This window comes from Lepisma saccharinum, chromosome 1 (assembly GCF_977018435.1).
Source record: "Lepisma saccharinum chromosome 1, izLepSacc3.1, whole genome shotgun sequence".
Taxonomy (NCBI): domain Eukaryota; kingdom Metazoa; phylum Arthropoda; class Insecta; order Zygentoma; family Lepismatidae; genus Lepisma; species Lepisma saccharinum.
Window position 1 is genome coordinate 142,585,384 of NC_139229.1, and position 72,089 is coordinate 142,657,472.

General features: G+C 39.4%; 1 protein-coding gene across 1 annotated transcript; it reads left to right on the forward strand.

Moving 5' to 3' along the window:
• The first annotated feature begins 15,008 nt into the window (after window positions 1–15,008).
• LOC145986331 (uncharacterized) lies at window positions 15,009–15,879 on the forward strand. Its single transcript, XM_083120222.1, is given in 2 exon segments — window positions 15,009–15,349; window positions 15,351–15,879. Coding segments are annotated over 2 exon segments (870 nt in total).
• Window positions 15,880–72,089: the final 56,210 nt, after the last annotated feature.

The following is a 72,089-nucleotide window of genomic DNA, read 5'->3' on the forward strand; positions in this document are numbered from 1 at the left end:
TACGTTTTCGTACCGTTAGATCCACTGTGACAATTAAACATGAATGTACGCAGTATTCTTTTTCTGGAGGGAAGCAAACGAGTCATATTCCACGTAATAATGGGACAGTCCTTCAGTTTGAAATTGTCATGTTCCTTCTACACCATTCTAATAATGAACAAGTTACTGCGACTGAAATAAAATAATATATGTTGAATATATAATTGTATTCCGCAAATCATTTTTCAGGGTGCCGTCGCCCCTTGCCCCTCCACTTACGGATGTCCATGCAATTGAATAAACGGCCAAACAAACACCCATAAGAGAATGGAGGACAAAACGTTAATACTTGGATTGCAAATGATAGCACTTTAATTCACACGCTCTCCCCAGTCCTCCCGCCCCGACCTTCTGCTGATTGAAAGACATTTGAATAAAGAAGAGCACAGAACAGGAACCCTGTGTGTTTCATCGGAGCTTGTTTCCGAAGTTCCTTTTATAGTTATTCTCACGTTGCGAAAACATGTCACAGTAAGTGTTAAAAGTTAATAACCAGCCAATCCCTCCCCCCTCCCTTGTTGTTCCGCTATTGTATTGTTGTTATAAATAGAGTTGCGCGCATTTCTCTGTGGAAAACCGCCACAACAATACGGCAAGCAGAAACAAAACACGGTCGCTCTCTCTCGCAGGTACTTGGGAGTGAACGACTGCGAGCGGGAAGTGCTGGAGCGACTGGCAACACACGCAAAGCTCACGACTCCGAGGAACGAGGAACGATCACAGAGGAACTGCTTGTTCACCCCGAAGGAGCGGGCAGTTCACAGCTCCCAGGAGGGAGTCGTTCAAAAGGAACGACTCGTTCACGAACGACCCATCACTACATTATAACCGATTTCTTTTTTCCAGCAACTGCTGCCTTAGACGTGGGCAAGCTTTGGTTCCAGCAGGATAGCGCTACGTGCCACAGCCGTCCAACAATCGCTCTTTTGCGCACTCAATTCAATGAGCGGATAATCAGCCATTTTGGGGAGGTTGCCTGGCCTCCGCAAAGCTGCGATTTGACGCCCTCGGACTTCTTTTTGTGGGGTGCCGTTAAAGATCGATGTTAAGCTGACAATTCAGAAACGATTCAGGCACTTAAGCACAATATTGATCATACTATTCGTGGAATAGAGACACAAACCATCGATAATGTCCTGCAAAATTAAGTTGCCAGAATGAACTACTGCCAAGCTAGCCGCGGCAGCCATTTGAATGAAATTATATTCCATAACTAATCGGAAGATGTACTCTTGTCAATAAAGCTAGAAACGTTGAAAAATATTGCACGGTGTATATTTTATCGCACTTTTAAAAAGAAACTGGTCGGCCTGTGTTAGTTCTGAACTATACAAAAATACTTCCTCCGCAAGCAATTATATACATAGAAAGATAAGACATACTTGGCATTATGACTAACCTCAATCTGTGTTCGATTCTACCCATTTATACGGTGCTGGCTGCTCACTGCTACGGAAGGAAAAATAACGTTCTGATTACTAACTGTTTCCAGTATTCATACTGTCGCACACTTTCTCTAAGCAGTCGTGTTTCAGGGCAGTTTACTGCAGCACCACCTAGTGTGCAATTTGGCATTCGATGTACTGGCGACTGTTGTCGCTGAACAGAAGTTGATGTGGCCATACGGAACGAAAATGACAGTGCATTCAAAGCTTTGCAAGACGTCAATAATTGGACATAATGTATTTACTCTAAGCTGTGCTATTTATTATTAGTAGAAATTAATGAATCATGTACACAATATCACTCAGTCAATAAATAGAGCTCATATAAATAAATACATATTTGTTTTGTTACCTTACCTTAAGCCATTGTGAAAATTATTATTATGTCTTTGGACTTTCGAGAGATGTTACTCGTTTGAGAATTCATGTAAACATGTGCATGAATTGCAATTAAATCAATTTTCCTTTTTGGTAGAGATAAATTCATATTACTATTATTATGATTACTAAAAATTTCAATATAAAATCTACACTGTGTAGGTCATTTATTTATTTCGTCTTCTTTTAGATGGCGAAGCTAAGGCTGTGGAGCCTTTTCTTCGACTTGACCATGTTTACAAAAAAAATTGAATGTGGAATATTGAAACATTGAAAAAAGAGAGACAGAAAAAAATATATAAAGATTACAGAGAAATAAAAAATACACAGAAAAAAATACACATAACAATGGTAATTTAACCTATAGATACGGGCACACACACTCACACTCACACATTTTTGCCCTTACACACGTACAGTCACGGACACTTCTGGGCTGTAACGACCCTATTGAAGAAGCACTCAAGCAAGCCATCCATGTCTGCCCACCAAGCGCCTTGTGACTAGACAACCCAAACAACATTGTAATTCTGCGGCTTGTATACCAGTCACGGGTATACATTTCTGTAAATTGAGCAGTGATGCCAAAGAGAAATACGAGATGAAGATTGTCGGAAGTAATGTCTCGTGTTCTCGACGTGTTCTCGACATGGAATAATACTCGGTCCAAGTTACGTTCCTTTATTTAATGTTGTTTGGTAACGAACCTGACGGACTGGGTTTATATTTTTACTCCTTGCATTACACTAAGTTCTATATTTTACAGTTATATTAATGCTTTGAACGAAAATAATACCTAGAACAACGTCCAACACACGTTCACACCACTCTTGTCACACACATGCACGTGAAAACGCACACACAAAGCTAAGTTTTAACTTCCAAGTGAATGTCCAAATGACAGTAAACGGAGAAGCATGATGTGCGAAACATGTGATATTTCACAGAAAGAATGCGTCTATTTTTGACATACGTGGTTTTTATAAATAGAGAACGAGACAATTATCAGAAATTAAGATGCATTTGCTTTTTCATTTGCTGAGGAAGGAAACAGACTGACTGGAAAAAAGAAAATGTAGTGCTATTGATTGTGTGTTGGTTAGCGTGCAGAGATTTCGTCAGCGAGGCCTGGGTTCGATCCCCACCATGGGCAAACTTTTTTTATTATTTTCTTGCAGTGAACAAGTTTATTATATTGTTTTCTTGACTTTTTAACGAAAGGATACACATCAAATTTAATATTTTAATCTGTCCTTTCATTCTTCTAATAGGTTCTCTATCACAAGGTATATAGAGATTCTCTATCTTGGCTAAGGATATTTTCTCAATAGTTCCGTGGCTACGATTCTCCAGTCCCTTCCACCCACTTATGTATTTACTTTCTTCATATCTACTCACGAAATACCATGAATCTAACCAAAACACGCAGATCTAGTTAGAACAAGAAACACACCTCGCATCGAAGGTTCCAGGTTTGAGTTCTGGATTGCGAGGGTGGATTATTCCTGTGTGTCTATTTATCATCTTCGTCTAAAAAATATTCCTCACTATTCCCGTGATTAACTTAAGGAGAGACCAAAGCTACTCAAATAACAAAAGTACAGAAAAAGCAAGACACACCTGGCTACGCATGTTATACCTTGGGAATTAGCAACCTGAAAATAAACTTTCGTTTTGGTGGACTACTTGCAAAATCGTTTCGTGTTGTCTCGTTTGGAGTGTTGGTTAGCGTGTTGGACTAACATGCGGTCAAGCTGAGTTCGAACCCAGCGGAAGGTACTTTTTTTGCCTAATTTCATCCAACCTTATTTATAAAATTGAGGTTTTTTCAAAACCTTTTGAATTAAATGCCACTTCGTATGTTAGTAATCTGAAAGCAGCAAAGATGAACATTTCTTGTTCCGAAGCGACGATGTATTTGTGTATACGTTGAAAAAACACCGTTATTTATTAGCGAAAAGCATGCAGCCACGTTATAATTGAGATCTCTTCCTAGTTGTCAGTGCTAATATGGCAGTAGCTACATTCTGTCAACACGCCAACTTTAACGTTCCCCGTAAAATGATTACCTTTCCACGTTTCAAAATCGTGAGTGCTGTCTAAAGTAAATACTTTGATACTTGCGTTTGCATGTTCGAATCCAAAGTAATACGATTTTCTTTCCCAGCAAATGACATTGAAACCATTAATAACTATTTTTGCAATGTGATATTGATATCATATATTGAAAGATTAAAAATGGAGAATTTTTCTTAAACTAACTTATAAATACCACTGATGTGAAGCGTAAGATGCGCAATCAAAAAGCCTGAATGTTGCATTGAAAACTGCAGAAAACAATGACTGACTTATGAACAGCGAAAAGTTTTTTTTCTATGCTTCAATGGGATTTTAGATATTACTATAAATAAACAAGGGAGAAGAACACAGGTTGGTTTGATGAACTAATTTGTAAACTAAACGTTTTAATTAAAGAAACAAAAATACGTTCACGATTTAATATGTCATTCAATTTCAGGCACATTCCACCAACTGAAAGAGTATTTTCAAAATTAATAATATTTTGATAACAGACAAATCCAAACTTGACGTTGAGCCCGTAAAGCACTTGATAATTACAGAAATATACGTAATTTTACTTGAGCATGCCCTTAATTTTGTGTCTTGATTGTGGAAATAATGTGTTGCAACGAGCAGTAGTATGTTTTAGAGAGTGTTTATAATCTCTTGTGTAGTGCATGAGAATACTGAAGTCATTCTTAGTTTCCTAATCAAATAAAAATTATTTATTGTAATCTTTAAAAAGAAAAGCCTTTGTTTCTTTGCAGCTGTTAATGATAGAAATCCAATTGCAAACAAGTTACCAAATTAACAAATATTTCTCTTACATATTTGTGCTATGTGCTCGTATGCTTTATACAGGATGAGGAAGAAAACAGATTGTTCTTGGGTAACCTGTCCTGCTTTTGTCAGAAAACCTGATCACCATACTAAATCAAGCCATCACACGACATACGACTTCAATAATAAGATCCGTTTCTATGGCCAACTAACTCCAAGAAGGGTAATAAAATTGTCAGTGTGAGGAGACTGAGAAATAATTGCCTCCCATATTACATTATACTCTGTATGCCTAGTTTGGTTTGCCTGTCCCTAAAGAATAAGCTGAAGACAACCCTCTGTCGATTGTAACGCGTGTAAAGTCTGTTCCAGCTTACAAATCATATGAAATACCTTCGCTTGCTTCAGTGTGCTGCACAAGGTCATGTTCGACTGATAAGCGGATACCACGTGACTCCCCGGCCAACCGACAGCACCCCAGAGAACCTTCCATAACTTTGCGAGGTTCCTTCGCATCCCTGATAAAGCTCATGCGTGTAGTCCAGGCACATTTTGCATAACTGGGTAACTAGCATTGAGTTTGGATTCTGGATATTTTTTTAACTCGGAGAAAAGTAATGATGTGCAGAAAAAACGTTTTTTCTGTATGTTTCGATTGTGAGCTCAAATGTTGCAGTAAACATATCTCCGTGACACACAACAACAATTACATTAAACAGTCACTCCCGAGAAAAAAGCGCTTCAATGTTTAGAAACTTAGCAAGCGTTAGTCACGAGACGAATATATTGTCGGTCTGTCAGAAGGCCCGGTGGTGTGGTGGTAGCGTGTTAGTTTGACACGTAGAAGGTACTTGGTTCGATTCCATTTGATTGCCTCCTATTTTTTTCTTAACTCAAGCAACTAATTATTTCATTTTATTTATTGCACATTCTTATTTTATTTGCTGTGCGAATTGTTGAATTTCGAATTAAATTTTGTTTTCCAAACTTCTACGATAATTACTTGCGAATAGAATTATATTTATTCCTGGTTCATTTTCTCGAAAGAAATGTATACTTTTCACCAGGTATAACATTTTTTTAATAAAACACGTGGACAATTTAATATGTAAATGTTTGTAAAATGATGAGAAGAGTGGAAAACAATCTTCAAAAAATATTTCCATAAATGAAAATGAAAACGGTAAAATAGAGATTTCCACCCAAAAATAAAGTAAAAATATATTTCACCTTTATTTCAATAAATTATTAAATAAAATGCAAACATTTGTTGCTCGAGTTATTAAAATAAAATTGGGCAGTAGAACGGGAATCGAACCCATAACCTTCGGGACGTGATACTTATTCGCTACTATGGGGCTACCTGGCCACTTTAAAGTCATACAATAGCATCTCCTCATCAAGGCACTCGGAAAGCATCGAAACCTTCAAGCGCTTTTCCTCGGATTTTTCTTCTTTTAAGTCCACTTTATGCACAGTAAGAAAGCTTATACCGGACTGGACCTACAGTTTAAAGTGGGATCCCAATCACTCGCGTATAAACCGGGTATCAAACTTTTCCTCGGAAATTGCTGGCAAACGTGCGATATTATCAATAATCTTTTCGGGCATGGATGTTTGTGTTTGTCCCAATGAGAATAAAGAGAACATAGAGAAAATTGACGTGTATGACAACTGAGAAAAATGTGAACTGGGGATGCTGACAAGTAGGTGTATTCCTTTAATTCAATAATAAAAAAAACTTCAGGGAACCGTACCACTATAGAAAGTCCCGTCCCAAACCGTAGCCTCTCCTTCTTAGATGAAATCAACAGATATTCGTAGTGTGTGACTTGTGTGCTTCTTTCTGAGAAACTTAGATATTTTATTTTAGTTTACAATTTTAGTTCATCATTAGTTCTTCTCTCTTGTTTATTTATATCAATAACTACATTCCTATTATAGTACGAAAATAAATTTCACTATTCATAAGTCATGCATTGTAAGCTGTTAAAAAATAATGCATTGTTCTCTGCAGTTTTGTGTAGTAATTGCAGTTTATGTAATTACATTAAACGTGACAGGTCAACTACAGATCAAATTTTTCACATCAGATAGACACTTGAGAAAACGTGGGAATATAATCAAAATGTCCATCAGCTATTCACTGATTTCAAAAATGCATATGATTCGGTCAAAAGACATAAATTATATAATATATTAGTCGAGTTTGGAATACCTAAGAAATTTGTTAATATGATAAAAGTATGCAACAGTGAAACAGAAATTAAAATTCGTGTGGGTATTAATGTGTCTGACAAATTTACAATTCATGATGGATTAAAACAAGGAGATGCATTATCCCCACTGCTCTTTAATTTTGCCTTAGAATATGCTGTTAGGAAGGTAAAATAATCTAAAGAAGGACTAAAATTAAATGGTGTGACTCAGTTGTTAGCATATGCAGATGATGTAGACTTACTGGGGGATGATGTGAATACAATTAAGAATAATGCTAAAATATTTTTCAAAACTGCTAAAGAGATAGGTTTGGAAGTTATCAAAGAGAAAACAAAATATATGCTTACAGGCCGAAACCAAGTGTTAGGTAATAATCAAAATCTAATTATTGATAACAACTCGTTTGAACCAGTTATCAAATTCAAATACTTAGGAGTAATATTAACAAATGAAAATTATATTAAGGAGGAAATAAAAAGTAGGTTTAATTCAGGAAATGCATGTTAATTTTCTCTTCATATACTTTTGTCTTCTCGTTTAATATCTAAGAAACTAAAAGTAAAAATATACAAAACAGTAATTTTGCCTGTAGTGTTATATGGATGCGAAACTTGGTCCCTTACATTGAAAGAGGAACATAAATTGAGAGTATTTGAAAATAAGATCCTTAGGAAAATCTTTGGACCTAAAAGGGATGAGGAGACAGGTGAGTGGAGAATGTTACATAATTTGTATTCATGTCCAGATATTATTAGAATAATTAAATGAAGAAGACTTAGGTGGGCAGGCCATGTGGCACGAATGGGAGAGGAAAGAGGAGTTCACACGATTCTTGTTGGGAAACCTGATGGTAAGAGACCTATAGGAAGGCCAAGGCGAAGATGGAGGGACTACGTTGAGATGGACCTAAATGAAATCGGTAGGGATGGAAAAGAGTATATAGATCTTGCTCAGGATAGGGACAGATGGAAGGCCTGTGTTGGTGCAGCCATGAACCTTCGGGTTTAAGAAGGCTAAAGAGTTAGTTAGTTAGTTAGTTAGTGCTCTGCAGTGTTGAATGCAACATTCAGGCTTTCTGATCGTGCATCTTACATCAGGATATGATAATTTATAAGTTGGTTTAAGCGAAATTCTCCATTTTTAGTATTTCAATATATGATATCAATATCACATTGCAAAAACAGTTATTAATGGTCTCATTGTCATTTTCTGGGAATAATAAAAAATGGTATTACTTTTCATCTTTGCTGCTTTCAGATTGCCAACATACGAAGTGGCATGTAATTCAAAAGGTTTTGAAGGAACCTCAATTTTATAAATAAGGTTGGATGAGATTAGACAAAAAAAGTACCTTCCGCTGGGCTCGAACTCAGCTTGACCGCATGTTAGTCCAACACGCTAACCAACACTCCAAACGAGACAACACGAAACGATTTTGCAAGTAGTCCACCAAAACGAAAGTTTATTTTCAGGTTGCTAATTCCCAAGGTATAACATGCGTAGCCAGGTGTGTCTTGCTTTTTCTGTACTTTTGTTATTTGAGTAGCTTTGGTCTCTCCTTAAGTTAATCACGGGAATAGTGAGGAATATTTTTTAGACGAAGATGATAAATAGACACACAGGAATAATCCACCCTCGCAATCCAGAACTCAAACCTGGAACCTTCGATGCGAGGTGTGTTTCTTGTTCTAACTAGATCTGCGTGTTTTGGTTAGATTCATGGTATTTCGTGAGTAGATATGAAGAAAGTAAATACATAAGTGGGTGGAAGGGACTGGAGAATCGTAGCCACGGAACTATTGAGAAAATATCCTTAGCCAAGATAGAGAATCTCTATATACCTTGTGATAGAGAACCTATTAGAAGAATGAAAGGACAGATTAAAATATTAAATTTGATGTGTATCCTTTCGTTAAAAAGTCAAGAAAACAATATAATAAACTTGTTCACTGCAAGAAAATAATAAAAAAAGTTTGCCCATGGTGGGGATCGAACCCAGGCCTCGCTGACGAAATCTCTGCACGCTAACCAACACACAATCAATAGCACTACATTTTCTTTTTTCCAGTCAGTCTGTTTCCTTCCTCAGCAAATGAAAAAGCAAATGCATCTTAATTTCTGATAATTGTCTCGTTCTCTATTTATAAAAACCACGTATGTCAAAAATAGACGCATTCTTTCTGTGAAATATCACATGTTTCGCACATCATGCTTCTCCGTTTACTGTCATTTGGACATTCACTTGGAAGTTAAAACTTAGCTTTGTGTGTGCGTTTTCACGTGCATGTGTGTGACAAGAGTGGTGTGAACGTGTGTTGGACGTTGTTCTAGGTATTATTTTCGTTCAAAGCATTAATATAACTGTAAAATATAGAACTTAGTGTAATGCAAGGAGTAAAAATATAAACCCAGTCCGTCAGGTTCGTTACCAAACAACATTAAATAAAGGAACGTAACTTGGACCGAGTATTATTCCATGTCGAGAACACGTCGAGAACACGAGACATTACTTCCGACAATCTTCATCTCGTATTTCTCTTTGGCATCACTGCTCAATTTACAGAAATGTATACCCGTGACTGGTATACAAGCCGCAGAATTACAATGTTGTTTGGGTTGTCTAGTCACAAGGCGCTTGGTGGGCAGACATGGATGGCTTGCTTGAGTGCTTCTTCAATAGGGTCGTTACAGCCCAGAAGTGTCCGTTACTGTACAAGCAAATACATAACACTGCACTTACTTAAGCACAGTCCAAAACGGTATACTTTGAAGACAATTCACCTTAAATATTACGTTAAATCATTTTTGTGCCTTACGTCCTTCATCATTCTCTGCACCCGCCATATTATTAGGGAAACAAACATTTAATTTTCATTATATAGCCTAATATGTGTAACTTTAACAATTTTTTTAACGTCACAATTGAAGAAGAAAGATGAATTTAGGTGGCAATTTGTTCCAAAGGCCTGCTAAGGTAACAGTAAAATAATTTGCATAAAAGTTTGATTTGTGGAGTGGAATGGAGAGCAGACCTTTCGCGCGATCTGGTGTTGCGGCTGCGAAAGTCGGAAAGATGTTGAAATTGGTTATAGAGATATTGCGGGTCTTTTATTTGGAGGATTTTGTACAGTAAAATGAACTTATGAAAATTACGTTTATCGCTTAATTTAAGCCACTCGACCTTCGCAAAGTACGATGTCAAATGCTCTGAATATTTTAGATCGAAAACGAAACGAATGCAGGCATTTTGGATTTCATGCAGTCGTTTAGCTTGCTCGTGATTGACACCCAAGAAAGCAATGTCGCAATAGTCGACGATGGGAAAGACAAGAGACTGGACCAGTTTAATTTTTATGCGTTCAGGGAGGAAGTTTTTGAGCCGATAAAGTGAATGCAATGCACCGAAAGCTCTTCTAGATACCGAGCTAACGTGCTCTGCCCAGGTGAGATGGAGGTTGAGTATCACACCCAGATTCGTAACAGTAGTGGAGAAGGGCAGATGCGTATAATTTACGTTGAGTTTAGGGAAGCTAGATTTATCTATTTTGCTCAAAATTCTAGGGGAACCTACAAGAATACACTGGGTTTTAGTCGGGTTTAGATGCAAGCCATGGTGTGCAGACCAAGTACTTATTTGTTTAAGGTCACTGTTCACAATTTCTATTGCATGCAGTATTTCTTGCGGGGGGAAAGAGAAATATAACTGAAAATCGTCGGCCTAGATATGGTATTGGGAGGTCGTTTATATACCTAGGTACAGAGCAAATAAGAGGGGGCCGAGTACACTGCCTTGAGGAACACCAGAAAGAATGTTTCTCCACGAAGATTTTCCATACAGGTCAACGACACATTGTTGACGTTCTTGTAGATCGGAGCATAACCAATTAACCGCGGAGTCGGAAAAATTGAATAACGATGATAATTTAACGAGTAGAATTTCATGATCAATGGTTTGAAAAGCTTTTGTAAAATCTAGAAGTACCAGAATCGTAAGCTGTTTATTGTCCATGTCATTCCTTTCCTTATACAAATATAATCCCAAAGCTACATGTTCTATCGCTAAATTTTCATTTTACATATATATTTATGTATCTCTATATAAAGTTTAGTTGTTTTTCTAATGGAATCTTCTAAATGAACGTACGGATCTACCAAAAAAGTTAATCAACTCTCTATTCTTGTGCAAGTATTTAATATGAGAAACAATAAAGATTGGAACTGTGTAGAATTTAACATCCTATGAACATTTTGCATTAAATTTACCAATATATTACTCTTTCTACACATTAACAACCAAAAAGTACTATTAAGTAATTCTTGATAACAAAATACGGATATCTACAGTAATTTTTACTGTAATAATCAGACGGGGAATAATATCTGGTAGAGAGGAGACGTTACTATTGTTGCTGGGATATTCGGATAGCAGGCGCGGATCAACAAGGACGATGTAGATGTAGAATACCTAGACTAGGTTTCTCTTACATTACATTTAATGTATATTTTATATCAGCATCGGTGTAAAAGATAGGCTAATGGATGGATATTTTGTAACTATTGTAATATCGAGTGCCAATTAAAATAATTATTTTTTCCTAATTCTGTATTGAGATATTGTGGTGATAATCTACATTTCAAATCAAAATTACATAAATAAATAAATAACGACCTTAATACTTTATATAGCATATATTTTAAATAGAAGAAAAGGTTATGGTTTCTTCGTTTCCCCACTATTCGCCGTATCTTTACAACGTAAAATTTATCACTATAATGGAATGATATAATAAACACCTATTACTTTTCTGGAATTGGAACCCAGTATTCCTATTTTCACTCTGTATTCGCTAATTCCTACAGATCACGAAGTAGTGCTATATATTGTTTACATAAAAACTGTGTAAATATTGGTTAGAATAAAAGTATTAAATTGCTCACATGATAATCTGTTTCTATCTCATTTTGATATCACGGCACTGCACCACGTCAAGTCGACCATATGGTTAGAGGCCAGCATAGTCTGCATTTTACCTACCCACTGCCCGCTTGCCCGTGAGGACAGGTATACCTGCTAGCCTGCCCACGGCAACGAGTCGACTTGCGTCTTTACCCGGGTTCTTCGTCTTCCAGGCGCTCTGCGCTTACAAGGTAACTGGGCATTCAACAAGACCCGGGCGCCTGCAAAACCTGCTGGAAGGAAACAGCCCTCCGGCAGCGTGTCGCTCCAGGTGTTTCATCACCTCATGGACAGCTTCAGCCAGTGTTGCCTACTTACGTAGCTCGTAAATCCTACGAGGTCCTAGGAGGAGCTCTCTCCTCCAAGGAGAATTTATATACTTAGCGATTTCAGTTCAGCGTAAGCAGTTTTTATCTTATTGCCAGGAAATGCACGCAGTATTACAGCTTCATTTATTTAAATGAATGATCGAGCAAACAAAAATCTCCTCACTGAAAACTAATTGCTTTTCATTGCATGGTGCCTTAACCAGGCACGCAGTGGCGCAACCAGAGGGGGTAGGGTGCATTGCTCACAAGCTTGGACGGAAATTAAGTCTAGCGGAAGGGTCAGGGTGGGGGTCAAACATTAAAGTACAAGAAAAAGCAGACTAGCAGAATTTAAGAGTAGCAGGGCTAAAGGGTACTCAAGATGGAATTAATTTTCATATTTTTCTTGCATTTTCCTTCCAGACGGCCAAGGGCACCTGCAGAGGGGGAATGGGGGGGGGGGGTAATTGCAACCCCTTGATTTCAAATTTTATGAAAGTAGAAATATATTATAAAATATTATCCAGTCTCATCAAGTTCAATGCCGTAGCAAAGGGGTAGCAGGAGTCGGCCCTGAGCGCCGAACGATCTAAGTGAGAAAAGTTTTAAAACAGAGAATGCTATGGCGGCCCGTGATATTATTTGCTATTAATGTTGGTTTGTTACGAGTTGGATGAATTGATTATGTAATACGTCGCTCCATGTGAAAAGAAAATATTGTAGATGGAAATTTTACATGCCATATGTATGTACATTCGGAATGCATTTATCATGCACTTTCTTTCTTTCAAAAACAGTTTGTGTGCTTGTTTTCCATTATTAGCTAATGTGAAATTGACGTGTTGAAAAAAATATTTCTAATCCTCTGTTTCAACACAAATGCGCGTGAGAACCGACTTCTACCCCCTTTTTGCGTGATTTATGAGGATTATAATGCCTTTCATGCTACTTTATTACTATTATTGTGATTGTTCTTGTTGGCACGTTTATCCAAGTACTTGGCCCTACCCCCCAAACGAGGGTAACGGCAATGGCCCTGGCTGGCTACGGCCCTGGTGTTCGCAGTAGAACAGTGTGTTGGTCGACTCGCGACCTCAGCGTCGAACGTGACATGTTTCAGTCCTGTCCTATAGGGTAACTTCGGTGATTAACGCCACCAATTGGTCATTTCGTTCTAGAACTCATACATTTTTATTGTTAGGAACATGAAAGTTACATGTATAGGAGAATGAACTTTCCTCTATTGTGTAATAATAAAATATTGATTGCACTGTTATAATGAAAGCAATAAAATACTAAATTCTGTGTTAATGCAAAATGGCGTTATTTCCAGACCTGTCGGGTAATAACGCCATGTTCATAATTACAAGTAAAACATTCACATTATCCTAATTACAAGTAAAACATTCACATTTTCTTCACTAAACTGTACTAGGAAAAATAATTACTGTAGTAAGTTATTAGAAAAAAAAGTCTTTTTTTGTCTTTTCGGGATACCCAGTCCCTCAAAGTTCTGCGAGGAACGTGCAGCACATGCTATCTTCTATCCCTTGTTTGATGGCCGCCATAGCTTGCCTCAAGTCATCCACTGACCATTTGGCCCGTATATTTCTACATTTCCTCGCCATTTGAAAGAGGAAATTAGCCGAGAATAAATATCTGTACGCCTCGAAAGTAACTGAGCAAGGATAAACCTATTTTCGAAATCAACATTTCCTTAAATTTGAGTTTAAATTGAGTGGCGTTATACCCCGACACGATGATGGCGTTATTTCCCGAAACAACAGACTGTAGTTTAACCAACTGTTCTAAACTTACGACACCGACCATGAAAACCGTACACACATCATTCACTTACGTAATAAACGTATTGTGTACGTACAGCATTGTTAACATTTAAAATCTAATCCTACAATAGAAAAACACTCACCTTTGTCGGCGCGATGAAAATGTGGACTCTTTTTCCTCGAAACTCAACTCAAACGTCTACACTGTTCAAAGTGTTTCTCTTAAATAAAGGCTCGACAATGGCAACCGTTCTTATCAGCAATGCTGCCAGGCACCATTGTTTATGTCACAACGGTGAGTCACACCTTAACTTTACATGCGTCCATGTTTTCAGAGTTGAAACTTTGAAATGGCGTTATTTCCCGCCTAGCGTTATTCACCGAAGTTACCCTATCACTATATATACGTATATTGGTTGTTTACGACATATACTTATGGATCCTGTGCCACGGAAAACCTATTTCAATGTGTGTGTGTGTGTGTGGGGGGGGGGGGGTAGCAACATTCGTAAATCTCATTTCATTGGTGATGTGGCTTACGAAGCTTCGAGTTCCCTTTTTTAAGTAGTGAAAATCTATTGCAGTTGGCAACACTGCAGAACGGTGTGGGCCAGGTGCAGTTTCTACTCGAAGCAACTACGTCATGCAGAGGGAGGGGTCTGCAGTTGATGGAAAGAACGAACTGAGACCTACTAGGTATCGTAAGACTGCGGGTACCCGGCGGGTCTACAATGCCTGCCAGGAACGATCTGTGCAGGTGGGCATACAAGCTGCTCAAGCGAGGGTGTTGCGCAGGTTGCATGGCATTTCAGGAGCGATGTCTCGCGAACGGGTCTGCTCCAGGTCTTGTGCAGGCCTTTACATATGGTCGTACCATAAGTATGACGAAATGTGATCAGGAGCGTACCGAAAGGAGGGGCTGATAGCCAATTGCGGATCAAATAAAATTATACAGGGTGCACAGGCTATTTGAGGACACCACATTTTCAATGTATATACCTTATTAATGTGTCGTTTTTGTTGCGGGTATACGATGACTGAACCTATATTAACTCAGGAAATGAAAAAAAGCGCTGTGATTGTGGCCTTACATGCAAAACACAAGGATTTAGAAATTGTTAGGTTCCTGAATGTTGCCAGATCATTTGTCCATAAATTTCGGAAAGAGTTGGAAGCCTCTGGTTGGAATGTTTCAAGAGTTTCGAAGCGAAAAAGACATTCTCGACGTTCTGACATTATCAGGACACCAGAATTTGTCCGAAAGGTTCAGGAAATTATCAATCATACCCCCGGAAAGTCAATGAGGGCTATTGCAAAGGAACTCAAGGTGTCAGAGGGCACAATTCGAACATTGGTTCATGAAGACATTCGATACAAGTCGTATGCAAGTCATGTCTGCAAAAACAAAAGAGAATCGTCTGATCCGTGCACAACGGTTACTCACCAAAGTCAAAAACCCTGAGGAACATGGCATGCTGTGGATTTTCTCTGGTGAGAAAATCTTTGATCAAGACCAAAAGGTCAATCGCCGAAATGACAGATGGTTATGTAAGGATCCTTCTGAAGTTCTCAGAGTTATGTATACCAAGTTTCCAGCAACTGTGATGGTTTTAGGAGTTGTGAGTAACAAGGACACGTCATGCCACCTCACTTCTTTCCATAGGGTCTTCGAGTTAATGCTGCAGCCTACATTGAGGTTCTGCAGTTTTTTAAAGCCCTGGATAGCCAGTTTACGCAATGACAGGTCGTACGTATTTCAACAGGACTCTGCTCCTTCTCATAAGGCTCACATTACCCAAGAATGGATGTCAGACAATCTCCTTGACCATATCACACCCAACTTGTGGCCCCCTGACTCTCCAAATCTTAATCCCTTGGGACTGTTATGTGTGGAGCGTTGTTGAAAGACACAACACCAAAGAATCATTGAAGGCAGTCATTGTCAAGGTGATGTCGGAAAAAAAACAAATAGGCCTACCACCTGATTCAGGCCTGTCAACGCTTTCGGTCCCGTCTCGAGAAAGTTATTGAGGCTGAAGGCGATTTTATAGAATAAACCTATTCAGAAGGTTTAGTTTCTCATGTGTACCAATTTTCAGGAAAATATATTTGATTTTGGAAGAGATACGATTATTTTTCAAAATTTACATAAATGTCCTCAAATAGCCTATGCGCCCTGTAGGTAATAATTGCATATTGGAGTAGTATGCTTTATTCCATGCTTGCATTCCTATTGTCTTCCTGACAATTTCCCACAAACATTTCTGGCTGCGCACAGAATCTCTGTACCGTATTTCACGAAACTTGAAAACATCACTCAGCTGCTCTCCTTGAGGTCATTCCTAGCAAACCAATGCCTGTTCACTACCCGTAATGGGCCGACCTGCGTGTAAACTCCTTTGCATGTAACTAAATTTCAAACATTCACTTCTCGCACAGCACTATGTAAATCCGAGGGTGCTACGGTACGCAAAATGTGTTCCGAAACTTGGATGGCAATCCCCCCCCCCTTCCCCTCTATTCCACTATCAAATATCAATTCCCTTCCACGTTGCTTACTCTCCCCTCCAGTTTGCTTTTACCTCATTTGTCGTGCTTTCGTCTCCGCTTCTTTTTTTTCTGCGATCCTCGCCATGTTGCTGTTTTCCCATCGTTCCGGACAACCTCGGCGAAAAGATTTCCTGCAGATTTCTGGCTGTGGCGGAAGGTGTCCGTGGAAAAATCGCCTAACTCTCGACTGGGTGTTAAAATGGTCTTTTCTGTTTTCTTCAAGGCGAAGTCCTAGTCTTCGCATGCGTTCGTCGTCTTACAAATCAATGCTGAAAAATCCATTCAACTATTGGTTCTTACTTTACGTCGGTTTAATGCCAATTTAGGTTAAATCGCGGAGATGAGAATGGTCGATAGTGAGACCACTTAACGCACTCTGACACCAAGGAGGCTCAAATTGCATTCATATTTACTATCTTCTTCAAAAACATAGGAAAAATCTAAATGCCTACAAATGATGACGTCACACCGAGCGAGGGCTTCTTTCGAGAAGTTAATAGCAACTAAGCGAATTAAACTTTGGCGATGCTCAATTATTATCCAGTTCAGGCATAAAATCAACAAACTTTGATTTCAAAAGTTTTACAGTGAGTGCAAGACAAGTAAAATGTAGTTAGCCTACTGAGTTATAATGTTGTAAATGGATAAAAATACACTAGAGCTACATATCCGTTTCTTATCGCGCTGTTACATTCTGACATCTGTTTGTTTCACTGTGTGCAATACTATAATTTTACATTTATTTTTATGCTTTTTATATTTTGAAAGTCTTCCATATCTGCATGTCCCACACTCACGCAATGTGTATTTGTAATCTTTGCGCTTGCTTTAAAACGGACATATGTTAATGTTGAAGCTAGGCGCCGCTACAAGCGATACACATGGTAATAGTTTATTAAAAGTTCTAAGTTGAACTTGGATTTCAAGCTTTTATGTAAGTTTAAAAAAAGCAGCCGAAAAATACACCGCAAATAGTTAAATACAGAAAACATCTTTCGGTTTCATTTACGCCGTAAAAGAAGCAATCATTTTTTAATTAGATAAGGACAGATGGTGCTCCATGAATGTGAATAAATTTTCCGAGGAAAATGGAAAGTTCTTGTGTACTATGTCGTTGCAAGTCGGAATCTATTTAAAGAAACTGCTAACTTTATTATTCAAATTGTTCACTGCTTCTACAATTAATATTTTCAAACTTTTCCCCTATAACGATTTGTTCTTCAACTTGATTATTCTCTTTTTATTCGACTAAATGTGGGAGGAAAGTAAGCATATATATATATATATATATATTGTTTGATAATTTAGTAAGTTGGATAATTATGTTCCTTTAATACTTTTACCATTTTCTGAAGTCTTATGCACATATCCTCTGCTTGCCTTCATGCCACAACGAAATGCTCACTTTTTAATTTTTATTTCAGTACATGATGGACTTTTGTGCGTATTTTATAAATGTTTCATTTCCATTGAATGTTCCAGGCTCCCTTTTCGGAAAGTGTATAGCTTGGCGCTCACTGAGACGCGGCGAAACACGGAGATTTCCGGCAAATAGGACCTCTGTTGTCTGCTTCTATTGATATCAAATGGTGTAACGCCCACTACAGGGAATCGCGCGGAACCGAAGCACGAAATTTCCGGCTAGAAGTCTGCAGGTTATCTTATAAGGGTTATCGCCCACTGAGACGCCGGAAGCGAAACTGTTTGACACACTTCCGGCGTCTTAGTGGGTGTCAAGCTTTGATTCCGTGGACGAAGTGCACAAAGGGAGTTCGGTGGGTCAGGTCGTGGGTTATTCTTATGTACAAGCAACTTGTATATTACTAGAATGATGTACAGTAGTCGAGGCACCTTCACCAAGTTTGTTTGTCAACAAAATCTGGTGTAATGCTAATAATAATAATCACGGGCTCAGGTTCAGTCCGGGTTAGCCTCACTGTGCATGAAGTGAACTTAAGTCACCAAATCTATTAATCAGTCAATAACAATATTGTTTCTATACTATAATTATAATAATAATACTAATAGCCTAACCTAACCTAACCTAACCTAACCTAACCTACAACCCTCCACTCTACTATCTTAGTCATACGACCGGTTTCGCGAACCGGAAGTTAGGTGCAGTCAAGGCCACGAAGTCAGGTGCGCTTCAATCACTTTGCACTTCGCCCACGGCACCTAAGCTTTAATTATTTTCTTGAAATCAAAAGACAAATTTCGTAATGGGGGATATGGCACCAAATATAAATGCGTTTCTTTTAGTAGTCTGCTGAAGTTTCTAATTCTTCTTTCAGGAACCAGGGACTACGCGAGGGGGCTAGCATCAGCCTACTAAAGAGGACCAACTACGTACTTTTATATGGTATTAAGAGGCATATTAAATGTGAGTTCCCTCCGTCCCAAGAAAATATGCATGGCCCTCACTCATGTTTCCTGACGTCATTATTCTTCTAGAGAGGCAACGCTGGAAAAAAAATTAAACCGAGAATATTCCTTTTCATACAAACGAGTGTGTAACTACTTAAAGACCTCCCACCGCCTTGGAGAGGCAATTATTCACTAACACCGATTCATAACACCCCATAACACGGGCGGAAAATCAACATCCATGTCACGTGCTATTCAAGCCCCCTCCATCCCCGGCACGCGAAGAGGCTGCGGCGACACGTTATAAAGCTGTGATAACTCCTCCGGAAATAGCCGGAAATGGCCGACCGGAAGCGAAAGGGGAGCCAGAACAATCAATTCCCTCAAAAGATAGCGCGGGAGATAATCCGGCTTATGACAGGCGAGAAGAGTGCTAAGGGGTGAGCGCAAGTGTATTATCCAGTGCTTTTATGACTCGCCTTGCACGCAATTCTTGAGGTTGAGTTCAGCACCCTCTTGTGTCGAGAAATCGTACGAAGGTGTTCAGCGTTGGATTTCTGAGGTTTGGCTGAACTTGTATTTTCCTCAGCAACATTTTTTTATCCGAATATATCTTTCGTTAAAAAACAAAACATACGGTACAAAGCCACGGTGGCTCAGTCGGTAACGCGTCTGACTACCATGCTAAAGGTCCCGGGTTCGATCCCCGGGCGGTTCAAATCCGGGAACTTTTCTAACGATGGAAGCGGCCCCGGCGTCCACCCAGCGTCGAATAACATGGGTACCTGGGGGAAACCCTGGGGGGTTAAAGGCGGTCAGGGTCGTGATGCTGATCACATCACCCCCACCCACGACCGGATCAAGAAAGTGTGGGGCGTTATCCCCACACCCCCTATACGCCTTCATAGCGTGGTGCTATGCACAGGGGACCACTTTACCTTTTTTACAAAAAAAAAAAGTGATATTCGCCAGTACCGAAATGTCTGTGAAACAGTGGTTCTAAGGAAGAACATGTTGACATGCACCTCTGAAGATGTCATAGGCAGCTTTCAGATCGAAGTAACAAGCGACAAACGATAGACGACAAGCGAGATGGACCCCTTCCTTTTAAGGGTATGACGGAATGCTTTCGTTGTTACATTAAGTTTTTTAAATCCCTTAGCATTAATACACTACATTTAACCTAACATAACGAAAGCATTTAACCTGACGTCAGAAGACGAAATACGAAGCTTGACTGAGAAGCTTACGTGCGATAAGTGAGGACCCCCCTCAGTTGGTAGGCTGTACAAAACGTGAAATGATTATTTTTTTTTTAAAAAAAAAAAACTGATTTCAGCAGAAAATTTTGTCTCTCTGTAGGTCATTAGCATACGCAGGATTTTTCGTTGGCAGGAATTATAAAAGTGGATTTTACCTATAGCTACTTTCTTGGGGGGGGGGGGGGCAGGGTACTCAATATGATTACCATTTTCAGCCTTTATTCTAAAAGTTTTTCAAAGACAAAAATGGTTATCGGGGCTTATTTTAAGGGGGATATTTGCATTTAATACTTTGCTTTTTCCCGAGTTCTTTATTGCTTTCACTTGAGAATTTTGATTTTTTTTTCTTTTTTTAATTTCGGAGATGGCTGTAGCACCATCGGTCTCGCTGCGTACGCCGGTGGTATTCGACTTCTGTGGTATTTCAGTGCAAGTATGTTGTTATTTTATATTAAACCCTAAACCAGATTTCAAAATTCTTATTTGCGTTATCAGAAATGTATGATATATGTCTAATTGGAGCATACTATTTCACCGCTGTTAAAAATACACAACATATCTGTCAGTCGAATTTCAGTGCGGTACATAACTTTGAAAACTGAAAGCAAACTTTGCACTGAACACTTTCCAATGAAAGGGATCCTGCCGAGGAATACCTTGTATTGTTAGTGGGACGTTGTTTGCTTGGAAAGAGCAGTATTGGGGATATTCCTGTCATCGACACACTGGCGTATGCAGTATTATATTTTTGAGGGGGCTGGAATTGTAAAGGTGGATACTACCAGTAGCGACTGCTGCCTGTTCGCGCACTCGCAAGTGCACCCAAATAAATGTGCAATGGAATTGATTTTTATTATACAGGGTGTCCGGAATGGGACTGACGGATTTTAAAAGTGTGTGGTTTTAATATGGGCAGAGATAGGGAAGAAAGAAAACATACATTTTGAAGGAAAACTCAACAAGTTTTGTTCATTAAATTTTCATAGTTGTACGACTACCGGTGACGGCGCTAGTATCGCCGAAACGAAAAATGGCGTCGGTACTCGAAAAGGCGCAATGCGTGTGGTGGTTTGCAGAGACAAAAAGTTGTTCAAGTGCAACGAAACTTCCGACGTGTTTATCACAAGGATCCTCCATCATGCAACAGTATCCAGGCGTGGAAGGAACAATTTTTATCGACAGGGAGTATAGTGAAACCTCACAGTCGTGGTAAATCGCGTGTGTCAGACCGTAGTCCGAGGAAGTCAATTCGCGCAGCGAGCAGGCAGCTGGAAATTCCAAGGTCAACTGTGCACAATGTGGTACATGAACGATTACGTTTGCGCGCGTGTAAGTTGCAATTGTTGCAAGAAATTAAGCCTAACGACAAGCCAAAAAGGTTAGAATTTGCCAATGAAATTCTACACAAGATTGATAATGACCATAATTTTCTATTGAACATTGTTTTCTTAGATGAAGCAACTTTTCACTTGTCTGGCTGTATTAATAGACAGAATGTTAGGATATGGGGATCTGAGAATGAGTATGTCGAACATTCCCGAGACAGTCCAAAATTGAATGTTTGGTGCGCTTTAACACTTAATGAAGTTATAGGCCTCTTCTTTTTCATTGAGCAAACCATAACAGGAAATGTGTTCCTAGACATGCTTCAAAACTTTGCAGTTCCCCAATTACAACATTTGCAACCTCAAGTGATTTTCCAATTGGATGGTGTCCCGCCACATTGGAGCCTACAAGTGAGGGAGTATCTTGATACGGAATTTCCGGAACGTTGGATAGGCCGTGATGGGCCAATTATGTGGCCACCACACTCTCCTGATGTAACCCCTCTGGACTTTTTCCTGTGGGGGTAAGTGAAAGACATTGTGTATTCCGGTGAAAAGGTTCGTAACCTTAATGAACTGATGACCAGTATTCGGAATGCGATTGCTTCTGTCACGCCTCAGATGTTACAGAATATGTGGAGAGATTGAATTCAGGCTGGATATTCTCAGAGTCACAAATGGAGCTCACGTGGAGTTATACTGAGTTACAATGACTTGTAAGTAATACCAATAAAACTTTTTGAGTTTTCCTTCAAAACGCATGTTTTCTTTCTTCCATATCTCTAACCATATTAAAACCACACACTTTTAAAAACCGTCAGTCCCATTCCGGAGACCCTGTATTTATTCATTGAAAGCCATTTCTTCAAAACAGCAAATTTTCCCGGGCCACATTACCTTCCATTTACTTCCTTAAGGCAGCTTTTCTATCTGAGTAACTCGCGTCGGACGGGCGGCATGAACACAATTGGGAATTGCACACAGCTGCACATGGAAATGGCGCTGTGTTCGACGGTGGGTAGAGGAAGCAGAAAGACTCTTATGGCTTGGATCAAGGGCTTTCGGACTGGCTTCGCACAAAAAATTGTGACATAGTAGCTATGGACATGCGCTGTTCCCTCTTCGTCATGTAGTGTTGCAATCTTTCTACTCCTTGCCGTATGACGGAGTCGAGAACAACCCATGCATCATTGCGAATTGAGGGATTTTTTTTTTCTCAGCAAGGGAAATTTTGATCTCTCTCACCTCACGTAGTTCTGAGCAACGCATTGAAATCCGAATGAGGGGAGGGCGGGAAAGGAAGGGAAAAGGGTGTGGCGGGTAGTGACAAGCATACTATTTAACCATGCAAGGCCAGATGCGATCAGTGGAATACGTTAGTTTTATAAAATGTCAGCGGTTTGAATTAAAAACATTCACATTGTCGTAGGAACTGGTGCATTAGATAATCAGAGTTTTATCTTGTATTTTTGTCACAGAACAGTCAATCCAATTCTTTATTCAGTGCATACGAGAATATGTAAATTGTACTATTATGCCACTGATTTTAGATAATTTTTGTAGAGGTGCTGGCAAGAACTAGTTGCATTTGATTAAGGTTTCGAGGATCCTCATTACAATGACTAAAGTGAATATGTACATTAAAAATGGTAATTAACTTAAGTGTAAGATGAAATGTTTATGTGGCATTAAACTTGGGTTTCTGATGGGACATATTTACATTGAAGAAAGATAATATACATTATTAAAACACTGCAATTACACAAAATTCTGGCAATATTATTATTATGCTTTACAAACCATAGCAGTAGCGTTTCCAGTGATTTTGTCAGGTCGTCGAATGCTGAATTTTCTACAGGTCACGAAATAGACCAAACAACAAATCTTCTCTCGTGACCGATTAAAAAAAAATCACTAGTGTATTTAGATTTTGTAATAAACCTTGTTTTTTTTATTTTCATGAAATATAACTCTGCTATCGTCTCATCTTCAGGGAAAGTTGCGTCATAACTTGGATTGCAAATGCAATTAGCAGAAACGGGAAGGAATAATTGAGTGGGAATAACAACACTTCTTCTGGACGCGAGGCCAAGGTGCACACCCATAGACCCAGAGCACGAGCCGCCACTATACTACATAGCCTCGTTCTAATTACTATTTCTAACTTTTGTGCTAAAAGATTGTTCAAAGACAAGAAATTGTATTTGAGGGTCATTTTAAGGCTGAGTTTCAGTTCTTTCCTGATTTCATTTGAAAATTTTGATTTTCTCAAAATTTTGCGAGGGGCTGTAGCCCTATCAGCCCCCTCTGCGTACGGCAGTGCATCCACACGATTATTTCACACCTTGAAACTACACGTATGTAACTTGTCTCATCAAAAATATTTCTTTACGTTTTATAAACAGAATTACTTTTATACTTTCTATCTACGCAATGCCCTTGTATGTTGTTTTATACAGTGGGTAGGTAAATTACTCTCTTGTTTATCTCATAGAAAAACATACCAGCTTGCACATTAATAGCTACTTGAACGTTGCAGCGCCTTTACTGAATCCTTTTTATGATAGTTTCCTTTGATTATCCCAACACATTAACACGAATTCGAATTGCAAAGGAAACGTACGTCGCGCCACACTTCTTCACAAGCGATAGTTGCTTCTCTCCTCGCGCGAGTGGAAACATGTTTGTAACTTGCACAGAAACAAGGCGCGTGCATAAAGGTGAGGTCAAATGCCGTTAGAGGGCACTGGTTGACGAGATTTGACGTATATTTCAGGTAGGTGAGTTTATGAGAAACTTGATTATTCACAATTAGACAACGAATTTCGGTAGAAGGGCTCATACAAGTAAAACTAGGAGCCTATCATTTTCTCCTCGTGAAGTTAAAACTCAACTGTTTGTACGAAGTGTCTTGTGCACTTTACGAACATTTTAATGTTGATGTCACTTTGTTGTTTTCCGCTTGTCAAGTTGATGCAGCATGTGAGTTAAATATGTTTATGTATACTGTCTGAAGTTTATTCTGGGTTTTAAAAATGTACCAGTTGTTACATTCCGAACGAAAAAGAACAGTTGCCTTGTACGAAATCACTTTTGGTTTACAGGAGGAACGAAGCCAGTGGTAAATTCACAAGTAAGTACAAAAACTCTTCGTACATATTATTTTTTTTATGTTTGTTATTGCATTTTGAAACATGTACACTTGTAATTTTCCACAGAATCAATATTTAAAATATGTTTAGACTTCATAAAACAATTCTACGCCGTTCCTTTTTTGTGGAATGATTTAATGTGAAACGAAACGACGACCAAGATTGTAATGGTGTCAGTATCTCGTGATATAACTTCTTGCATTATATTGGCTTTGTTTATTTGTCTTGACGATTTTTTAGCCCCTATATAAAATTCTTGAAATTGTTAAGCATTAAATGATAGTAACCTCTGTACACAGTGTTAGTTTCAAAGTGACCACTTGTGTTGTAAATTCGCGTAATTACACTGATGGCGTTGTTTGAGATAGAACGAAAGTTGGTTTTAAGGTCACCTTATGCACAGATAGGCTAATCGAGACTGGACCTAAAGTGGGTTCCGAACTGTGTGCAATGTGCACCCACTGGGTATCGAAGCCGGGATCTCTTGATTTCGAACTGAGACGAAATTAACTTCATGAACATTGTGAATAAATTTACATTCTGAAACTGTAGTAGAGATTTTTGTGTTCTATTTTCTGGTCATGGAGAGGACCCTCTCCCAAATAATGCGGGAAAATTATCTGTATATATATGTAAGATATAGATGAATTATACGGCAGGTTCACCCGGTGGAGTCGCATTGCACAGTGGCTCGCATCTCACTTTAAACTGTGGATCCAATTCCGATTAGCCTATCTGTGCATAAAGTGGACTTAAATCAACAATTCAATCAGTACATGGCAGGTTCCGACAGAAGTACATAGGTAAAGATGCTTATGAAAAAAACAGTATGGTTAGCGATCTAATTGATAGAAATAGAGAAAGGTTTACGCCTGTCACTATAACACGTGGCTCTCACTCTCAAAACATCCCCCAATCTTCACCCTCTTGCTCGGGAGCGATAGAAGGCAACCCAGATTGAAAGTGGAGAAGCTCTTAGGCGTTTCTTCCACGCAGGACACCTCGACCTACGAGTACCCGGCTCGCCGGGCAGGTAATCCCTTGTCAGGAACTGCAGATAGATGACCTACAGCTGGACCACAATCGATTGTTCTCAGGGTGCAGACACCACCCTCTCCTCACCCTCCTCCCTTTGACTCCCTCGGCGCCGCGAAGAACACCCCCCTTCCCTCGAAGCGGCATCCCACCCTTGCTATCAGTTGACACTCCCCCACTCTCCTCCGGGATTGTTTGCTTGATCCCACGTTATGGGTATTGTATGGGCTTTAACAGTAAGAGATTGCCATGATGTATGGCTTCGTGGGAGGTGTTCACATGTGCGGTAGAGCCATTGCGAATTGCCCAAAGCCGAGAGCGAGTCATCTTGTCTGTTTGTATTTGCTTATTGTGCACCTAGAACAGCAGAACTTAACCTGTGGGCCGCGAATCATCAGGGGTTCACGAAGGCTTTGAGCAAAATTACGGGAAGGTTAGAAACAAATTGACAATTATATTCAAAAAAATCGAATAAAAAAATAAATATGTTCCACAGCTTGCTGAAAGTGAAAAGACGACAATATTTACTCTTTATTAATATTAGAGAATGTTTGTAATACAGAACTTCTTACTTATGAAATTGTGACGCCTACGCATAAGTGAGTAGTTGGACATTTAAAATGTATGGATTAAAACAAGAATGTGTGTGTGTGTTGTGACGGCAATTCTAGTGGATGACGCAATGTTGTAATTTCACGAAGTGAGTTTGGAAGTTTATTAAAGGTGTAGGAAACGTCGCAAAATTCACATTTCCAGTTCGTCAAGACAAAGGCCCTTTTGAATTTTAGAGCTATTTTGCGGAAAGACTTTTCATAGTGAAAAACTGTTTTCTGGTCATGTTTTTCTAAAAACGTAACGTTTTGAAACGTAGAGTCAGAGCTTATAAATCAAGTTTCAGCTGTTCAGTCAATAAGTAGAGACTTGTATGGAGCGCCAACGTCCTATTGAAAGTAATTTTAAGCCATCATTCACTATTCAGTATTGTTGTTGTTATTATTATTATATTAATAAAATATGACCATTTTATTGAATTGCACTGGGCAAAGAACTTGATGGACACATTGGGACTTCAAAATATCAACTGGACGGATCCAATAAAAAACGTAATGTAACGAGATGCGCACATAGCAAAAAGGACAATGTTCTGTTTAACCAATGTACAGCAAATCCATCATCGAAAGATGATGCAGGATGGTAAAGATAGTCATAGAAGGAAGAACAGAAGGAATGAAGAACCATATTGGCAGACTCAGGGTGGACTATATCAAACAAATCGCTCAAGATGGGAATTGTGAAAGATACAGTCACGGACCCTGTTGACTTTCAGGGAGATCATTAACTGTACAGATGTAATCATGTTAGCGGAAGACAGAAATTTATAAAGAAATGCAACAAAGCAAGGAGAACGTAATATAAGCAAGTTTCACACTTTGGTTAGGGTTACCAGACGTCCGGTTTTTCCCGGACATGTCCTACATTTTAGCCTTATGTCCGGCGTCCGGGAGGAATTTGAAACATATCATAAATGTCCTACATTTTGAGTGTCACATAATATTAATTATTAGGAAAATGCGTGTTTCAGTTAAACACAGAATAAACTGTGCTCCCAAACTCAATAGTGAAATTAATTTTGATTTGTCTTTGTTTCTGATAGAACAATAATGGAAGCTATTAATAGCCCCGTCTAGTTGGCTGCACTTTGTGACACTCTGTGCAGTGCAGGTGTATCCAGTGTCAGGGTGGTGCAAGGAAATGATGTTAAACCAACTAGACGGAATGATGTGTTCAAGTTCAGATGATTCAACAAATGCCAGTCTGCTGCTTTAAACGGTGATTTGATTAGTTAGCACGCACCACGTGGCCATACACCACCCACACACCGCTCCAGAACGTAGTGCAGACGGTGCAGACACCAAATCAATGAACTAGACGCTTCGGTGCAAAGAAAGTCAAAAAGTGCAGCCAACAAGACTGATCTAATAATTAAAGTTTCGGTGCCTCATTCTGATGATGTCACTGTTCAGTGCCTGAGTGGAATTTCTTGCTTCGGTGTTTATAGCTACTGATGAAACAAGGTGTTTCCCATGCTTATTCAATATTTTGATTGTAAAGCAAGGGATATAGAGAACAAAGTTATTGAACTAGAAACTACGCTAGATGAACCTTCTGAAACCTATTTAAAATTACCATAATTGCTGAATATTTCTTTACCATTCCAGGTCCTAATGAGAAACTAGGCTACTTTCATTACCATCAACACAACGAAGTCATCAGAGATTTTTTTTTTCAAATAGTCTGTAAAAAGTTTGTTACAGGGGTTCAGTATAATTTCAAAGAGTTTGATTGTTCAGTCTCTCACAAATTTATTCTGATTAAACCTAAAATTTTGATAAAAATTGACTCCTCTGAGAAAGTGTATTGTGTAGTATTGATTACAAGTTTGGAAATTTTGCATTTAAGAATTCATTAAGATTTTTTTTTTTTTAGAAGCTGAAAAGTGTCAATTTTATATTACTTTCTAACATGTTCTGGAAATGTGTAATATTTATTGTGAATGTCTTGTGTCCTACATTTTGACTAAAAGTCCTACATTTTGGGACATAATGTCCTACTTTTCCCTTGTAGCGATCTGGTAACCCTTCAGCACATATGAAAACGTACGGGAAACGTAACAGAAGAGAGATGAGAAGAAGAAAAGCAGAAGTGAGCAGGAAAATAACAGGGCGGGGAAAGTAAATTTTTAGGATGGTAGAAAAATAAATTTAGCACATTAATCCCAAGATTGAGCACTTCAGAAGATATAGGCTATAGCTTTCCTACTGGTTGGTTGTTTGATTTAGTGTTTTATGTCCACTTTATGCACAGTAAGGCTAATCGGAACTGGACCTACAGTTTAAAGTGGAATCCGAACCACTATGTGCCTCCACCAGGTATCGAACCCGAGACCCCCTTGATTACAAGTCGACGACGCTACCACTGCGCCTTCGGGGAGAAATACACACAAGAGTTCTGCATTGAGGCACCCAAAAACAAATAAGGAACAAAAATATATTTGTTCAAGGACAGTTTGGGGAGCCCAATTTCAACAACTCCCCTCACTCCCACTTAAATAAGCCACCAATGGGATTAAAAGCCAGAAGGAATACTCGTAATTGAGACGAGAAATTGCACGAAGCAGCAGTTGGACGAAACCTCTATCTCTCGCCTCTGCTAGTAGTTAAGGACTTTGCCGCTAGATGTCTGGACGTCACGCGTAGCATTCAAGCACGTTTCAACCAAGCACTTGCAAAGTCCCGGTTTACTTGGCAAGTTCAAAAACGAACAAGTTAACAATAAATCTCATGTAATGCACACAGGCCCGCAGCCAGGGGGGCTCAGCCCCCCCTGAAACTGCCGTCAGACCCTCCTGGCACTGCCATCAGCCCCCCCTTTACATTAGGTAAACTATTTTGCATAATTTGTTTGCAGTGAAGAGTGAAAATGTAGACAACTCACAACTTTAAGGATAAATCCACAGAATATGAACAGTATCTATTACATACGCTCATTTTGTTTATGAGCAGAAGTAGCTGCAAGTATTTAGAATATTCTCTAGACTTCAGAAAGCTCTTTCATAGGGGAGCTTCTTTATCTGTACCTTCACTGTCCCTGTTGCAACCTACCGTTTAGACAGAAATCTGTGACTTTGATGTCATCATGCAAGTTCCCTCCGCATCTGCGTCAAAGGTCAACAACAGCTCCCAAGTTTTGGGAAGGAAGGGGAGTTTAATTGTTTCGGCCGGGGGTGGAATATAATGTAGGCACTATTATTAAATATTGTACGTTTTTTGTGTGTGATATGCATATCTGTATCATAAAATAGTATGGGGTGTGTAAGGGATAATTTCAGTATCAGTCAATTAACACTTCAAGAGATGTTTTAAAAGATTAAGAAATATGTAGTATTTGTGTAGTATATGATATTTATAAATGAATGAGCCCCCCCCACACACACATTTAATTTACCTTCATTTAATATTTTTTAAAAATGGACTTGGTTTACAAAGCTCCCCTGATAACCCGTGAGCCCCCCCCCCTGGAGATCAGTTCTAGCTACGGGCCTGAATGCTCATGAACATATTTACTAATGCTTTTCATGTGCATTCCCTATTATTTACAACTTGTGCGTTTATTTTAGTGAACATTTCTATAAAATAAAACCGTAAACAACAGTTAACGTATCTCCTTTGCAGTTCGTTTGTATTCACTATCGTTATCTATTGAACCAATAAATTTTAAAAAATATACGGAACAAATTATACGAGTTAGACCGGAGGTGTAGATAAACCCCTCGTCCTCCATGAGAAATCATTCAGGCTTACCTCATTACAAACGTTACTAACAAGGGAGGTTATCTAAGTGTCCCCCTCCGATTTCCGTGAAACTTGGCAGGTGTATAGAGGGGCCCAAAGGAAGAAATACGTGTTTTTGTGTTTCGGCTAAAAAAAACTATTTTAGGGGGCAAAACCCCTTCAAATGTCAAGATGACAAAATTGAAGTGGGGATCTGACCCGAAACTACGTAAATATGGCATAGGAAGAACACACACAGCACAGAGCTGTTTTTGCCAGTGATATGCTCTTCTTATCTCAAGTGTCCCACTTGTGTATCTGCCAGTACTATTAGCACAGAACTTCAACCGCCATCGTTCTTCACGATAGCACTTGCGTTTGGTACCGACAATCCTACAGTTCTGTGCTGTGTGTGTTCGAATAATATGTGCGTGTTCTTCCTATGCCATGTTTACGTGGTTTCTGGCCCACTACAATTTGTCCTCCTCATATTGACATTTGACAGGGGAGGGGTTGCCCCCTAAAAACATTTTTTTATAGCTGAAACACAAAAACACGTATTACTTCCTTTGGGCCACTCTATACATCTTCCAAGTTTCATGGAAATCGGAGGGGGACACAGGGGCCAGATCCCCACTTCAATTTGTCCTCATGTTGACATTTGAGGGGGGTTTTGCCCCCTAAAACAGTTTTTTAGCTGAAACACAAAAACACATATTTCTTCCTTTGGCCCCTCTATAAACCTGCCAAGTTTCATGGAAATCGGATGGGGACACTTGGATAACCTCCCTTGTAAGTAAGGAACGTAGAAACTTAGATATCCGGTGGAGGCACACATATAGTGGTTCGTAGAGTCCTGTATGGAACCACTTTCGCTCGCTCGTACTCATTCGAGTCTCCCACCCTCGAGTGTGGTACGCTCGAGCATTTACAATGGAATATTATTTTAATGTGACAATAATCGAGGACTAAAAGTGGCAAACGTTGTAAGTGCCAAAAGCGAAAGTGTTGGGAAATCGCAGGAAAACGGTGTTTGAATTATTGTGGCACTTACAGCGTTTACCAATTTTAGTCTTCAATTGTAGAAGACAGATAAATGTAAAATATCCGTCCTGGTAGTCAGCCTACAATCATCAGTTTCATTTTCATGTATCATTGTATTGGTAAAATAGACTAAACTACATTTCAACATTTGTGTGTGTGTGTGCGCGCCCGGGGAGTAGGAGGATTCCCATGGGAATTGCGTGCTTTTTCATAGTAATAATAACGAATTTCATCGTGGTATTGACTGCGGGTGAACAGAAACCAACAGAATCTCGTTCAGAAATAATTATATCTCGCAGATTTTAACTTCTACTATGCACAGAATATAATCCAAGCTGTTCGCCGCTGTTGAGTTGACAGCGGGAGGGGGGGGGGGGGTTGGAGCACTCATTCTATTTATTTTCATATTCGACCAATGAAAATTCCCTCAGCTCCCATTTTGGAACTAATTGATGTTGAACTAACTCTCTGAACTCATTTTAATTGTTACTATATGGAAAACATTGTTCGTGTTGTTTTCACCGGGAAAGTTGATCGTTGGGAGGCAGACTAACATTATTTATTTCGGTTCAAATCCCAGCGTTAGCATGGATGTTCTTAGTGAGCGTGTCCTTCATCAATTTCACCTAATCATCATTCATCTTCATCGTTGCTATTAGCCAAAAGTGGAAGAAAGCGACGTTAAATAATAATTGGCATGATATAAATGTTGGATCAGCACTGCTAAACTTTACACATGGCCCAATATTAAATTATACCCATAATACTTTCATTAATTGAATCAGTGTAACCAGTGGCGGAGAGAGGGGCGAGGTGAAACAATTGGGGGTGGGGGCAAGGGCAGTTTACCTCACTTTGTAGATAAGGTTTAGCATAGAGCGGGGACAAAAGTGGCACTGAGAGTAAGTGCTTTTTCCTGAACACCCTAGATTTATTTCTACACTTTGGACCAAAGAAAGCTTCTGGACCATCTCTGCAGACATTGCACTCATTATACCAGTTATAGTGTTGGCAAGATAATACAAGTTGTTTGCCACCTGGAAAGTTGATCATTAGGGGCGATATTGAAATTAATAGCATATTGGACAAATAAAATGCCCATATCCTCATCTAAGGACTAATTAACATTGCCCTCACTGCATTGATTTTAAGCCTTGCTATCCAAAAATAGTCTCTACCACCTGGAAAGTTACACATTAACTTTGAAGTTCAAAATACTTGATGACGATATCACCACCACTCCTCCATGCCCCTGCGCTAAATTCGCCCGAACCCAATGGAAGTTAGGGCAAAGCAACTTCATCCCATCACGAGCCACAAGGCCAAGGAATACAGCAAGCACTGGGAAACACTGTTCCGGCTTCTGGTATCAGGAAAAAAATCGAAGCAAAAATTTGTTTATATTTCTGTCCAAGTACAATATTTTACTGAAACTGAATTGTTAATACAGGACACAGGTATGGCAATTTTTTAAATAATTTTCTCTCTAGAACTGGGGGAATCAGCCGGATTTCTTGGGGGCGTAGCCCCACGCCCCTCTTAGCTTCGCCAATGGTTACCGCATCAATCTACAATGGCAAAAACCTACAGTCCAGGAGAATTAACTTGAGAGTAATGGGCGCTCTGTGAGTGTTGCGCCTGCGCTTGAATTGGCTAGAGCGGGGGACTTCCCGCTCTAGCCAATTCAAGCGCAGTTGCATCACTCACAGAGCGGCCATTTCTCTCAAGTTAATTCTGCTGGACTGTAGATTCGAATTCGTGATTCTAACAGATCATCCTCATTTAGTTAGACGAAGATAGGGGGAAAAGAACTGAATTGGAGATTTCTGATAACCTGTCATCTAGTTGCTTTTCTAAGCATACCTCAATGTAACCCACTAGCCTAACATATTAATCACTTCCACAAAATATGTTTTTTCGCTTGTACAGTCAAGTTTAAAGATAGCAGCACCCTAATTGCCCACCACAATATTCATTCACGAGCAGGAGGCGCCCTCTATAAAACCCCTAGCGCAAAACCACCCCGTATAAGTACATATAATATAAATCTCTTCTGTGTCACCCCAGTACGCCTTCCCCTACCACATCTTTCATGCGTCTCACCCCCCACACGCACAATACGCACACTCTCTTTAACCTCCTCCCCCACTCTGAACACATACACCAACGTGACGAAGTTGTTGAACAAAGCTCTCCTTGTTTGGAGGTTTCTGAGCTGTCTCATTAAGGGTGAATGGTGTTGTGGCAATTTGTCCCGTTTCAGGAGACACACGTGCGTGGGAATGTGGCAAGTGTAAGGCAAATTATGCTTTGCCTCGAATCACAAATCAAGTCAATCGCTGCTAACGATGAAATCCAACGCTCCACGCTGGAAGCAGAAATTATGAATAACACAATCCTAAATACGCAGTAGCACATGTCTTTATCTTTGGCAAGATCTGTCCACTCTTGACCTTCCTTTTTAATTTCTTTTAGGTTCATATCAACACTGTTTTTCCATTTTCGTCCTGACCTCCCTGCAAGTCTCTAAACCACCAGCTTTCCCAAAAGGAATCCAGTATACACTTCTCTCCTCTCCCATGCGTTCCACATTGTTCACCGACGTTCTCTTCATTTAATTTTCCTAATAATTTTAGTAGGAGATGAATATAGGTTATGTCGTTCAGTATTAAACCCCGTATGTAACCTTCCCCACTCACCTGTTTCTACATCTCTTGTAACTCCGAATGTTTTCTCAAAGGGTTGTATTTTCCTATTTTAATTAAAGGATCAGCTTTCTATGCATAAATAGAATAGTATAACCAGTGATGTGCGTCTACGCGTAAACAACGATAGTCTATATTCTACACGTAGACAATTTTATACACGTAGATTAGGTAATCTATGTAAACAACATGGTGAAAGGTGATAACTTAACAAAGGGCGCCGTGGAATTAGAAGAAAATTATACTGCCTATCAGTTGCTGATGTGTGAAGAGAACTTTTCATAATCTTTCTTCCAAATTCGAACAATTTCTAAGCTAGGAAGTAACCTAATATAGGAAATATTCTAGTATTTTATGGGAAAATTACCACTCTTGCCTCACGACTGCCATCTGTTGTTGTTTTTTGCATACTATTTATCTTCTTCCATAGTCGATGATAGAAGAGAAGAGAAATTTTGTTGTAAATAGGATTCTTTTAATTTCGTTAGGAACCAATATAGTTGAAAATGTCAGTTTCCTTTCATGAAACCCTTGAAAATTAATTTTAATGCACTTTAGATTGTCTACGTAGTCTACGTAAACTACAACCCAATGTAATCTACGCGTAGATTACGTGTAGACAATACATGTAGACGTAAACTTATAGTCTACAGCAAATCACTGAGTATAGCCTAAATGAAGACCAATTTCTATTTCGATTGGTTTTCTTTTACATCGCTTTTCTGCCACTATTGGCCAATCGCCAAGATGAGGATGAGGATGATTTGAAATTGATGAGAGGGCACTCACAAAGAACATCCATGCCCAGGCCGGGATTCGAACCCAGGACCTCTGGAGTTGTAGCGCGGTGTGCTGACCACTCCGCCTTAATTTTTATTTATAATTTATTTTATTTCTTTAAAAAAAAGTATGTAATATTATTCATAATCGTGTTTACTCCTTAGAAAAATATTTGGGCCTAAAAGGGATGAGGAGGCAGGTGAGTGGAGAAGGTACACATAATTTAGAACTACATGATTTGTATTCATGTCCAGATAATTTTAGAATAATTAAATCAAGAAGACTTAGGTGGACAGGCCATGTGGCACGAATGGGAGAGGACGGAAGAATTTACAGTTGTATCCATGTTGGGAAACCTGATGGTAAGAGACCTGTAGGAAGAGCAAGATTAAGATGGAGGGATAACGTTACGATGTGCATAAAGGAAATCGGCAAGGATGGAAAAGATTGGATTGATCTTGCCCAGGATAGGGACAGATGCGTTGCTGAAGCCATAACCTGCGGGTTTAAGAAGGCTAGAGGGTTAGTTACTTAGTTGTAATCATATTTTCAGACAAAGATACAACTCACTAGAGACCGGATTTTAAAGGGAATTCCTTTTTTTATTTTTCAACAGGATCATGGAATAAATAACAACAATGTTGATAATTATCAAGAGTGCATAGTCTTGACTTCCCTTTTTTTCCCTTTTCAGGCCACATTCTCTTTTTTCCCTTTTTGAAAACATTTTCCTTTCTGGTCCCTTTATTGACTTGTTTTTAAGCTTACATTCCTTTTTTTGCCCTTTTTTTAAAAGAAAAATTTCCTTGGTCCCTTTATTGACAAGATATCAAAATATTTTGTACGACTGTATTTTCCCTAAACTAAACATTCAACAATTACCTATTTGGTGTAGATTAGAGAAAAAGACAGAACAAGCGCTTTCATGAGTGTTGGGAGTACGTTGCAGCGATTGTTGAAACAATGCAATGTGGACTTAGGCAGTAAAAAACGCATTGTAAGCGGCACGACTGTTGAGTTGAAAGTGCACTTATCTGCTAGATTTGGACTTTCATTGTGAAGTTTTGTAGAATGGTTTTAAGTTTACTGTGTGACAGTGACGACTGAGTGTCAATGAAAATACGAAGCCAGGTACAAGTAGCAGCAAGCTATGGAATGCGGTAAGCTGTTGCAAGGAAGATTTCATAGAAACGGATGGTAAGATTATTCGCTGTACTTTACCTTCAAAAAAAGGAAGTGAAAAGTACTATAGTTTATTTTTGCACTCCACTAAAAATATTATTTTGAATGAAAGCACAACATATACCATTCACATATACATAAAGGGATATATTAAATGTGTAGCATTTTTCTTACCTTACTTCATAATAGTGGGGCAGCTTAACGTCGAATTTCGCGTTAATGTGGACACACCGGACAAAAGCACCACATTTTTTTCAGGTACTACTTAGGTGCTTAGCTTTCAAATTTTGATAGGAACCAACTCCTCCGTCGGCCATCTTGGATTTTATAACGGCCATTTTGAAATATAGGTATATTATCAATATCTCGGCTTCTAAATCACTTAGGACCACAAACTTGGTGTCTAAGTATACATATTTGGGGTCAGGGAATACAACTACACAATTTTTAAATGTATCAGACTATATATTTATTCACTAATATATTAACCAATTATAAACTATTCACCGATTAACTGTTTTGTCCGGTGTGTCCACATTTTCTAATATGTTTTTCTATTTTGTTTCAGATTGAATTGTTAAACAAGATGGATTAGAAGAAGTGCATGATCTGTCAGAAAACAACTTCAGAAAATCTAAAATGTCCACTCAATGTACATGGAATCGAAGACAAGACAAAACCATACCGGTCTTTCTTGAACAATATCAATGAGTTTAGAAGCTTGGAGTCGTTGCCAGCGAAACTTAATTTTGGAAGCGACATGAGTGCGGATGAACTGGTCCAAAACCATGGTGCATGGCACAAATCTTGTTACGTCAAGTTCAGCAATTTGAAGTTAGATAGAGCTAAAAAGCGGGGGAATACTTCAGGAGGCAGCACAACTGTGGAGAAACTATCCCGGTGTGAAGCGAGTGTAAAATTGCGTGTTTGTTATGTCGTGGAAGCGATGGAGTCCTTCATGAATTTCGAACATTAACAGCCGATACGAGCATACGAAAATGGCAATAGAACTGCAAGAAACCCAGTTGTTGGCAGCATTAGAAGGTGGTGATCTCATTGCCCTTGACGCCAAATACCATCTGCAATGTTTTATATAGCACTGAGAAATCGTTATCAGTCTCACCTAAGGAAACTGAGCAGTATTTGGTGGGAGTATCTGCAGAGGAAAGTCAGATAAAGGCTAGAGCACTTGTGGAGCTTTATACTTATATAGAGAACTGTGTGGAAGATGGGACCTTCTAATTTAAATTTTCAAAGTTGCATGAACTGTATGAGAACCCATTAAAGATCCTTGGCATTGAGAAGGAGATTAACAGAACCAGATTGAAGGAAAAAGTGCTAGCTTACTTTTGTGACTGTCATCTTTTTATAACATTCACAATTAAGTTGCATTAATGATAAAAATCTTTGATAAGAAGAAAGACATTTCATTATCACTGTTACTGTTCTAATTATGTATTATGGGATATAGTGTAATATACATCAATTCGTAAGTAGATTTCAGTATTTTTCTTTCTTAAAACAAATAATATATTTGTTTTAGTTGCTAATACAAAACTAACAGCAACAATTATGGCGACCTTCAGCCAGGATTCGTGAATATATAGTGTGGAAGTTATCTTCTGATTACTTTAAATAATGGATCGGAAACAACATTCTTACAACTTAAGAACGGGAGTTTTCTTAAGATCCGATGTCATCGATAGTTTCAGGGAAAATGAAACTATTGAAGAAAATGCTGACCCAATGAAGAATATTATTTGTTGCAGTAACATTGAAGCAGATTCTCGTCTTGTGAAGTGCAATAGATGCAATAAATGGGAACATTTGGAGTGCAGAGGTTTGACTGTAATGCACTGGGTAATATTTAGTTCTTCTAATGAAAGCTATTTTTGTAAATCTTGTAAACCAGATTTTGATCCTTTTTTGTTAAAGTCTTATACAAGTACAGTGAATCCAAACTTGGACAAGATTATTGCTGCATTTCAAGTTACGGTTACCCAAAGTTTGCAGCAAAATAATGAAAATCTTCAAGAAAAGTTGCAACAGAACATTCGCTGTGAATTACAACAAAATAATGAAATGTTGCAAAAGGAGTTGCAAAGGGAGTTGCAAAAGGATATGCAACAAAATAATGAAATGTTGCAAAAGGAGTTGCAAAAGGATATGCAACAAAATAATGAAATGTTGCAAAAGGAGTTGCAAAGGGATATGCAACAAAATAATGAAATGTTGCAAAAGGAGTTGCAAAAGGATATGCAACAAAATAATGAAATGTTGCAAAAGGAGTTGCAAAGGGAGTTGCAAAAGGATATGCAACAAAATAATGAAATGTTGCAAAAGGAGTTACAAAGGGAATTGCAACAAAATAATGAAAATCTGGAAGAGACGTTTCAAGCCATTCGAAATGAATTACAGCAGCATAATGTTAGGTTTAACGGCCGGCTTGATCATATTGAACATTCGTTACAAGATGTTGCCCAAACTTGTCAAAATGTTAGCAGTGAGTTGAGGTGTAAATTGGATGAAGGTATTAGTACAATGCATGTCGAAGTTTCAGTTATTCAAGAACAAATGAAGAGTCATGACGGAAAGTTGGCAAGGTTGGAAGTCTGCAATGATGAAATTATGGAGAAATTTACTCAACATGAGGTTAGGTTTGAAACATTAAATGCGGAATTAGATAGAATGAAGGTAGTTCAGACTGCTACATGTAGCTCTGAAACCTTGGTAAATGACCTTAGAGATAGGGTTATTTCTTTGGAGCAAGGCAATGCCATCAGCAACAGTGTTGCTAACGAAACTTTGAATGGAAGACGAGAACTGAGCGAAGAGGATGGAAATAGTAAACAAACTGAGCATGTGGCTTGTCAAACAAATAACGCAAATTCAAATCGAAGATCACGAAATGTTAAATTTCGGGATAGTGCTCGAAGTGACAAACGTGGTGTTGGTTCTTCCGGTTATGATTCATCTGATATTGATGTACCTGTAATTACTAAACGTAAATCAGGTCAGAACGCTTCTTTAGGAACTGATTTTACTTACAGGCTTTCCAATACATCTTATTTGTGGGATCCTCCATCACGTGACGAATCACCTGCTCATTTCACTACACATCCGTTGGCCAATAGGGACTTCGCACTTTCGGAGAATACAAATAGAGTGCATTACAATGAACCTTGTTCTACTAACCATTATGGTTATGGAAGTCCTCTGAATGCCAGTTTTCATAATGAAACTCAGTGTTGTACAACGAAAGCTTATTCAAATAATCCAATTTCACAAATGTGTTTTCAGCATACACCTTCATGTGAGAAGCCATTATATACTGTGGCTGGTAATACAAATGCTACAACTTCAATGAGTCCGATGTTTTGTAATCAAAATTACATTCCCAGAAATGACATTTTGAATGATCCAATTAACATTGCTTCTAAGAATTCTCAGTCTCCAAATTTTGAATCAAACCAGTTTTGTAAACCTGCGCGTGCAGAATGTAATACAAATATTTCTGCAAGAAACCCATTTGGAGAATGCCCGGGTAAAGTTATCCGTGTAAATGAGCTAAGCCAGTTACCACGTTTTGGAGGTGACGTCTCGAAACAATCAGCTAGGGAGTTTATAGACCAGCTGACAACAATGTTAAATTTGATTGGTGTATCTTCTCAATATCGCCTGCAAGTTATTCACAAATGTTTCTACAATACTGCAGCGTATTGGTTCAATAGTGAAAGACGGAATTTCTCATCATATGATGATTTTGTGTGCAAGTTTCTTGAACAATTTGCTTCGAATGATTTGTTAGAAAGCCAACTGACAGTTTTGCGTTCTCGTAAATACAACACATCTTCTGGTTTATCATTAGAAGCGTACGCATTGAAGGTATATTCATCTTATTGCAACCTTGTAGAAAAGCCTAAACAAGCTGAGATAATAAGAGTAATTCTGAAGCAATTGCCAGAAACAGTTTCTAAGAATGTGGGTTGCCACGAAATTTCCAACCTTAAACAATTAACACAAAAACTCAGGGCAATAGACTTATATTCTAGTGATAAAACCAAATCTTTGTCACTACCTGGTGATTATATAAGTGGGGAGTACAACTCGAATAGGTTCGAAAAATCTAGGCATTTTGTAAGGCAAGTGTCTATGGAAAATAAGTCATGCAGCGATTCATCTACCCAAACAGTAGCTTCAGAGAGACTTATGGGCCAACCAGCTGCTAGGAATCCCAGAAACAACTATAGGCAATCTGGAGCTAATCAAGAGAGCTATAGGCGACAAGGTAACGATCGAAGTTTGTACTTTCATAATAATAATCGAAGAACAAACACTCAAAGGAACGCTAGTAATAGCAATAATACAGATGCACCTAGATACAACAGGAATAGAAGATTTCAAAGTCCGACCAATACAGAATTGCGAGGTGACTCCATTAACACTAACTCAGAGATTTCAGCAAGGAACAATGGACATTTCCGAAATGGAATGAATTGCAATGACATTAGTTTAAATCAAGAATGTTCCTCAGTAACTAATGCTACTAGTGGGAGCCCTCCGAGAACATTAAACAACTGAGGCGGGGAAATGCGCTCCAATTCGCCCTGCCAAAGGATGACCACATGGAGCTTACTTGTAATTATGATCCTTACCTTTTGCATGTTAAGTCTTGTCTCGGTGACTTTAATAGAGTTAAATATTTAGGCGTTGATAAAGAAGATGTTTTACCTGTAGCATTTTTGCTGGAATGGTTTGATTCAGAGCCTGAGTGGACTGTTACAGATAAAGGAACTCCTACACCTTTACTTGAAGCACCAGAAATACAGGGAAGAATTTGTGACTTGTTTCTTAATTGTTTAATTGACACTGGTAGTCAATGTAATTTGTTGGATTACAAGGTTTGGATCACTCTAAGTTCTTCATTACCAAGTATAAAGCTGGAACCAATAGAAGGAATTCAGTTGGCTTGTTTCGCCGGTGAGCAACGTATAAAAGTTGTGGGTTTTAAATATGTCATTATGCAGTTGGGAGATGAATTTTTCCACGTGGGTTTATATGTAGTTAAACAATTACATGCCGATTTGATCTTGGGAGCACCATTTTTGTGGCAGTATAAGGCTATAATTAATTATCGTATGTCTACTGTTGAACTAATTCATTCAAGTGGTAAGGAAGTATCAGCTCTTTTTTTTTCAGAGTTCCACAAATAATACTTGGTCGTTACATTAGGTAGCTGGATCTTATAAAACTTTGACATTTGAATCTTCTCATGTGGATGATTGTGGTTATGTAACTTCTAAAGAAGATATTCATAAGAAAGTTTATGGCAACGAATATTGTGAAGCTGAAGTTGATGATTTATTTAATTTATTGCTCAAATACCAAATGTATAATTTAATATTTGGGTTACAAATATTGCTTTGCTTAAAGGAAGTTAAGAACAATTTTGTGAACTTGGCGTCTTTAGTAGGACCAAAGATAAAATGTAGACATAATTTACAAAATATCAAACCCTTCCACTGTTCATTGGAGAAGAAACACGAGCTGTTGTTGAATGTTAACAAATAAGTGCGCAAGGATAACAACGTAGTTTGGAATTGATTGTCATTCTTTGAAAGATTTGTTATAGTATTAAATGTTGTTTGAATGTTGAATATTTTAAAGTTATGTAACTGTTCGATGTGTATATTTAAAATCTTGTATCTTTTTAAGCCATCAAAGTATGATGTCTATATTTTCTTCACCCCAGGAGGGGAGATTATTGTGACTGTCATCTTTTTATAACATTCACAATTAAGTTGCATTAATGATAAAAATCTTTGATAAGAAGAAAGACATTTCATTATCACTGTTACTGTTCTAATTATGTATTATGGGATATAGTGTAATATACATCAATTCGTAAGTAGATTTCAGTATTTTTCTTTCTTAAAACAAATAATATATTTGTTTTAGTTGCTAATACAAAACTAACAGCAACACTTTCCACAAGCGAAAGAACAAAGTGATGGAAAGTATAAGGTTTGGGTGTTCGAAGAAGGCATGCGGGAAATGCTACAGCAGGCCATTTCATGTGATTACGAACATGATGTCCTTTTGTTAGCTAAGACTGCCAAGTTAGTACACAAAGAAATTGCAAGTTACACAAGTTTCCACTTCGATGGTAATTTTCCTTCTGGTTGTCATGAACAGTCAGTGCCAACTGTTCTGAAGACCCTTGTATGTATGATTTTGAATGGTGCTGATGTGAATGATCAAGATGCCATATATTCACAGGCGAATGTCACAATCTGCCAGACCATTGTCTTTAACTGCAAGAAACATGTGTCTGCATCTACGAAATCCCGGCATTCATTTGAAAGGGAAACACCATTGCCACTTTACATCGGAATGAAGATTCACACAGACACCAGGTCCAAAGAAACTGTCAAGCAGCTACATCAATTGGGGCTCAGCGTAAGCTATGACAGAGTTCTTCAGATTGAGAGCCTGCTTGCAACTGCTACCTGTGCTGATTTTCGTGAGAAAGGAGCAGTAGTTCCAGCTCAGCTAAAAAAAGGACTGTTTACTGTGGGTGGACTTGATAACTTGAACCACAATCCTTCAAGTATGACCGCTGTGGGATCATTTCATGGCACTGGTAAAAGTCTGTTCTAGTTTCCTACATTGTCTAATTTGGGGGTGAAGCAGAGAGAGATGAGTCTGTCTTTGGCTGTTAACAAGAATCATCAGTTGCCAGAAATCTTCACCACCGTCCCAGCTGTGGCTTTGAAGACGACCGATGTGTCTGTTCCAAAGCATTCAAATGATTCACAACCGAAGGTGGGACAACTAGAAGTTGCGAAATTGGATGAAAGCAATTGGCTCGAGTATGCTTGCAAACTTGTGAAGAAAGATGTACTTGAAAAGGCTGATACTGTTTCCTGCTCAGCTTTTCACGCCTCCAAGAATGCATCAGAAGATCATGAAACTAGCCTTAGTCAGATGTTGCCCCTTTTCTATGAGAAGGCAGCTACTGCTTCCATGATGAACCATGGGATGAATGTTGTGCGTTGAGCTACAGAATATCTAAACTCTGGACAGATACTCGTTTTGGCAGTTGATGCACCATTGTATGCCATAGCCAAGTTCACACAGTGGAAGTGGCCTCATACTCATGGAGAGGAAACATTCATAGTAATGATGGGTAGCTTGCATATTGAGATGGCGATGTGGAAAACGTTTGGTGACTTAGGCAATGTGAATGAAGCCAGGAAGAGGCTGTTTTGTCAGAAGAGTAAGTCAATGGAGAAACTTCCACCAACGAAGGACGCACTACTCCAACACTCCAAGCGGGCTGTATATAAGGCAGGAGTATGGTGTACCAGTGAGCACAGTCAACAGCATGCTCCTAATCCGGAAGGCTGGAGCTGGACTCAGAAAGTAGACGGTGCATCATGGGTTCCTGTATGGAACACATTACCTGTTGCTTCAAAGTCACGTACTGAATTGGTTAAATGTAATTGTAAGAGTCAAAGAGGGTGCACTGGTAGGTGTGCTTGCAAAACTGCTCGTTGGAATTGTACTGAACTGTGCAAATGTCAATGTTTGAATACGACATAAGCAATTCATATAACGGCAATCCTTCATATAATTCAACACCTTTCATGTACGATTTCATAATACGATTTATTGTATTTTAATTGTATAATTATGTATTTTATGTCATTTTTCATGTATTATTTGAATTGGTGAATAGTTTATAAATGGTAGCATATCATTAGTACTATGTGTAGTGAATACCATATTTAAACTTCTTTCATACGATTGTATAAATTTGTTAATTTTCCAAACAGTTAATCGGTGAATAGTTTGTAATTGGTACATATATTAGTGAATAAATATATAGTCTGATACATTTAAAAATTGTGTAGTTGTATTCCCTGACCCCAAATATATACTTAGACACCAAGTTTGTGGTCCTAAGTGATTTAGAAGCCGAGATATTGATAATATACCTATATTTCAAAATGGCCGTTATAAAATCCAAGATGGCCGACGGAGGAGTTGGTTCCTATCAAAAATTGAAAGCTAAGCACCTAAGTAGTACCTGAAAAAAATGTGGTGCTTTTGTCCGGTGTGTCCACATTTTCATGATAAGCTGCCCTACTATAACCCTTAACCACAGTCGTGAACATTTTGGGCACTAACACAGTAGTGCGGTCCACAGGACCTCTATGAAGAAAAGGAATATAAATATATCAAGACATATTTTAAATGATGTGAATTTAATCATGTCTTATGCTTTGTTGTTCACTGAACACAATTACGTAGTTTTGAGAGCGAAACATTATTTTTTAACTTCCCTCAAAAAAATATTTTGTTCATATTGTGAGTATAAGCAAAACAAATACACTAATCCAAAATATCTCTTAACTGAGTATTTACACACAGATGATCAACGTGAATTTAGTCCTTACTTAGTGTTTAACATTCATTCTTGAAAGCCACGGGTCCCTCTATTCAGTATATGCCACAAATAAAAATCTGCAGTTCTCTTGTCTATTGATCGTAATAAATCATCGGTGATTTTAACCCTCAAACACAGTCGTGACGTCCGCGGGACCGCAGTATATAAATAGAACACCACAGAAGCAGATCATGCAACATTTACCTTCACGCTTTCACAGCACACAGAAGTTGAGGAAGGTACTGAAAGAGAGGTAGCCTCAAGACCAAAACTGCTGGTGGGATAACAAGCGAAAGGAACACTCCGGTCCATGGGACGTCACAACTGTAGTTGAGGGTTATGTATAACTTTTTACATGTGAAAGGTATATATTGTGCTTTCATTTAAAATAATATTTTAGTGGAGTGCCTGTCTGCCTGGCTCTTTCACTCTCTCTCACTCACTTTTCCATGCCTCTCTCACGTATCCTCTCAAACATCTCTCTCTCTCTCTCTCTCTCTTTCTCGCTGCCCTATCCTCTCAGTCTCTCCTTCTCTTTAATTTTCTCACCTTTTGTCTTCCATAGTGGTTCGGATCCCACTTTAAACTGTAGGCCCAGTCCCGTTTAGTCTATCTGTGCATAAAGTAAGGCAGTTTTAAAATGCGTAGTGGAATTTCAGAGCAGAGGATGAGGACTAGGAATCGAACCCAGGACCCTCGCACGTAATATTCAGGTAATTTTTCAGACTTTTCTCTTCCACTCTCACCCTATCAATTACTATCACCCCTTCCTCTGGATTAATGAAACTAGTAGCCCAGTGACGTGCACAGGATTTTCGAAAAGGGGTGGGGGTCCGTGTACTTTTTTTTTTAATAGTCAGCCCTCATTTTGCCATCTTTCCCTACCTTTGATGTTCCTTTACTTTTTAAGGAATACTGGCCTAAAGGGGGGGGGGGGGGTTATAATCCCTACCAAACCTTTCTTAGGCACACCACTGTAGTAGCGTAATACTCAAAGAAACCGTTGTAGTAATTGAAGTCATGAAAAAGTTATACAATTCTGAATAGCGGCGATGCAACTTTCAAAATTACTTGAATATTACTTGCGAAGGTCCTGGGCATTTTAAGACAGCCTTACTGCAGTTTATTCAAACCATCTCTAAGTACGATGCTCAAAAAAGCAGCAGCTTATGAGCACATGCGCATGCCATCCGCAAACTATACGGTGGACCGAAAGGGAGGAGCCCTTGCAATCATTTCCTTCCTGAATTATGCATGACCGCTTCTCGTTATTCGTAACGCGTACAGTCATTTGTCTCAGATCATGTGTGTGCGTGCGTGGAAGGGGGAGAAGACACCTGCTAGTTATTAGACATTACACGGTGTCCCGTGTCCCGCATGTATAAGCAAACCAGAAATGCATATAAGTGTGCAATCAAACACGAACCATAAAAAGAAGAAGTTGATGTGTATTCTTTCTCTTCGTGGCTTGGTGAAAAAAACACTACGTGACAGCTCTATAATTGTTGCCGGCATTTCTTGTTTTTATTTGCAAAACAATTTTTGGTCGTTTTCCCGCCCGAAAGTAGGCCACGTCGTTTTTGCGATCAGATTCCGGTCGTTTAACAGCTTTGGAAGAAGAGAGAAAAAAAACGGGATTCTTTTCGGACGTTTATGCAAATGAACGCCATCTGGTTTCATAAAGCGTTAAATTTTTGTGTGTATTAAAAATTTTCATCCTGCGTAAACCCGTCCACAACCCCTTAGGTGAACCTCCCCCTGTTTCCCTCGAACAGGTAATTTAAAGATGGATTAAAATTGCGGGCTCGTGGACGCCATCTTGCAGAGTCGTTAGGAAACGTCCGGAGTTGCCAGTGCAGCGTCTTTCAGTCCAAATTTGGTTCCAGATTCATGTTGCGAAATTGTTCTGGCAGCACTGTCTTCTGAAGACTGAGCATAAAATGGACTCGAAACAAACTTTCCCCGGTCTGGACATGAGTTTTCTTCAGTGTTTTTGTTCCTTAGTTTATTTTATCTAATCATCATGAATCCTCATTAACTCAAGCCGAAGAGCTCCATTTAATTTGAATCGCTGTGTCCAACTAAAATTCAGAGGTTTACGTTGCGTGACATTCAGGACTGGGGAATTTGCCACTAGGCTATCCTAGGCTATAGCCAAAAGTTCAGGGGGGCGCACAAAAATAAGACGCTGAAGGGTCACAACTGTACCATCGACTATTAAAATTCCTTAATATTGTGATAATAGCAAAATAAAACACCATGCCAAGTCCTTTTACTTGCTCATTTCATGAAACAAAATAGATAGAAGGAGTTTCTGGGGTTTTAAATAACTTCTTACATCATGACTCTATTTTTAGAGGTCAGGTAACAGTGCTCGAATATAAACAATTGTTCCTCGAATAATGGAATTAAATATTTTGAATGCCAACAATTGAAAATCAGGTGGAGGGATATTGATGGTTGAAAGCAATATCCTTGTTTCTCAGTTCGCGGCCAGTGTGGCTACCGTAATGTAGTGTCGATTTGTTTTCCTTTGGTGCGTGTGCGATATTAGTGTTGTGTGGCGAAATGCATAGTGCAAGTGGCGCTTGTAAACGAAAACGAAGTATAATGAATAATTTTTAATCATATGATTGATTGAATTGTTGTTTTAAGTCCACTTTATGCACAGTAAGGCTAATCGGGACTGGACCTACAGTTTAAAGTGGAATCCAAACCACTATGTGCCTCCACCGGGTATCGAACCCGGGACCCCTTGATTACAAGGCGACGACTATTTTAATCATGTGTGTCTTAAAGTTTACAAATGTTATTAATACAGAGCATGCAATTCATGGAAGTGAAGTACCATGATGATATTGTCGTGAGGTCAAAACAAAGGACAGTCTAGGGGCGCACATTTTATAAATGTGACATTCCACGAAGAAGATTGTCTTGCGCCATAAGGTAAATGCATACATTGCATTTCCTTTCTTCTCTCTCCATCTAGTTTCTTTACTTCTCTTCCACTCCCTCCACATTTCTTTGTCTGCATCTTCATTTCTCTTTCTATCTCTCACTCTCCATTATAAAAAGTATTAAGGCAAGCAGAGGGTGTTTTGAACTTGGCTCCCGAGTCATGTTGACTAGTAACTTTTTTGGGTGTTGAGATTGCAACACTAGCAAATTCAAATTACAAGGTTGCCATCCCTAGATGAGAAAATTAGCTGATGTATTGAATACATTATTGGCACGAAATGTTGCCATTAGGTAAAGAAGTCTAACATCTTGATTGGGGTTATCAGTAAATCTAACACCTGCATTTTTAGATTGTCAAATTTAGGTTAAATATGATCTATTTAATCGAGATAATATTATCACATAATTAATTTAAAATCGAAATTGTTGTGGAATTATAATATATGAATATGTGAATGTGTTTGAGGGACAATTCACCATCCGACTTAAAACAGTGAATCTGTATAAGGCATTCGTTCAACAACTAATCGCACAACACTCAGGATAATTTTCTAAGAGCCGGAATCCATGTTCCAGGGCCACCCTAAACTTGGAACGCAGGTGACCATGTCGGATTGGGTCCTTAAGGACCTACTAAATAATACCAGGCCCTGCGGTGAGATTAATTTACTCCGTAACGACCAATGAATAGCGTATTACGCTAATGAGGATGATAGTATCTGCTAATGTGCACATCTAGGTTTGTCTCGCTTCCTACTTCTTCTTCAGTCGTTTCCAGTTTGAAATTGATCTCGCCACCGAAGTTCCCTGGATCGAGTCCCGGTCTAGGCATCTGAATTACAAGGGTTGGATAAAAAGTAATGGCAACACTGCTGTCCCGTGAAAGGGGCGAGTCACAGCGCCACAACCGTTTCGTGGTTGATAAAGGAATGTCAGAAGAGGAAGTATTGTGAGTGGGATGCGATTGTATGTTATTCAGTCAAAAACAGCAGTGCTCTGAAGCAGAGGACGAGAGTGCAAGCGCCCTAACAATATGTTTAGGCACGAAGAACAACGTCTCTTAGGCAGACGGTCAACGCAGCCTACTACTGCACCTTCTTGCAACACCACCTTCGTCTCGCATTAAGAAGGAAGCGACGGCACGTTCTGGCACGGTGTCCCATCATCCTGCTTGACAATGCAAAGTGTCACACTGCGAACAATGTGACGGCGCTCCTGCATAACTGGTAGTGGGAGGTACTGGAACATCCGCCGTATTCACCGGTACGAGACCGTGTGATTACGACCTTTTTGCCAAAATGAAGGAACCACTGGGCGGGAAGCACTACGACACGCGCGAAGCCATCATACGTGCTATATGGCGGTCACTGCGGGACATCGACAGAGATGGACGCGCTGACGGTGTACGACGTCTTCCATACGTGTGGCAGAAGGTCGTAGAGATTGGGGGGCGATTACATTGAAGGAATGTAACACGCGCTCCTCTGCCAATACAGTCAAGTAGCAATTATACCAGTGTTGCCATTACTTTTTATCCAACCCATGTATTTAATCTAGTCATCTCTTAATACTCATCGCCGAGATTACCACAAGCTGCAGAAAATCGACGTAAAAGAATAGGAAATACGGTTTGAAGTTGCACCAAGGTTGCAAATCAAGGTTGGTCAATCTAGGACGATGATCAAAGTCAGGTATAATTCCCGGTTTTCAAGACGAACTTTTCAAAACCATGCGAGAGACCTGGGTTTCCGCTGGAGAGAACCGGGATTTTTTCCCACCTGTTCCGGCGTCCACCCAGCGTTGTATAAAGTGGGTACCTGGAGGAAACTCCGGCGGGTAAAGGCGGCCAGGGGCGTGGTGCTGATCACATCACCCCCCCACCTTCGGCCATAATCAAGAAAGTCTGGGGCCCTAACTCCACACCCCCTATACGCCTTAATGGCTTGATGCAAAAAGCACAGGGAGCACTTTACTTTACAAGCAGATCTAATTCAACCTTATAAAGGGTCTGTGCGATTGCAATGTATCCAAAAATTCTAATTCAGGAAGTGTTTTACATTTGCCACTTCACATTCAGACTAGAAATGCAAATCACAAATATTACGGGCAGTGGCGTATACTGGGGTAAGAACCTGGGCTATCGCACCATATCATAGTGTTCGAATGGACAAAAATTTGCTGGTGGGGGTGTTTTGGTTCTTTTAACTCATTTGGGGTGGCGGGTTGAAGTGATGCGACTCTGATTAAAAATATATACCTCATAAATAAAACATTCAAATGTACACTGTCAGTAAGGAAGAGATTTCAAGAATTTCATTCTTATTTGCATAAATAAGAGGCCCATATTGCGAAATATTATGTAGGCCTATATACGAGAATAAAAATAAAATTTCAACCTACCTATTTTCATGATTTTAAGTTTGGGTACTCCTTGTTGGCGCAGTGGTTACGTAGTTTCCTTGAAACTAAGGGGTCCCGGGTTCGATACATGGTGGTTTAGATACCACTTTAACTGTAGGTCCGATTCCCATTAGCTTATCTGTTCATAAAGTGGACATACAAGAAAAATCCACAACGATTTGGAGCTTATCGTCATTCGTAAGTAGTGTTGCTTACGAGACGAGACATGACTCGCCTCGTCTCGTGTCTCGTCTCGAAAACGAGACGAGACAGGTGGTCAGTCTCGTCTCGTCTCGTCTCGAATTTTGAAACGCTTGTCCCGTCTCGTGTCTCGTCTCGTTTTCGAGACGGGACACGGGACGGGACGAGACGACTCGTGAAAAGTCTCGAAAAAAATACAAACAAAATAATTAATCAGTTGCGAATATTTATTTAGTCGGAATAAAGGATATTCTTTGGAAACCCAAATCAGCGTCTATTACATAATAAACTATTTAGTTTTTATACTCTTCCGAAATCCAGTATCACTTCCATTTTTCAATGTATTCAAGCTTAGTAATTTTAAGCTGTAATACTACTTCACATAGAAGTACTTTGCTAAAATACCGATTCAGATATCTATCTGTATAAAAATATTGTGAGAGAGAAGTATTCTCGATAATTTCTTTGAATGGAAAATTTATGAAAAATATTGTAAACCTTACGAAAATTACGAAAATTGCGGGCTTTGTTTGCTTCTCCATAGTAACGAAATTTATTGTTTGTTTATCCTTAAAACAGCTTAAATATATTTAACGCCTTTAAAGTAAGAACTACTGCTATAACGCGCAGGGTGGTATTTGTAGGGGGGATGGGGGGATTTCCTCCCTCTGGGTACTTGTATCCCCCCTCGGCTTGATAAATTTTATCCATGGGGGGAAATGTTATATGGCAAAAAGTCATTATCTCATGCTGTCCCTAGACAGTCAGTAGAATTTCCCCCACTGGAAATTTCTTAAATACCACACTGAACAGTTAAGTGAGACATACAATAGTTGTTATCTCCACAACACCTTATTCCCGCACAACGAATAAGGAATATTCCACATAAAATCGTGCCATCTAAGGAACGGACCTAAAGCAATTTTTGTAGTCTTCTCATGGAAGGAAGTGATGTGATTTTTGACATGTAACTTCCCTTGCTAATTGTAATATTTCCCCATCCAAACCCCCTTGCGGTCAGTAATAATTTTCTCTAGGTATCTCTCACCTTTTAACTTTTTATTAAGCATTCTGTCTGTTTAAACATGAAATTTCCCAGCGGAGGGAGAATTCCCTCCCTTCAAAATAATCGGCGAAACGGTAATTCCCCTTTCGCCGAAATTTTTACTTGGATGGGAAATATGATATAATGCACCTCTGGATAATTGGGCGAAACGGGATTCGGCAAAAAGGGAAGACATGGAAACTAAAATTGGAGCAAGAAAACACCTGAATTCTGTGAGGAAATGTAATCAATTTGTGGCATAGCTTCCCTGGGTGATCGTTATCCTCTCCTGCTTGTCGCGGCGCTTCGGCACGAAGAATTACTTGTACATTTATTACTGTTGGTTCGTTCGCAAGCGACACTTCTCGCTTTTCGCCTGTCCTGTGTTGTTTGTTGCATAGGTCAGACCGAAGTAAGAAGTGACCAGACCAAAGTAACAACCTATGTCAATTTCCGAACCTAAGGCACTACCAGCTGCACGTGTCGCTGGGGGAAGGTATTTTTTATCACTCCCCATATCAACATCTCATTTCTAATTAATTTCTTGCGTCGGTTAAGCATTCTCTTATTTCTCCATATTTCTGGATGTTCCAACATTTCTTCGATTCTTTAGCAAGCTATTTCGAGTTATTTCTGTAAGATTCCCCCTCGCAAAACGTAATTCGCCACACGATGCCCGTAACGAATTTGCCCAGGCTATAGCCTCGTGTTACAGGTATCTTTACTTGCAAAATCCTGAAATTTCTTCAACAACTGCTACCCCAAGGGCTTCCTTCCATTCATCCTTGCGCCACACGATGTGGAGGTAGCCACTGCCATTGTTTAGTGTAGGTCCTCTTCCAGCCTTATTGGAGACAATCGTCATAAAATTCTCGCCAGCACAAACAGTCCATTCATTGCGACCCCTCTTCTCAGAATCAACAGCTCCATCCTCAGTACCGGTTGCAAACTCTAAAGATTTCGCACCAAAAACCTGGTAATAGGCCAATATAGTTAGATACTCTGCGTTGACGTAAAGGATCTATATTGCCTGAAGTCAAAGGAGTAAAAAGCGAGTTGCAAGAGACAAGAAGCGACGCCGGCCACTTGGAAATGAACCCTCAGTAATAAATATAACCTTCAGAACAGAAGCGACATGACGAGCAAGACGTGTCGCTTGTCGCTTTCGTGTCGCTCGGACTTGACCGTTTTCTAATGTAGTGCATCGTGTCGCCTCCTACCGTTGGTAGCGCATGCGTGGGGAAAGCCTGCTTAGAGACTACAGGAGCTTGTGTCGCTTGTCACTTCGGTGCGAAACCCTTGTATCGCTTGGGGATTCCCCCGATCGAACGCAGGCTTGCACGGCTTCTCATGCCGCCACTGTGTGCAATACTGCTGTTGATGGGCTAGTTCCCAAGCAGCATGTGTCGCGTGTCGCTTCGGTTTGAACTTTCCCTTACATGAAACCTTGCAACCGAAGCGACGCAACAAACTGTTCGGGGTCGATTGTCGCTTGCGTGTTGAACGGATTCGACCGTTTTCTGAATACCGTGCGTCATGTTGCCTCGGACTGTGAATGCTTGCTAATAAGCTGAAGTTGCCTGTGTCACGTGTGAACTACCATGTCGCTTGTCACTTCGTTCTGAACGCTCCCTCAAGGGAGCTTGCAGACCAAAGCGACACGCGATAGGCGAGAAGCGACAAGCAACCGCGTGGAAACGAACACTCAGTAAATGTGACCTCCCGAACCGAAGTAACACGACAAGGTGTTCGTGTTCTTTATCGCTGAAACTTAATATCGTGCATAGTGTAGCCTCGGTCTGTTAGTTGGTAGTGCATATGGGGTGAATATTTGCCTATATACGGAAGCTGCTCGTGTTGATCGTAACTTCGGTGCAAACTCCCCATGCGGCTTGTTGCTTCGGTCTGAAAGCTTCCTTAGTGTACGATGGATAAAAGAGTTGATTGAAGGCAGAAAAACAACAAAGCAGATTTCATTCTCTACCTATTAGTAATTAACAACAATATATTAAATACTAGCTGATTGACCGTCGTTGCCCGGGTATTTATTTATCCCAATCTTCTATTAGACAGGAAAATAATGAATTCTAGCTATAGTGTAAAATGAACTTGGAGTTGAACGGCATTGGGAGTGTCACTATTCATCTTAGCGGCTCCGAAAACTATGGATTCCACACTAATATCGGTCGTTTTACATGTCACCCGCTTCCCATCCCCACCCTTAGGGGTGCCAGAGGTATCTTGGAGGTGAACGGCATTGGGAGTGTCACTATTCATCTTAGCGACCCCGAAAACTATTGATTCCACACTAATATCGGCCCTTTTGGATTATTTTTACATGTCACCCCCCCAACCCCACCCCCAGGGCTGTCTTACCCCCACAGTATTTCTTTCGAGATTTCAAGTGATACGCGTACGAAGTTTGGTTGAAATCGCTCCAGGCGTTCGAAAGTTATGCCGGAACAAACACACACACACACACATCCATTCATTTTTATATATTTGATTAACGTCCTTATGGTTAACGAACCTTATTTTATACAGTGAACAAAATATTTTAAGGTTTTACCCACTTTCGGGAATAATATTTTGTGATGTCTTACATTTTTAACTTTTGTTTGCATAATATCCTGCATTACTTTTACGAGTCGAGATGAGACAAAACGAGACGAGACGGGACAGAACCCTGCGAGACGAGACACGGGACGAGACAAACGCATATTTTCGAGACGAGACACGAGACGGGACGGCATTTTGACGAGACGAGGCGAGACAGACCAAAGTCTCGTCTCGTCTCGTCTCGTGGGCAACACTAAATGAAACAGGGAGACAAGAGAGAGAGAGAAACAGGAAAGCAAGAGGTAGTAGAAAGAGAATAAAGAGAGAAGCAGGGAAACAAGAAAGAGAGAGGCTGGGAAGCAAGAAAGAGAATGAAGCAGAGAACAGAGAAAGAGAGAGAAAAAGGAAAGAGAGAGAAACACGGGAAGCAAGAGGAGATAAAGAAACAGCGAAGCGGAAACAAGAAAGGGAGAGAGAGAAACACGTACGCAAGAGAGAGGAAGAAACAAGAGAGAAAGAGAGAGGGGGAAGCAAGAGAAGAGTAACATCGGAAGATAGAAACATGAAAAGCAAGAGAGCGATAGAGAAAGACAATGAAAAATAGAACGACAAAGTGATAGATGAAGATAATAGAATTTTTGTATTTCTACTTTTCTAGTTTAATCGTGAAGGTGAGCATGGCGGTCATTTTGATCATCTAACTTTAAGGTATGCGACACAATAAAGTTCTGTATTTCTGTTATTAACGTTCAAAGACTATAAAAAATATTTTGGGACACCCTGTAATTGAATGAAAAACACCTGTTTCAGTATGGCGACGCATTTTTAAACCTACATAACAAAACTTTGTAAATTTCACTTGACGCGGTTGGATATGGAAGACATTTTACACCACAGTTTGTTGTTGTTACGGTATAGACGTTTCGTTATTCCAACAATGCGATCCTTTTTTTTCGTATCGGAAGAATGGAGTAGGTCCCCACGCATAAAGACAAACAAAGAGGGGAAATAAAACGAGGACAAAATGCTTCCAGTAAGTGGTTTTGCCATTACCGTAAGATTCCAGCAGATGTTCTCCAGGGCCATTTGTTTTTAAGAGTTAATTGTGCTTTTAAACCTACGAAATCTCTTTAGACACGTCGGAAATCTTGGAACACTTGGCGGGTCCAGCGACCGTTATATAAAACAGAAGAATGGCTCGAAAAGGAGGGAGGGGGGGGGGGGGCTCTCAAGACATGGGCTTCCTGTTCCGAGGTTCCAGCGGAGGGTGCACCTGGAGAGGCGGAGGAAATGGGGGCAGCATTATGCGGGGTCGATCAGCACCTGTTTTCAAGTTCTGCTCCCAAAAAAGCAGCGCTGAGGAGATTCAAAAAGGTACACCAACTGTCCGCACGCGACCGCGGCTGATTCAACGTCTTCGCGTCGGCAACGTGTCAAGAAGAGGTGGTTATCACGGTGAACCTGGGATTTTTGCGCATAATCTGTTTCGCGGTTGTTACTTTCGAGCTTACTATATTCATTCGCGCTTAATTTTGTTACTTTTGAATCGTTTTGCATTTTTTTCTTCTTCGCGCTTATTCCACTTGCGTTTTAGTCTGGTTTCTCACTTTATCCGTTTCGCGCTTTTCCTGTTACGTTTGATCCGTTATCGCACTTAATACATTTCCGGCCTTCCTATCGCGCTTATTCCGTTCGCGTTTCATTTGTTTTCTCGTCCGTTTCTCGATTCTCCTTTATCGTTTAATTCGTTTTTCACTTAATCCTTCTCGCGTTTAATCCGCTTTCGCATTTAATCGTTGTAGCCGTTTTCCTTTCGCGTCTAATCCCTTTTCTCACTTAATCCGTTTATCAGTTGTTCGTCTCACGCTTATTCCATTCGCGATTTATCCGGGTTTATTTTTCAGTTAATCCGTTACGCTGCTTTTCCTTTCGCTTTCTCGAATTTCATCCGTTTCGCGGTTCTTCCTTTGGCTTTTATTCCATTCGCGTTTAATGTCTCTCGCGGTTAATCTTCTCAATTCCTTGTTTTCCACCGAAGTTTTCCTGATTTTCTTATTCTTTCCAAGACTCTTCATCTACTTAGCATATTACATCTTTGAGCCTTCTCAGGTTTCCCCCCATAGTCTTCTTCATTGACTTTCGCGGTTCCAGGAGTATAGCGAGATGTCATCCCGTTCTCCTCTGTTTTTACTCATTCCATTTACATTTTCCCCTGTTTCTCGGCTGATCTTGTCCGTGTCTTTATTCCCTATATATTTTTCTCGTCTATTGTTCTTCCTCTGTTCTTATAACTGTCTATGCAAGTAGCAACTTGCTATCTGAAAGTACAACCGACGGCAAAATGGCCACAATCATGTTCAATCACGCCATTACCTGCCGTGTGTGTCTGATCAAAACCGCCAATAAACAGAGGATAACTTCAGTTCTAGTACCTGTATAAGTGCTTCCATTCCTTTTATAGAATCAAAAAGGAACATAAATAGTTATGAACAATTTGCTTACATTATCTTTGCAGCCGATTGCACATACTCTTAAAACTTAGCTGAGACTCTTTCTTTGAATTCTCGCCACCAGCGGCGGCGCCAGGATTAATCATCTAGGGGTGCTGAGAGGGTGCGGAAAGAAATTTAGGGGGTGCGATGTTGAAAATAAGAAAAACATTAGACACGCATGCAACCTTTCAAAACTTGGGGGGGGGGGGGCACAGTGTTCCTCTCCTTGGTAGATAAGGTTTAGTATAGTGCGGGAGCAAAGATAGCAAAAACTGCTACCCTAATCGTCGCCACTGATTAACATAAATTACTGACTGAAATGAAATTGAAAGCAGCTGAAATTTTTGCTCCAGTGTGAGGAAGAACAAGTAGGCGGAAAATAAACTGTTTATCAACAATGCAATAAAGAACAAAAAAAAACATAACTCACATTAAGTTATTGAAAACCACAAACATACCACTTGAAGAAACAATAAAAAGATAAATTCATAACAATAATGCTGACGAGAGGAAAAAAACTCCCTCTGATCTTCATAGAGGCTGCCGCCAGTACAGAAAAGCATTAATATATGCACTCTCCTAAAGTGCTTGCCTGTTGCATACAATAATAACGATCTTACTTATATGACGAAATGACATAATATGACACTCTAAGGGTTAGTTTTTTCAGTTGAACGTAGGGGGTGCGGAAGAAAATTAAGGGGTGCGCAAGCATCTCCTAATGCCCCCCTAGCGCCGCCCCTGCTCGCCACTTTCTTCTGCTGTTTATCTCTTGTTTATCTTTCTCTTTCTGCATGTCCTCTGCCTCTTTAATTCTTTCTTTCTTAATTTCTGTCTCTTTATCACTTTCCCTCTACTTCTGTCTCTCATTCTCTATCTCCCAACTCTATTCTTCTGCGTCCAGAGTCCACTATGAAAAAACAAAGTATTTCCGGTTGCAAGTAAAGGAGGGGTCCAGGGGTAGATTCAATTTTGTCACCTTGTTGCTTTACCCTCGGTCGTAAACCACCTTTTCTGGCAGTCAGTGCTACACCTTCGCAGTTGAATCCAAGCAGATCGGGGTGTAGCATAGGCATTCCCATCCATTATTACAAAACCAGGGAGCAGTAGCGGCTTCTGCCTATTTGCACGTGCACACCCAAATAAATCTGTAATGCAAATCATTATTATTATACTTATTTATTGAACTCTATCTCCTTCGAAACATCAAGTGTTCCCACGCCGCTCCACCAAGAGAGATGGGGGAGAAGTCTACGATCCGTGATATCAACCCGCGTAGACCAGGCCGCGATCGGGGCTGGAACACAATGGTAGTTTCGCTCGCTATGACGTTGTTGCAGCAGTCTCGTAGAGGACGCTGATTGGGTGTTTTGGCTTGAGCTTCTTTGGTGTACGCCAATATTATTATTCCTCCTTGTTCATTAATATCAGCAGAGCCGGGGAGAAAGTTTTTACGAAATATTTTGCAAATCGACAATAGTATTCATATTGTAGATCGGTATTTCTATGTTTTGAGTGATTTTGTCAGGTTATCGAATGCTGAATTACATACTGCACAATAACATCCCTCTTCTCGTGATTGGCTGGATAATTTCCGAAATATTTTAAACTTGTAAAAAAATTCGTGTGAAAAAATCATGAAATACGTATAACTCTGTCATAGCCCCATTTTCAGTGAAAGGTGATCAAAACTTGGGTTGCCAATATATTAAGCTTCATTATGTACGCAAAAACGGGTGTGAGTATTTCACAGGGGTGGTATAACACTTCTGGACGATAGACTGAAGTGCACACCCATAGAGCCAGACCACGAGCCGCCACTGCCAGGGAGGCTGTTACATTTGGCAATGCAGTACAAATCCAGAGTTTTTTTTTTATTTTCCATGGTAACGCACTTGATGGTTCTAGTGCCAAGCACACAGTCTTTCTACCCGTCTACAAAATTGACAAATGTGCACTGATAGTTCCATGAACTCAGGTTACTACTGCTTTCGGATAACTATTGTAGTCTATTCTAACGAATATATCATCGCTAACACTTTTCCTGGTGGTATTTTCTTATTCTATGACGACTACTACTATAGTGGAACCACGAGCAAAACAACCTGCGCAGACCCGCGACTCCTGTGCACCGCACCCCCGCGAGTAGAGGAGGGGGAGAGTGCACTATGCTTCCTTATGGCCCGAGGTGGAGGGAAGAAGGGAAAGCTGCGCGGGGACTTTTCATCCCAAGGTTTTTTTCCTTGTGGTCGATCTATACTATTTCTGGAACTTCCGTAAAATATATCGGCGCCGACTAGGAGAACCTACAGATTCATATTAGGAACTGTGGAACTTGAGGATTGGACCTCCCTGATGGTGTCGTGGTAACATCGTCGCCTTGTAAATCAAGGGGACCAGGTTCATCACCCGTTCGAGTCACATGGTGGTTCCGATCCCACTTTAAACTGTAGATAGATCTAGTCCCGATTAGCCTATCTGTGCATAAAGAGGACTTAATTCAGAGTCGTAATTTAAATCTGGATAATTTTAGGATCTAATAGTGAAATTACATCCAGAGGTTAAAGTATTTATTCCATGGGAGAGAAACTTTATATGCAGCTCCTTTGAAGTAATCCACACTACTATAAGTATGCTCTAGGCACCACTAACTAAGCAAATAAAACTAATAATAATAATAATGTCATAAATAGCTTCATTTCGTCACCTGCCAGCACTGTAAGTAAATGAAATAAAGGGAAAAAAGTGGTGCCATCTGTGTTTCAATTGAGAACTAAAAGTGGTAAACGTAAGTGCCAAAAGCGAAATTGTTGGGAAATCGCATCGTTCGGGACATCAGCCCGTAAGAACGTGCAGACTAAAGTGCGCGTCAAATCTTCTGCATATGGCGATAGCCAATAGCAGCGCACTACAGCGGTGCCATGTCGAAATTTCAAACAGAAAAGAGACAGCGTGGTTGAGCGATAAGCCTTGTCAAGGAGAGCACGGCAACGCCGCACGTCTGTGATTCGCTGGTGCTGTTCAGCCGTTCAAGGCCATATGCAGGAGATTTGACGCGCACTTTAGTGACCTCTTTACGCGCCCTTTGAACTACTTAGAGGGCTACCAGCCACATTTCACGTTTATCACATTATAAAGCATGGCACATTTCACAGTTTAACGTGGAAAACGATGTTTGAATTATTGTGGCACTTACAGCGTTTACCAATTTTAGTCTTCAATTATTCAACTGCACTCCAGTCATGGTAAGTGGCATGAATTTGTTCAGTGTGTCGTGGAATAGATTGTCCATTTGACGTGAAACACACATGCTCGATTTATAGCACGCCGTAATCTTGAATTACCTTTCTATTGAATGTGGCGACAATCTGTTTGCTAGAGAAGTTTCTTTCTTCATCTCGCCTACATGCAAGGAATTGAGCGTTACACGTGTGTTTTTATTTTATGGTGGTTAGAAACAATGCAGGGCACAATTCATATCAATGGACGAATTATAGGTTTGGGGGAAGGGAGTGTTCGACGGCCTGTTTACTTGTTCCGTTATGAATTTCATTAGTTTTCCTTAAAATGCAGTTTTATCTTCAGTTTCCTATGCTCTTTGGTGAGAAGTGTTCCAGTTTCCTCGAAAGTTTGACTTTTGGACTTTTCTTCAGGGAGTACCATACCAACTGCAACACTGGGACCCTTCTCTGGAAGCACAGCGGTACATTATACCCCACCAAATGTTTAGGACGGGGATACAGTACCTCTCTATTGTACCTCCTGTATTAGTTACAGTTTTTGTGGCCAATATTACATCCAAAAGTACTCATTGCCCGTTAGGCAATATTATTCACATTAGATATAGTGATTTTTGTGCAAGAGCAAGAAATATTAAATTTCAAAATGCATGAAACCAGAGAAGAGGTTGTGGACTCATTCTAAAACTTAAGAAATGGGAAATTGATTGATTGATCGATTTGGTTTATCTTTATTCGCTTTTCTGCCACTTTTGGCTAATCGCGAAGATGAGGATGAGTGATGATGTGATGTGTGAAGGGACGCACACAAAGAACACCCATGCTCAGGCCGGGACCCTTTGCTTTTACCACTCCACCACGGAGATCGGCAAAGACATGGAAAAGTCAAATGAACCGAAACATGCTCTGTATACCTTGTCCCGGGAATCTCTGGAGCAAGAGAACGAAAACAAGTGTCTGCGCAAGTAGTGGCTCGAGAGGGCTCTGCCAATAAATGCGTAGACGGGAAGTGAGTGCATGGAGGGGAAACCGCGGTTGCAGATACCAGTCGTTTGCAGCAGCTCACACTACCTTGCTCTGTTCACTCGTTCCCCCCTATGCGCGGCCTTGCTCGACATATTCGCGAGTCAGAGTGTAGCTTCAATTGATTCGGAGTACTTGTTGCGTTGCATTATCGGCTTTGGCAAATTAGCTCTTGTTTTGGACACAATTTAAACTAACACGGGAACGTAGAATGCCCATAGCGGGTGAAGACGAGACGACATTTCACATTCTTCTCCAGTGCAAAGAAACAGGGGAGGCAAGACATAAATATATGAGGGAAATAAGTGAGGCTAACATTGAGAATAGGAGGGAGAGACCGAGAGGGGGAGAGGCGCAAATAAGGAATCTGGGAACTTTCCTACGCTATGTCTGGGCAAAGAGAGCAAAGAAGCTCAGTGGGGATAGTGAAAATGTGTGAAAGGGGGCTACTAAATAAATAAATATATCAATCTGGAAAAAAAGTAGGAATCACTTAGGTAAGAGTTTAGTGAAATACTTTAGTGAAACAGTGCAAGTGTACTGAAAATAATGGAAATAAAAGATGGTGTTTGTGAACTCCCAAGCAGAATGTGGAAGTAGTCTGAGAGGAAGAAGGGCATCTTTACATTTTAAAAAAAGTTCAAATCTGAAAAAGGAGTGGCAATGAAGTCTCAATCATGTGCTAATTCAAATATGATTTTTCTTAAATTTTGTTGCACCCTCTCAAATCAAAAACGTTCTTTTGCCACTGCTTGCAAAAGTTGAAAGGTGATGGGGAAACGTGTTCACGTGCACACGAGAGCCCCGAGTGAAACTTTCCGTTTCTTTCCTCCCTTACAAAGTGTTAATGCTACCTCATCCCCTTCAGCTGTGTGCCAAAAGGCGATCGCGATCAGAATGGCGGATTTGCTAAAAACATGGAATGGGGAAAGCTTGAAAAGTTTTCGGCCGTTAAAAAGGCCAAGGTTAATGTTCAACATCCGATCAGGTGTTCTCCGTTGCCCACACAAGTGGCCCCTTCCACAGCACGTGCTTCTACCCTCAGGTTGCTCAACACGGATTTACAATTTTCGAGTGCCTGCCCGACTGCCTCATCTTTTCTGTTCTGTTGTATTTTGTTACTCTTCGTTGCTTTTGGCGGGTTAACGTGTATTTGCCGAGCACGCTAGTAGAAAGAAAGTGTGTTGCGGAAAGTGTTAACGTTCTCAAACGCTAATGACTCAGGTCCTACACAGGCCCGTAGCTAGAAGTGATCTCCAGGGGGGCTCAAGGGTTATCGGGGCGGAAGGCTTTGTAAACCAAGTCCATTTTTACAAAGTTTAACATTGTTAAATGAAGGCAAATTGTGTGTGTGTTGGGGGGGTGTTCATTAAGTTACATAAGTTTTAAAAATATACAACTACATTTTTCTATATCTTTTAAAATATCACTTGAAGTGTTAATTGAATGCTACTGAAATCGTCCCTTACTACCCACTCCATAATACTTTTCATAATACAGATATGTATTTATATCATGCAAGAGAAAATGGACAATAGTCAATCATAGTACCTACAGTACATTCCACCTCCGGCTGAAGCAATGAAACACCCCTCCTTTCCCAATACTTGGCAGATATTAACCTTTGGCGTAGATTCGGAGGGAATTTTCATGATGACGTCAAAGTCACAGATTTCGGTATAAACAGGAGGTCGCAGCAGAGGCAGCGCAGGTACAGTGTCTCTCAAAAGTTTTAGGACAACGACATTTTAAACTAGGCAACCCAATTTACACAAGCCATTGGTGGGTTGCGTGCAGAGTTAGGCTCAATTTTAGGGTTGCCACATGCACAATACGCGAAAGAAATATAAACAAGTATTATTGTATAAAATTATTAAAAATATCACTATTATATCGCAAATGACAAAATTCTTTCTGAAAGAAAATAAAAAGGTTTCTTAGTATTTCATCGCTGAAGAGTCTACAGTAAGTAAAAGAGGTGGGAGGAAACGAAAGGGTACAAAGGAGAGGAGAAAGAGAAAGCGAAAGGAGAAGAGGAAAAATAGAGGAGAGAAGAAAGAGAGAATAGACGAGGAGAGGCGATGTAGTGAGGAGAATGGAAAAAGATTCGAGGAGAGATGAGGAAAAAATAACAAAGAAGAGAAAAGAGGATGAAAACGAGACGAGAGGAGACGAGAAGAGGGAAGTGGAGAGTAGAGTAAAGGAGAGAATAAGGGAAGAACGAAAAAAGAGAGAATAGTGCAGTGGAGTCGGAAATCTAAGACAGGAAAGGAGATAAGAGGAGTGGAGAAGAGTGGGATGGAGATAAGATGCGAGAAAAGTAGGGAAGGCGATATGAGATAAAAGCAGAACAGAAAGGGGGGAGAGAAGGAACTGGAGAGAAGAGGTAGTTGCAGAAAATATCGTCTGAGCGTTAAGAATGAATGCATTGGTCAAATTATCGACATGAAACATTCAATAACATTTTGAAATGTATTGGAGAATATATTAGATCGGTGCGAAATGCCTTTTGGCTGAGTTCAGAGCAAGTTAAAATCTTCCATGTAAGATCTTTGATTTTATCTGCGATTACACCGCTAAAAAAATGAACGTAATTTTTAATATTTATGAGAATTATTTAATTTTTCTCCACTTCTCGGTTCGTGGAAATGGAGATTTTGTAATTCAATATTTCCCCTCCCCCCATCGTTAATTCCAAACTGAATCATTCCGTTTCACACGGCGTGGACAATGAACACAATGGGATATGTCTAAAACTTACGAAAATTTTCTGCCACCGGAAGGGTTTGAACCTACGACCATCAGATTGACAATCCTGAACGGTAGCCACTAGCCTACAAGCTCTCGCTCCTTAAGCCAAGTAGAAGGAGCTGACCAATGTGAAATGTAGATGTAACTCTCCTGCATGTAACGTGCAAACAAGTATTGTTTGTAACAAAGAAAACGAAAGTAGTACGACTCGGCGAAAACATTTAATGGAGAATTGCACATGGTGAGAACTTTTCATTCGATCGATATTTGCGGAGGTATCCTTGCATTGAACTCGAGTGGGAAAAGGGGTAAAATTAGCATGTCCTGAATTGCCACACACGTAAATAGTTAATATTTGTCAATGTTTTTGAAGCAGTACACTATTATCGTTAGAGTATCATAATTCACGATCTTATATATAAAAATATCCCGTTGAACGTGTGTCAATTTGTTTTTGTTTTTTTTATAAATTTCATATGCAGAACAATGTAGCCACTATATACTGCTATTACAAATAATGTTACCATGCTCTTGTTTAATGGAAGGGATTTTTTTAAAGGAACATCTAGTATGGAGGATCGAACGTGGGACCGCAATGCTTTCAAGAACTCTAACCAATACACTACGCCCTTTGTTTCTCTTGGAACTACAGTTCCTAATTATTCTGTCGCCTCAATATTGTAAACGTTATCTGCAAAAAAAGAAGTTAAATACTCAGATATATCTCTGTACTTCTAGAATTACTTTATACACATGCATTTGAAATTTAACTCTGAATTTCTTTCTTCGTATTAGTAGTATATCTAAGCTTGTGAATATATTTTATTTATAATTTTATAACGGTTTCATGAACATCTACGAAATAGTTCCTTATAACTTGGAATATGGTGAATATATGTGAAATGTCTTGAAATTAATTTTCGACCACTAGATTTTGTCAAGGGAATTATATGTGATCCGTTTCCAGTCATTCATTGCTTAAACAAACGTTTTAAAACTATGTTGAATTTTCATTCTGGGATAAGTTTCTTTACTTGCTACATGTATGCGAACTACACTCTGTCCCACTTATCTCTGGAGCAGGTAAACGAAAACAAGCAGCGATGAACACGTGAGAGGAACGGGATTGCGTGGAGGGAGCAAAGCCACTTCCGTTACCAGCCTTCCCAGCAGCGTGCACTGATTCGCTCTGTCCACTCGATCCCCTCTCCCCTCTCTCCACTTCTCTACCGCTATGCGCGGCTTTGCTTCAGAGATGCTGGGACAGGGTACAGTTAATTGTTTCTCAAAAGGTATCATCTATCTCTGTATGCCACACATCTAATTCTTACTCACATGGAAAAAAATGTCAATTTGTATTCAGGGGTAGTTTCACAGTTACAAACTATTTTGGCCTTGATGAGAAGTTTAATGTAAGTAGGCACTTTGTTTATAATTTTGAAATTGAGGTCGTCTAAGGTTGAAATCCTCATACTTAGGGCTAGAACTCTTCACCTAAGAGGTTGAAGATCGTCCTCTACTTTGTGCGTGACCTTCTTTATTTTTCTATTCATTATTCATCCTCATCTTTGCGACTAGCCAACGGTAAAATAAGAAAAGTCCTCCTCCGTGACCGTGCGGTCTAAGGAGCTGTGCTTTGGACTCCGACTGCAGGACGGCATGGATTCGAGTCCGCCTATTCTCACTCTCTAGGTTCTCGTCCTGTGTATGGGACCGGTAGCAACCCACCATCGTGAAGAAATTGGGGAGCTACGAATGTGTAGCGTAACCGGGTCTCGGAAATCTCCTATGGGGCATGTTCCTGGGTAAACAAAAAATTATCGATCAGACAATTCGATTATCGAAGGCGATAAAATAACCTCCGGTTGACCAAGTTGCCAATATAAATAAGGAATACAGATTATCTTCGAGCTTACATTGTTAAAAAGGAGCGGATACACGTATTACTATCCCAATAATTATTCAATACGGTTTTTTGTTTGTCAGGAATTATCACTTAAACTATTGCATGTTGAGCTGGTGCCTACCTAGCCGCCTCTAATGAAATCAACAATTCTTCAGATTATCTTTAAAATTCGACTCTGGTCACTTGTAACGTGCTGGGTGCAGACACTGTGCATCGAACCACAGTGTTTTGCGATAAGAAGCGGCCTTGAATAGCGTGAGTGAGTCACTTTGATTGCGAGCAAGCTAGACTACCAAGCTTGTCTGCCTTTGAAAACCAAGTCATTTTTTTCACGGTTTCCGAACGCGATTGCTATTGTAGAAGTATATATTCTCTCAAAAGAGCAAGAAAGGATATTCGACCAATGTTCTCCCGTCGTTTAAAACCAAATATTATCTATTAAACGAAAAGTTCACGATTGTCAATAAACGGTTTAACCTATCTGAGCATAAGGTGAATGTAAATACTAAATTTAATAGAAAGGTTCTCCAAAATTTCTCTCTGCCTACGTAAGGTCAGTACCCAGGGGAAGGGCCATGTGGGCCATGCTCCCCCCTCGAACTCTAAAATATTTAAATGTGAACCTATAAATAAATAAATACGAAAATAACATCGTCGATTTTTGAAATGTGTAAAAATTTCGATTTTGCTCTTGCATAAATGAATCTGTTTCTTGCGCAAAAGTCTTCAGGCTGCAATATTGGGTGGTTTTAGTTTTATAATCATTGATGCAAGGCTGCCAGACGTCCGATTCATCGATTTATTCAGGACAGTGCGTTACTTTCAATCCCTGTCCCGACTTTTTCGAACTGCAATCTTTATTATTGTTTTTTTGTTAACTCACAATTAGACATGGTCTTTATTGTTTGAATAATTCTAAGTACGCAACATTTAATTTATAAATATATTATTTTCTAAACATAGAATTATCATGACTTTTTAATGGCGCTCGCACTATTTTGTAATATCTGTCTGTCTGTCTCTGTCTGTCTCTCTCTCTCTCTCTCTCTCTCTCTCTCTCTCTCTCTCTATATATATATATATATATATATATATATATATATATACACACACACACACACACACATATATATATATATAATTGTGTCTGACCCCTCCCTCAAATAAATCCTGCATACGGACCTGGTCTACGTCAATGACAGAAATGCAAGCAATATTCTTATTTATTTTTAACCCAATTAAAGGAAAGTGTAAGCATTTAAAAGAAATAAGAAAGATTATCACTGTTGTTTTTGTTCCTTAGAAATTGTTGTTCTTCGAGGAAGAAAAATTAGAAGGATTTAGTCCAGCACCTTAACACAGTGTCCCACGAGTCTCTCTTGACTAATGCTGTCAAATATGAAATGATTTTGTGAATAAAATTTTCCGCCTGTTTACGTATAACGTTGCGCAGATTTGGTAGTTTATACACGGTGTAATTATATCGTGTTACCTTACGAAACAGCAAATACATTTCATAAGACTGTTCTGGACACAAGACTTGCATCAGTAAACAAGCATTTTGTCTGTTACAGTATCACAGGAAAAGAACATCGTCCTGTAATGTTCAAGCCTCTGGATATTTTCCATTAATAATGTCTAATCACAATAATAAGTTAGAAGAAATAACTCGCATTTTCACAACTACCAATATTCTCGTTTTTAATCACTTCGAAAATTATTTCTGGAAGATATCGGTTATACTACAAGAAAGCAAATCAAAATTAAAGTAAAAGTTCAACTACACGTATACCAAACGACATTTACAATATTGGAGGGAAAGAATACTTAAAAAAAATTGTTGTTTCATTCGAAGGTAAAGGCGTGGTGTAGTGGTTCTTCTAGCTGAGTTAACGAGCGAAAGGTTGTAGGCTAGTGGCTACCGTTCAGGATTGTCAATCTGATGGTCGTAGGTTCAAACCCTTCCGGTGGCAGAAAATTTTCGTAAGTTTTAGACATATCCCATTGTGTTCATTGTCCACGCCATGTGAAACGGAATGATTCAGTTTGGAATTAACGATGGGGGGAGGGGAAATATTGAATTACAAAATCTCCATTTCAACGAACCGAGAAGTGGAGAAAAATTGAATAATTCTTATAAATATTAAATATTACGTTCATTTTTTAGTGGTGTAATCGCAGGTAAAATCAAAGATCTTATATGGAAGATTTTAACTTGCTCTGAACTCAGCCAAAAGGCATTTCGCACCGATCTAATATATTCTCCAATACATTTCAAAATGTTATTGAATGTTTCATGTCGATAATTTGACCAATGCATTCATTCTTAACGCTCAGACGATATTTTCTGCAACTACCTCTTCTCTCCAGTTCCTTCTCTCCCCCCTTTCTGTTATGTTTTTATCTCATATCGCCTTCCCTACTTTCTTCCCTTATTCTCTCCTTTACTCTACTCTCTACTTCCCTCTTCTCGTCTCCTCTCGTCTCGTTTTCATCCTCTTTTCTCTTCTTTGTTATTTTTCCTCATCTCTCCTCGAATCTTTTTCCATTCTCCTCACTACATCGCCTCTCCTCGTCTATTCTCTCTTTCTTCTCTCCTCTACTTTTCCTCTTCTCCTTTCGCTTTCTCTTTCTCCTCTCCTTTGTACCCTTTCGTTTCCTCTCACCTCTTTTCCTTACTGTAGACTCATCAGGGATGAAATACTAGAAAACCTATTTTTTTCTTTCAGAAAGAATTTTGTCATTTGCGATATAATAGTGATATTTTTAATAATTTTATACAATAATACTTGTTTATATTTCTTTCGCGTATTTTATAAATATATATTGTGCATGTGACAACCCTGAAATTGAGCCTAACTCTGCACGCAACCCACCAACGGCTTGTGTAAATTGGGTTGCCTAGTTTAAAATGTCGTTGTCCTAAAACTTTTGAGAGACACTGTACAGATAAATAAGTTTCCCTGTGAAGAATCTTCTAAATACTAGCCGCTGCTGTTCATGCTCTGTGAATTTATCCATCACCGAAGTTGTGAGCAAATAATATCTGCCGTCTACATTTTCACTCTTCACTGCAAAGAAATTGTTCAAAATAGTTTTACCTAATGTCAAGGGGGCTGACGGCAATGCCAGGGGGCTGACGGCAATGCCAGGGGGCTCACGGTAGTTTCAGGGGGCTCAGCTCCCCTGCCTGGCTACGGGCCTGGTCCTACAATTGATGCAGTTACAGAAGCCTGTATGGATTGGCGGAGCCAGGCATGGGCTTGCCGGGCCCGAGACCCATCCAGAAATTCTTGAAAAAACATGCTGCTTTTTGTTTTTGAGTTTATTTTTTAATTCCACCTTCACTGAAAGGCTAATTGGGACCGGACCTACAGTTTAAAGTAGGATCTAAACCACTATGTGTTTCCACCGGGCACCGATTAAAGGGGGAAGTTAACATTTTACTAGTCTACAATGCAATTTTTAAAGAAACTAGCAAAATATGTTTTGCAGATTTTGGAGCGATTCGAGAATGACAAGGACTGTTAATTGTTGATTGACCCTTTGTTTTCATGTTATGCAAGGGATTGTAACCTGGGTTGTTAAAGAGCCAGAAACCCTAAAATTATTAGAATTCTATTGGGTTCTATTGGGTTACGCTGAAGGACCGGAACATTTTTTCTCTCGCACAATTTGAATTCGGTCCAAGTTACGTATTGTTTCGTTGAAAAAAGGTTTCTGGACCGTATTTAAATTGACGCGGGAAAAAATGTTCCTGGACCGAATTTAAATTCATCCTGAAGAAAAGGTTCCTGGACCGAATTGAAGAAAGGTTCTTTACGGTCCAGAACACATTTACACCTGCTGATTTTCTCTCCTGGACCGGAATTGAATTTATTTAAAATTCCTTGACCTGTAACAACCCTGATTGTAACTTATCAATTTCAAATTTTGTGTTGTGTGACCCATATTTAAGAACTGCATTTTTCGCATTCACAAGAGCACCATGAACGTTAATCATTACCCGAAATCGTTTATAAATGGATAAAATTATACAATAAGCACATTTTGGCATGCATAGTATGTGTACGTGATTTTTAGTGTTTCTCACAAATTTTGCTCATATTCTGTGAAAAATAGAAAACGTTCCTCAGTGAATTCGATAATATTCTGGCAAAAATTGTATTTTATAAATTTAATCGTTAAGACTTGACTAAAACAATGTAATGCTACTCAAGAATACTGCAAACGTATGCTTAGGAATATAAGAGGAAAAGGGTACAATGTTACCACCTCTTCTCATTGCCTATTTTACCGCAGAGTTGATACATTCATTAGTCTGACGAACTTAAAAGATGTAATAAGCATTTAATCAAGTCAGGGCGCCATCATCTGAAAAGTATAGGTTTCTACAGCAAATAAAATAAAAGAAAAATTAAATTGTTGGTTTGTTCTAATAATTTTCCACATGTGTAGTTGAAAACTACATTTAATTAACATAACTGTAGTCGAAAGTAATTTTCACAAGTCGTACACCCGTTTTTCGACTCCGGTACCCACCCTTTTACGCCAACAGCCAGACCACGGAAATGGCTTGAATCAAGGGCAAGTCGAGAGGGGGACGGGGTGTGGGGGTTCAAAACCTCCCCAAAACCTTCGATGTTCTTTCTTCAGATCTGCCTTTCTGGTGAATCAATTTTCTCTGTTAATATGTAAGAATTACTGAAGAGGAGGATTTTTAGAGACTTGTGTGCAGAGATGTTCGTCTACGCGTAAACAACGATAATCTACATTCTACACGTAGACTGTTTTATGCACGTAGACGACGTAATCTATGTAAACAACATGGCGATTGGCGAAAGGTGAAGACTTAGCAAAGAACGCTGTGGAATTAAAACAAAATTGTACTGCGTATCAGTTGGTAATGTGTGACAAGAACCTTCATATCTTCCTTGCAAATTCGAACGATTTCTCACCTAGAAAAAAAATAATATAGGAAATATTCTAGTGTATCATGAGGAAAATACTACCTTTGCCTCACGACTGCCATCTGTTGTCTTTTTGCATACGATTTATCTTCTTCCATGGTTGATGATCGAAGAGAAGATAAATTTTGTTGTAAATAGGATTCTTATCAGTTCGTTAGGAACCAATATGGTTGAAAATGCCACGTTCCTCTCATGAAAGCCTTGAGATTAATTTTAATGTACTTTATATTGTCTATGTAGTCTATGTAAACTACAACCCAATGTAATCTACGTGTAGACAACGCATGTAGACGTAAACTTATAGTGTACGGCACGTCAGTGCTTGTGTGTCACTGTCAAACATCCCACTTCTATCATGGTGTGGAACAGGTCGCATTTACATTGTGGAACGTAGAGTGGCATGAACAAGTATTACCACGCTAATTGCTCATCATCATGTTTATTCTCTTTGTTTTACGAAATGAGAGATTCAAAACCTGAAAATAAAATGCCAAACAAGGTTGTGACAGGGGTGTAAGGGGTGACTTCCACGTAGTACACCCAACTGTCAACCTCACTTCCACGCAGTACACCATGGACTGCATTTTGCAGACGAACGAGGCTCTAGCGACTGGCAATTGGCCAGTATAATTTTGTGTGTGTTGTCCTGTGTTTTGTCCTTACGTGTGCTGAGTGCCCCTTTACAGTCTCAGCTTTTAACCTAAGTCAGAATATTTTAAGATTTTAGTTCTGCAACGTTAGAGTTGTTATTTGTAATGGTAAGGGCTGGACCCCGTATAATGTGACAGGTGCAAAATAGCCTAAGTGCTGACGCACCCAAAATTTTAAATTAAAAAATAAAGAAAAAGATTATGATAAACTCTGCACCAGAAGACGTAAAAATCCGTTGCTTCAAAACATACAGGAAGCAAGACAAAATTAATGAATAATAGTCATAGACAATTTGCAGAGCAATATTTGTTCTTCGCACTGTACAATGAAGCAAAAGCAGTACAAGACTTCTGCTCCCGACGGAGGCTTCGTTTTAGTACACGTGTCAGCCCTACATAGAGTACGTGGGCAATTGTCAAACAAAAGTTTAGGAAAATAAAAATTTCTACCAAAGTACAATTTATTGAGAAATTGATCTGAATGTGGCATCATGATGAAGATAGGGAAATAAATGCGCAAGCCTTGTACAGTGGGATCCATGAGTATTACCGTGCAAATTATCCATCACCATGTTCGTGCACTTTATTTGACCCAATAAGAGCTTCAAGAATTAAAATAAAACTCAAAACAAGCTGTTGACAACTTCTGCACCAGCATACATAAAAATCCATAGCTTAAAGTCACACAGGATGTAAGAGAAAAATTAATGAAAATAGTTATGGACAATTTGCACGGTAATACTTATGGATCCCACTGTACAGAGCATGCCAAAGCGTATTGATAAGATAATATAGAACTTCGTATGCATGCAAAGGACCACTTTATAATGACTTTCAGAATATAAAATATGTATTTTCTTGCAGATAGTCTAATTATTTTCACACCTCTGTTGAAATCTAATTTATTTTTTCACTAGTATAAACTAGAAAATGTGTTTGTGTTCATCTTGTGCAGTAATTGTGCTGTCTAATGTGTTTGTGTTTATCTTGTGTAGTAGTTCCTCCATTCATATTGGGGGTTAGGCGTAGAGCTGACAACTCTGCACTGTAAAAAGCCATGTCAAGAATCAGCAATATAAGGCCATGGATGTTCCCAAGGTAAAATATTCCGGAGGTAAAATAGTCCCCCGTTCGGATCTCCGGGTGGGGACTACTTTGGGAGGTCCCTGGACTAAGGATAAGATCTACATTAGGAATAAGGATATTAAATTAGGCACCTGGAATGTTCTGAGCCTTTACCGGCCTGGGGCATTTCAGTGTACAGTTAATGAGATAGTTAAGTATAAATTAGATGTAGTAGCTGTCCAGGAAGTTAGGTGGCCAGGAGAAGGGAATTGTAAAACTAAAAATTATACTTTTTTCTATGGTGGTACTGAAAATCATAATTTTGGAACAGGCTTTTTTATAAATAATAGAATTATCTCTGCTCTTAAAACAGTAGAATTTATTAATGATAGGATATCATATGCAGTTTTGCAGGGTAGGTGGTGTAAAATTATTTTAATAAACATACATGCACCAACGGAAGATAAAGATGATAATACTAAAGATGATTTTTATACAGAGTTAGAACAGGTCTTTGATAAATTTTCTCAGTATGATATGAAAATTCTGTTAGGTGACTGTAATGCACAGATTGGCAAAGAAGAGACATTTAAACCTACGATTGGTAAAGAAAGTCTTCATGAATTAAGTAATGATAATGGTATAAGATTGATTACTTTTGCAACCTCAA